General features: G+C 37.1%; 1 pseudogene; it reads left to right on the plus strand.

Annotated features, from left to right (window-relative positions):
- Positions 1-22843: 22843 nt before the first annotated feature.
- LOC131919810 (voltage-dependent anion-selective channel protein 1-like) lies at positions 22844-50371 on the plus strand (annotated as a pseudogene).
- Positions 50372-72089: the final 21718 nt, after the last annotated feature.

The raw sequence follows: 72089 nt of genomic DNA on the forward strand, positions 1-72089 counted from the left end.
GAGAGAACAGGAAGCTGGGTGGGGGAGACACTGCCAGCCGCCATCAGGACAAGGAAGATGTAAAGTACCGGTAAGCCACAAGCCACGTGGCAAGGTATAGATTTATAGAAATGGATTAATTTAAGCTGTAAGAACAGTTAGCAAGAAGCCTGCCACAGCCATACAGTTTGTAACCAATATAAGTCTCTGTGTTTACTTGGTCGGGTCTGAGCAGCTGTGGGTCTGGCGGGTGTCAGAGATTTGTCCTGACTGTGGGCCAGTCAGGAAAACTCAAGCAACACAAATTCTTAGGAACAAAATCATTTTCTCATTTTGTAAATATTATGACAGATACAGCATACACAGTAAACAATAATACAGTGACCACTTGTTCCTAATGTGAGATGATACTGTCTATAGAACAGTTACAGATTAACAAATTACATTAGGCCTTTATAAAATACAATTTCAAAAGTAAATAAGCCTCAGAGTATAAATTTGGAAATTCAAGTCTTCCACATGGTTATACTTTGCAAAGCTACACAAGCATTTTCCCACAGACTTGATAGTCTTTCCACAAATGCACCCTTGTTCCCAGAAAGCAAGCTTCTCAGCTGAGATAATCCCTTAGAAGAATATTTATTATCTCACTTCTACCTCCTATTGTACCCCAGATAGCATGCTTGAGATTCATGACTAGTCCTTCCACTCATGAGAATACATCTCTAAAAACATATTCCCCTATCATGAAATAACAGGCAGTTAGACCTGTATTGATGCATCATGGCTCTTTAGATTTTAAGGATACTTGGCATATAACATAACTTGTATAACTGCTCATTAACTTGATTGTTTTGGAAAGAATGAGGCATTATTTGGATATTTTCTACTTTGGAATATAGATGCCTATTTATTAAAACCTAGAGAAAGTCCATTTGAATATTAGTTTTGTCATCTATAAAATGAACTAGTTTTACTATCAATCACAAAAGGTTTTAGGAAGAGATATTTGTATTCATATTCTTAAGAAAAGAACTTCATTTCCTTGCATGAATGTGCAAATTGGTTCCTTATGCCTCAGCAGGATAGAAAATAAGGCAATGTGTAAATATCTTAGCAATCCTCATAGATGCTTTTCCCTGAATCTTCAACAATTAATCCACAACATAAGAACTTTCATTTATTTAAATTTAATATGAAATTTAAAGGAAAAAAGCAGTAAGAAATTATTTGAATGATATCTGATATAGCCAATCTCATTATTTATTTATTGAAATTTAGATTTAGATTTCATTTGACATGTTATGTTTTAATCATATGATTTTTGGCAATCTATTATAACATTCAAACTAATATTAGAAAACTATTTTTTAAAACTATGATCTCAAGTAGAGTGAGATTTTTATCAACAGCCCAACAATGATAACCTAGCTAGAATTTCAAACACTTATTTTGAAATAATTTATACATTTTATTTTATTATCTAAATGAGTTGTATTTTATTAGTTCAATGTCAATGTAAGTAAACATTTCTTTAATTCTAACTAATAATATTATTGGGAAAATACAAATAAGTTTTCCCTTCTACTAAACGGAATTATGGACAACAGTTAATTATACTTCAGTGAATACCCAGGCATTCTCGACAATGGTTTATTCCTGTGGGAACCAGAATGCCACTTCAGTGACCAAACCCACATTCTGCAAATCCAAGAAATGATCAGGTTATATGCTTGTTTCTATCCTAGGAAAGTGTCTTAACATTAAAAGTAAAGACTGACAGTTAAAAGTCTGCATGAATAAACAATTTTCATCATGCCAACCTGCGATCTGGAAATACCACATTTCTGAACAGAAGACTTGCTCACACTAAGAGGAGAAGGTATCGTTTATATGTAGATAAATGGAAATGAATGTTTCAACTTTGTCCCACACTGAGAGAAAAACCTCTGTCTATCCTACCTTTTTCTGTCCATAAAACTATTTCAATTTACAAAAGAGATGAAACAGAAGTTAGGATATTTGCAAATGCAAGTTTAGCTGTTGGCACATTTATCAGAAATCAGAGCTAAGTTTCTGGTGGCATGGTCCAGGGATCCTGAAGAGAGGATTTTTTATTCATAGAATGGTACTTCCAATAGCAATTTTAACTTAAGGATCCATTTTATTATATTTGTAATTATTGTAGTAAAAAGAAAAAATAAAAGAAAAAGAAAAATTAATGATGATATAGGACATTCTACTAATACAAAATATGTTCTTAAATTAATGTCCAACACATTTTTTTTCTTTATGAAATTTTCTTTTTTTATTTAAAATTTTTTTATCCATTTTACATACCAACCACAGATCTCCCTCTCATCCCTCCTCCCCATGCCCCACCAGCCTAGTCTCCACCCCCCATTCCCTCCTCCAGAAGGGTAAGGCCTTCCATAGGGAGTCAGCAAAGCCTGATACAACTGAATAGTTGAGGAAGGACCAAGTCCCTCCTCCCTGCATCAAGGCTGAACAAGGCGTTCCACCACAGGCAACAGGTTACAGAAAGCCAGCTCATGCACCAGGACTAGGTCCTGAAACCCACTGCCAGGGGCCCCTCAAACAGACCCAGCTACACAACTTTCTCCCATGTGCAGAGGGCCTGGTCCAGTCCCATGTGGGTTCCAAAGAGAAAATTTCTGAGATTTATTTATTATTGTATGTATGAGTATTTTGCCTACTTGTATGTTTGTGCAGTACATGTATTCAGTGCCTGCAGAGGCCAGAAGAAACTGGAGTCACAAATGGTTGTGAGCTGATACTGAGAGTTAAGACAAGACCTCTGAGACAGCAGACAGAGACACATTGTCTCTCCAGCCTGCTCAAGATATTTCTAATTCTGGTTTCTTTGTTTGCTTAATGAGGGTAACAAAGTCTCAGGCTGTATGCCAGGATGCCCTGAAACTTATAGCAATCCTCCTGTCTTAGCCTTTCAAGTGCCGGAGTTAGAGGCATGAACCACAACACCTGGTGTCCCAATACATTTACACTTACGTTGCTTCTCTGTTGCTCTGCATTCTTCAAAGTGTAGCTATAAAATTGGTTGGTTATCTATGCTTCTGTGTCTTTGTGAGAGAGGTAAATGCTATAAATGGCATTAATAGATTGACAAAGTCCATAGGAATGGAAATTGAATTCTATTGAATGTGTGTTCTCCTATTATTACCATTTAATTGAATTGATACTCTCAGTAAATGAGGTAATTTAATAGAGGATTTTTTGTGTTATTCGAAACATAAGTGACCGTTTTCAATAGCAGATGGGAGTATGAATGAAAGAGAAAAGGACAAGACCCTCCCTAGCTGCTAGTCAAACACTGTAAGTGGATGTATGTTAACTCAATAATTCCAGGACACCACGGAGAATGCCACTTTAACATCACCTTGTGGTATAGTGTTCATCCTAAGCACTTATGTAAGTATGTGGTTAACTCCTTTTGGTAAATTATCTCAATTTCTCTTCATAGCTTTGGGAGATATAAATGTATTATTTATCTTTTTCCTTCTCTACTATCAGACTTTTAGTTATTATTCATTGTCACCAATTTGCGTTAAACTATAACATCACCTTCACATTTCATCTATATGTTCTGTAAGAATAGCTGAGTTTGTTAAATTAATAACGTTTCTTATTTCTACACTATTGTGTGTGTGTGTGTATGTGTGTGTGTGTGTGTGTGTGAGAGAGAGAGAGAGAGAAAGAGAGAGAGAGAGAGAGAGAGAGAGAGAGAGAGAGAGAGAGAGAGAGAGAGAGATTTATATGCCTAATAAGTTCTCAGAACAACGTATAAAGCCTAAATTAAGAAACATTTAATTTGGAAAATAAATCACTAGACACTGAGTCAGAGCATTATTTATAACAATGACAAAGCACTTCTTATAAACACTAAGGTTTAAAATTTTTCTTACTAAGTAAAGGGCTCAAATGCAGGCTTTTAAAATGCAATTATCTGTGTTTATTTGCTCATTCTTTTGCTTGTCTGCCAGTAGCCTTTACTTTACACTAACAGTCAAATTTAAGTGAATATTAACTAAAATTCCAGTGTTTTATCTTAGTTAAATATTTTATCCTAGTATGTTAATAATGTGCTTTCATTGGCACATTAGCACCATATTCAAATAATTTATATTTATTACTATGAAAAACTAAAGACATTGAAATAGAATATAAGCAAAATAAATTTTGAAGGAGAGAAGGGAAGAAGAGAGACAAAGAAAGGGGAGAGAGAGTAAAAGAGAGAGAGAGAGAGACAGAGACTCAGACAGAAGTGTCTCGATACACAAGTAATTCACAAAATAAAGTTGGAATGCTGTCTTGCAATCCAGATCATAATAAATTATAGTTGATGAGTGAAGAGAAAAAAATCAGAGATATGATAGTGAAACTTTACAGATATGGTGAATACATTGAATAAATATTAAATATGTGTTTCAGACAAAACAGCAACCAGAATTAGATTTTAAATATTGATAGACCTAAGAAAAGAAAATAATACAGGTAGACACATTTGAATAAACACATGAATGTAGTATTAAAGAGGGAAAGAATGACTCAGGAACCTAGGAGCAGAAATCTGCTCAGAAAAGTTCTTTCAAAAATATTTTACAGTAATTAGCTACAGTGATGATCATGTAGACATAATCTCCCATGAATGAAGGTTAAGAATTGTAAAGCTCCTTCACAGGATAGGAGGGTTTGAGGTAACTATGTGCTATAAAGCAATGCACATATCTAAATTCATAAACACAAGTACACAAAAATGTAAATCACACATAGTCCAAGAAAAATGAAAACTAAAACAGGTAAATTTTGCTACCTTATTGTCCTGCAATAGAAAATATGTGGACTGGAGATGTTTTGTCTCTTTTTTTCAGAAACATTTCCACTTGATATTTTTATTTTTTATGAAATTTAAATATTTTTAAATTCAGGTTATTTAAATGTTCTTTTAAATTAATTTTTGAAATTAAAATATAATTACATCACTTCCCCTAGTCCCTTTCCTCCCTCCAACATCACCCTTGTGACTCCTCACTCCCTATCAAACCAATGGTCTCTTCTCATTGTTGTGTCTAAATACATAAATACCTGATGAACATGCTCAGTGTGGCTTGGTTGTCATTTTAAATTTTTACATGTTATTTTATATTTTATATAAAAAAATATATTTTAAATGTCACATTGGCTTGGAAATTCCCCATGTGCTTCCGCAGTCTCAACATTTTCTATGGAGTATTTTGGCCACATAAAATTAGTAATTTGTGTGACCCACTAATCAAGTCTAGAAGGACATGACTTATCATGGCTTCTAGACCAAAATTATTTGATCTCCTGTTTCTTCTCTGCTCTCACCCCAGTTGTATCCTTCCTCAGGTCCTGGCCAGCAAAATGGAAGATGTGTGTACTCCTTATGGTCTTGATGCTTGCCCTTCCCTTAACCTGCAGGGTTTTCTCCATGTTTGTGAGGAGGCTCCCATCTGTGTGCAATGTAGATCTCATTCTCACACACATTTCTACCCGTGGATAAAGAAATATGTATCTTCATATTTTGTCTATCAGATTATCACAGATTTACTGTCTTTTCCTTTACATTTTCTAAAATTATTAAATAAGGTGTGAGTTAAGATTTATAAAAAAAAAAAATTCAAAAACCAAGAACTACAGTGTTTATGTTTATTACACTGGACAAATGGGAAAGTGATTTTAACATTATGTTGAAAGTTTGAAACAGAGAAAGTTTCATGGAAATATCAATTTGTGTAGGGACAAAATTCTCAATCAAAAGGAATTATATTCACACTGTATTAAAAGATATTCATAGTAATGTAGCAATACTAATGTAATTGTGGTAAGAGACATAGGGTATTCACTGGATACTTGCTTTCAAATGTGTAATTTAAACAAGCTCAGATAGTTCCCCAGTAAGTATAAAGACCAAGCAGAAACATCCCACGGGGACTGATTGTTTTGTTTTGCTTGTTTCATGTTTCAGTGGCTGGTTATTGGAATTCTCAAAAATGAATGAGCCACAAAAAACTTTGACATAAAGAATAGTACTTCAAAAAAACTTACTTTCAATTGATGATTGATGCAATATGTAGCCACTCTGCTTACCAAATCCATATTTTTAACATTCAAATTACATTGAATTCATGCACTGAGATCTAACTGCCAAAATATTTGGCAGTTTTTAACAATTTGATGAAATGAAGTCGCGTCAGCATTCACTGTACTTCCTTTCACTCTGCTATGCATATTCTTACAGGATTTTGTTTTATTCTTAAATTTAACAATTAACCTAAGAAAGAATGGTGGAAATAAATTTTCATATATAAATAATAATTAAGTGTTACCTTGACATAATATCTTAATATAAATCTCACCATCATTTAAATGTATGAGATTCACTTTAAAATGCAATTAATTATTGTTTAAAATACCCAAGCATGGAAAGAAAAAATTATAGTATGGCATCTGTCAACAAGTTTTAAAAAAAATATTCTCTAAGGCATGGTGGTCTGATACCATGCCTTAAAGTTAGATTTCAACAACAACAAAAACTATAGAAAGCCTACAATCCCATGGAAACTGAATAATGCCCACCTGAAGCACCAATGGGTCAAGGAAGAAATAAGAAAAAAATTAAAGATTTCCTAAAATTCAATGAAAATGAAAGTACAACATTTCCAAACTTATGGGACACTATGAAAGCAGTACTAAGAGGAAAATTCATAACACTAAATGTACACATAAAGAAGATGGAGACATCTCATACCAATGACTTAACAGCACAACTGAAAGCTGTAGAACAAAAAGAAACAAACTCACCCAGGAGGAATAGATTCCAGGAAATAATCAAATTGAGGGCTGAAATCAATGAAATAGAAACCAAGAGAACAATACAAAGAACCAATGAAAGAAAGAGTTGGTTCTTTGAAAAAAATCAACAAGATAGACAAGCCTTTATCCAAATTAACCAAAAGGCAAAGAGAGAGCACCCAAATTAACAAAATCAGAAATGAAAAGGGAGACATAACAACAGATAATGAGAAAATCCAGAGAATCATCAGGTCGTACTTCAAAAACCTGGACTCCACAAAATTGGAAAATCTGAAAGAAATGGACAATTTTCTGGATAGATACCACATACCAAAGTTAAATCAAGAAAAGAAACAGACCTTGGGAGGTATAACCTTGAAAACAGTTCATGTTTTTTAGCCTTATTTTTTTCTTATACCTGGTAGGGTTGTTAGAGGGTTCACAGGAGTTTAGACAAATAAAGTACTTAGAATTGTGCCAAAAAAAAAATTCATCTATCTATATGGTGTTTTCACTCAGTTTATTTATTTGAAACAATTCAAACACTGAAAAGTTTTCCTGGTCAAATTTTCAAGAAGCGGTAAGAGGACATAGTCTCATCTTCTAAAAGTCCGCTATAAATGCACAGATGAGCCTCCTCTAGGTCCCTGACACGATCTTAAAACTGATTTTGGGTGCTGTGTTGTTCAATTTTCTCTGCCTTTGAGGGCCTGATCTTTTAAGTACCTACCCCATTTCTTTTCCTTCTATATTGCAAAGCACAAAAGCACAGCCAGCATTTTCTCGGTGCATTTGTCCGGAAGTAAGAATCCCGTGTGACTGATGCTACATTCAGGCACTGCATTACTTGCTGTCCTTTTCACCTTGCTTTGGCACCCCGTCTCTGACTTGCTTCTTCATTTGCTGGCTGTATATCCTTGCTCCAAATCCGTGCTTTTACTGGAACTCCTAGCAGCACATCTAGATTTTCTGTTTCTTTTTTTTTTTTTTCAGCACATGCAGATCTGAAGAGAATGCTGTCTCTCTTCTGTGTGGAACCCATCTCCTCCTTCCCAGTGATCATCTGTTTCTCACGTCACAGGAGAATGTACAGCTTTCCCATCAGCAAAGGATGAAGTTGCCTTTTTTTTATACAATTTCAGATAGAAAAGCAAGTCCCATATCCCACATCTCATTTTGCTTTCCAAATAGTAGGATAACCATTTTATTTTCAAAATCACACACAGGTGCACAAAGAACTTCTTTCTTGCTTTTAAAAAAACACTTCACTGAAGTAATTACTAAAGTACAGTAAAAGAAATTATAAAAGTTATCAAAAATCTATTCAGAGACTCATGAAAAGACAATCACTGAGTAATGCTCAGAATTTTCCTCTGTATTATTATACCCCTATGAGTTTAGTTTATTCTCTTATGAGTTAGGTTTTCAGGGGGTAATAATGTGATAATGGTTGTGTTACCATCTTAACAAATATATATTTATTTATCCGTGTCTTTTAAATTTTTCAAATTTTAATTTAATATGTAATATGTATGTATATATTCATAATATATCCAAGATAATATTTGGAACAGTGATCAACTTCCTAAATGACTGAGATTTCTAAACATCAGAAAGCACCTGTCAGATTGTCTACAGAATGTTTTGCTGTGAGTCTTACAAAATTTACAAGGTGTGCTTTATTCTCTACCTCAGCTTAGGTGTCAGGAATGATATATGTAGTAATCTGTAGAGTAGTAGACAAAACATTGATGAGCTGACAGGTGTTAGATATGTGCTATCTTTTTAAAAATACTGCAGAGCATCTGATTAAATTCCTATTTCTCCTTTCACAGGATATATGACTGTAAGCACAGGGATAGAAAATAAAATTGCTCTAATGAGGACCTGAAGTCTGTGTACCCTGAGGGTGTCTATGCAGAGATGGAGCAAGATTTGTTTAAAAATATTTTAGAGAATTCTGAGCTTATGATCAGCTCTGCTATAGTCTCGAAGCTTGAGGCTGTGATATGTAAATGGGAGTATAGTTCACATTAGTTGTCTTGTTTTAATTGACATTCACAGGTATATTATTTACTACAAGGACTAACTGTAAATAGTGCAGGTTGTTGTCAGTATATAAAGTAATTCCAATATATTATGCAATAATGCCCTTGCTTGATGTTTTCAGCCTGTGTTCTTTTAGCACAAATCTCATCTCTTGTACAGGTTCTAGGATACAGAGTGTGTAGATGGTTATCAACAGTGAATGGTTTGTAATGTTCTTTGATCTAAGTTATTAAAAGCTTCACTCTCAAATCTGCATACCACTTCTTCTGCTAAAATGTCATGCATTATATTTACAAGATTGGGGTTTTAACACTGGTTCCTGTTCCCCTGTTTCAAACCTTCATCAGCTTTGCAAGGGAGAGAACTGTTTTAAGGCCCATGTTCTGTGCTCTGTTCGAATGTACCACACACCTCATAAGACTAAATTGTTATGATTAGTCAACATGTAGAGAGTCATCATTTAAGTTTTAGCACATATTATGAAACAGACCCCAGATTTTAGTAAAATCTGCTCAGAAAGTTGTTTTGGTACAACTCTAGTTTGTAACAATTTTCCCCTTTCATGAACTATTTGCCTAAGTAGTAGTATTCATTCATCTATACTAGTTCATTTTGTTGATAATACAAATTCGTTCCTCTATACTGACTAATTGCTTATTTGGTTATATAAAATTATTTGTAATTATATATTATATAGAAGAGTTAAAGGGCAATTACTTCACATGGTTACCTTATGATACACTTAAGCAGAGAGTGCTGGCACATGCCCTCGTTCTCAGCAATAGGATGAAGCAGGAAAGCGGCTGAGAGTGCAAGTCCAGCATGGGCATCATCCCGCGTTCCAGGACAGCCTGAGCTCAGGTGTGAGAGGGCAGAGTGCGCATTAGTTCTCAAAAACCAGTAAGAAACAAACAGGCAGAGAAACAATTCAGATTAATGGAATTACAAGGTCCTGGATTGTATTTTCATATATAATTTGTAGAAATGAAGTTGTCCTGGCAAAGGACCCTTAAATTATAAAATATTCTCTGAATAAGGGGACGTTATTTTGTAACTGTGAAGGATAGCTGAACACTAGAATATCGGCAATGTTGCCTTTTAGTTAAAAATACATTGATGTCTAAACATTTCACTTTAATTAAAAATATTTTGATAACTAAACATTTCATTTTAATTAAAAATATTTGGATATCTAGTGCTCTGATCTATATTGATATTTTGAAATTTATAAATTATTTTAATAATATCTGACCTCTTATAAAAGCTTAGAATGAACAATTACATATTTTCTTATAATTATATTTACAAAACATTTGATATTAAAAATAAAATATCCATTTTAGAACTTATATAAACTTACATTCTTAAGTGAAACACCTATTCCTTCACTAACAAACAGGTTTTCCTACTCATTTTCTAAAAAAAAAATTTCTTTTCTTTTTGACTATTTTGGGAACAGTTCTAGGTTATAATATTTGTCCCTTTTCATTAAGGGGACAAATAATGATTCATTGCCTAGGTAGTAGTCTGAATTCATACATATTAATTAATTATATTGATAATACAAATTCTTGCATTTATATTATCTAATTATTTGTTTAAATTAGTTGTAATTATATAATGTATACAAAGATTATTAATAATACTTTTTTTTTTGCATTTTAGAGACAGGGTTTCTCTATGTAGCTTTGCACCTTTCCTGGATCTTGCTCTATAGACTAGGCTGGTCTTGAACTCACTAAGATCCTCCTGCCTCTGCCTCCCAAGTGCTGGGATTAAAGGTGTGCGCCACCACCGCCCAGCAATAATACTTATTTTAGATGATTAACTTAGGATGAATTTAGAGCTGAGTGTGCTGGTACATATAGTTACATAATTCCTCATTTCTTAAATCGCTAAAAGTCCTCCCATATACCCTACCCCTTGCTCTTTTAAATTCATGATCACATTTTTCATTAATTGTTGTTGTACATACATATATACACACATGTGTATATGTATATGTGTGTATATGCATGTATGTGTATAAACATATATTTGTGTATGAACATACAAATGTAATACAAATGTACAAATCGTTCAGTCTGTGTAATGTTAGAAATGTGTATTTTCTTTTTTTTTGTTTGTTTGTTTGTTTGTTTTTTTCGAGACAGGGTTTCTCTGTGTAGCTTTGCGCCTTTCCTGGAACTCACTTGGTAGTCCAGGCTGGCCTCGAACTCACAGAGATCCACCTGGCTCTGCCTCCTGAGTGCTGGGATTAAAGGCGTGCACCACCACCTCCTGGCAGAAATGTGTATTTTCAAGGTTGACCGCCTGTAATTGTATAACTGCTTGGTGTGCTCTTCCCTGGGAAGACTATTTCTCCCTACTCTCAGCATTCCTTAGTTGCCTATAGCAGAGTTAAAACCTATGAGCTTTCTCCATCCACTTAGCACTTCTGTTGTTCTTGTCCTTGTTTAGCTTATGTTTAGGCATCCGTGTTGGTAAAACTGTATGGATGTAGCTTCTGGCATTATTAAAAGAAACAATCTCTCAGCAAACTGCGTATTTCTATGTTTCTTATCATTTTCTGTCTCCTCTGTTGCAATAATCTCAAACCCTCTGGTGTGAGAGTTGTACTGTAGATTTGGCCTGGGATCCACACCTCTGCATTTTTATTGGTTTTGGTTTTCTGTGGTGGTCTCCATTTGCTGCGAAGAGTTTCCTTAATGAGGAATGAGCATCGCACATGTGTGTGAAGACAAAGGTTTAGAACTGAGCTAGAAATTATGCTGGTTTCATAAAAATGGCAGTTGGAGGTTCTTCTTCAAAATCCATGTCTTTACTAGGTCTGGGTAGTTGGCTGGGTTTTCAGTACCAGATATGCTTTCCTTTTGTGGAGCAGGTCTTAAATCTGATTACAGGGCTGTTTGTTACTGCTGAGGTACGTGTATCAACACTGGACCCTTTGGGTTTTCATACCTTGTTGGTCGTTGTGGTTCATAAGACTTGTAGCTGGGTGTAATTGTTGTTTTCTTCCTTTCTTTAGAAGTTTGCATAGCCCTGGTACCATAAACACTAGTCCTCATGGAGAAGACTTTTAAGTGAGGTTCAGGTCTGGAGTCTCTGGGCATTGAGTCTGAAATCTGCTTATTTTAAAACACAATATCAATCCAATTCCTAGTGTAAATGGCAATTAGAATGTAAGAGGTACTCACAAAATAAAGCTAGTGCAGTAGATCAAGTGTAACTATATTAAAAATGGAATGAGTAATGGAAATATTATCAAGTCCCAAATAAAAGAAGAACAGTGAAAATATTTGCAGAATGGTGGCTTAAGTGTATGGGTCAAGATTCCATGGCTCCAGAAGCTTAACGTTTAAATAAAGTAATTCAACTTTTACATAGGAAAGTAATAGAAGAAAGGTGGCATGGATGCATGCGTAAGAAGGTAAGTCCTTCTACAGGAGAAGAAGAAAGATGTGAACAAGAGTGAGAAAGACATAACAGAGGGTAATAGTGGGTTGATTGGGGACACAATACCTTGTACACATGTTTGAAATTCTCAAAAGTAATTTTTTTCTTTCTTTTTTTTTTTTTAAAGAGATAAACCCTCAAGTCTTATATGGTGCTCAATAAAAAAGGAAAAACAAAAATCCAACACTGGGCACAAAAACAACACCAAACAAACCAAACCAAGAAAAACTAAAACAGTTCCCACAACATAAATGCGTAGGTATGTGGGAAAATCTTAACTGAGAGAAAAGTCCCAGGAATGCCTTAGTCTTTTATTGCAGTCAGAGAGGGTAGCCAGAATAAACCAAAATCATCAATACAGATCCCTGTGTCTTATTAAAGGGAAATGATCTGCCCACACCAAGCAGGGGAATTATTTCTCCCAGGTGAGAGAGGTGTCAAAATGAGATATCAAGTACTTGCCCTTTGCTGAGTTACAGAAAAACAGGAAAAAGTTCTGTGAGAAAATAGGAAAATAAGATTGACTCTGCCATTTCTTTGATCTAGTTACATGGGGATATTGATATACATTCAGATGCAAATCAACTATACGTGCATATATACTAGGTAAATAAAAAAATCAACCCATGCACATATCTCTTGAAATGCACTATATTTGCTAAGGATAATAACATCAAAGAATGCCAATATTTCAGGGCATATTAAAATACATAGAAAAGCAAAGAACAAAGATTACTTCCTTTAATGGTATTATTTGTTCAGTGTTTATTTCTTATAAATTATAATTCTAACTGAAATCCTCATCATATTATGACATTGACTTTGTGTTATCATTGCATATAAATGTAGACACAGATAGAAGTATCTTACATAAAGAAATGATGAGTAGGAGGGAGGGAGAGATGGGTAGGGAGGGGGTTTAACAAGCACTCTGATCACATTCACTGAACCTCTTTTAGCAGGGAAGCATTCCTCACTCTCAGCATGAGATTTTTGTTCAAGTTGAGTTGTTACATCTCAGATATCACAATGGTGTGGGTGGAGAGAGGCTTCCTTCTCATCAGTAGGGAGCCATGTTATAGGGCCTCCTGCTGAGCTTTAGTGTATCCACAGTGCTCTCCTTAAAGCCCAATTTCATGGAAGCTATGTACCACTGCTCCTGCTTTTCTCACACTTCCTGAGAGCAACTGTTCCAAGGGCATCTCTCTCTTTCCTAGTGCAACAGACGACAGCTGTTAATGCCACCTATTGAGAATAAGACCACTACCACAGCTTACAGTCAAACTTGAAGCAAGCTTTAATTAAATACTGGCCAGGTGGATGGGCTCTGGCCAGGTCCATACCCAGTTTCCTAGGAAATGGCCCAGAGTCAGGTACGGCATGGGCTTAAGAAGGAAAACACACAATTCATTGCATTTCCCATCAGGACCAATCTGGGGCAAGCATACATCCTGACATATTCCCTGCCTACCTACCTCCAGCCCATGTGTGATCAAGCACATCCTGTGTAGATGGGTAAAACGAACTTGTTTGGGGGAATGAAAACATGTGGCTTGTTATCTCCCATAAACAATAGCTTCCACATTACAGGAACTATCCGTCCTTGGGCAAGGGGCTTGCAGATCAGAGGCATTTTTATCATGGATCTCTAAGGCAAAGTAATTAAAACATAAAATGTAACTTTGACTCTCACACGGCCTAGAGAATGTTCCTCTCATTCTTAGAAGTGAGTGAAATAACTTCAGAATTCTGGAAAATGTTGTGACATGAATATAACAAAAAAAGATAATAATGATCTGCTATTTCATAACTGAACAAAATAATTCTGTTTTACTCCCTACATTTTTTTAACTTGATTTCTTCTTAAAGTTTTAAAGGAGGTTGTAAGAGAAATGGTAAAATAACCAAATTGCAAACCCTATGTCAACTTCTTACTATAATAACTAGCTTCCATGTGGCCACTGTGCTTCTTATGCACACAACACATGTGAGTGGCAAACAGGAGTGTGTATATTAAGCACCATTCTTCTCCTTTGGCAAATGTAACTAAGATTCTATGCCCTCTGCAATTAAATGATTTCCATTTCTCTAAATATGCTAGCTGTGGAATCTTGCTCAAGTTAATTTTAACATCTTTATATTTCTGAGAATTTCATGAGTAATAGGTATTTTTGTTGTTTTGTTTTATTTTGTTTTGTTTTGTTTTTCAAGACAGGGTTTCTCTGTGTAGCTTTTTGCTTTTCCTGGAACTCGCTTTGTAGACCAGACTGGCCTCGAACTCACAGAGATCCACCTGGCTCTACCTCCTGGGTGCTGGGATTAAAGGTGTGTGCCACCACCATCAGGCTGAGTAATAGATTTTTATCATTACCCTACTCCTTCTCCTTCTTCTACCTCCTCTTATTCCCTCTAAATCCTTCTCAAACTCATGTTTCTTAGTGTGTGTGTGTGTGTGTGTGTGTGTGTGTGTGTGTGTGATATCAATTGATATATTATGCTGGCTGGTTTTGTGTCAACTTAACACAAGCTAGAGTAATCAGAGAGGAAGGAGCCTCACTTGAGGAAATGCTTCCATGAGATCCAGCTGTAAGGAATTTTCACAACAGATGATCAATGGGTTTTGTGCCTGGTGCCATCCCTGGCTTGGTGGTCCTGGGTTCTACAAGAAAGCAGGCTGAACAATTCAGGACCTCTCTATCAGCTCCTGCCTCCAGGATCCTGCCCTATTTGAGCTCCTGTCCTGACTTCCTTCAGTGATAAACAGGAATATGGAAGTATAAGCTAAACAAACCCTCTTCTCCCCAAATTGCTTTTTGGTCATGGTGTTTTGTCACAGCAATTGAAACCCAAACTAAGACATGAATATACACAACCTTCTAAGGCTTTAAGTGTTGCTCACATATATATGTATATTTTGGGCTGGCCACTTGGAATTAGATAATCAACTAGATGGCTCATTCCATGAGATGAGTGATTCTACCTCTCTTATCTGTCATTAATTTCTGTAGTTCTTCATCTGTAGTGGAGCTTTGTAAACTCCATTTTTGGAATGTCAATGGATGGTGTCATTGCTCATGTATTGTATAGGCAACCATAATTTGTTAGTTTGAATGTAATTGGCCCCCACAATCTCATAGGGAGTGGCACTATTCAAAGGTGTGGCTTTGTCGGAGTGAATATAGCCTTGTTGGAGGAAGTGTGTTCTTGTATGATATCAGAGGGACCAACCTTAATATTACACATCCCAGGGGCTCAGGAGAGAGAACTATGAACAGAGAGAACTGTGTTTAGATTTCATCACACAAAGCTCTTAGTCCAGTCATTTATTCTTCCAAATCTTCTCTGTCCTCCCGTGCCCTGGGAGTCCTGGTATATATACACTTACAAGCAGTAATCCCTTGGAAGTGCAAAGCCAGGTTTCCAGGGTCAAACGGAGCAGTAATAAGAATCACATAGAGGGGCAATAATTGTTAATTATTGTTTGCAACCCAAAAGGGAAGTGACTAATGGGGAAATTAATTAACTAAAGTCTAAATTTGGGCAATATCTAAGAAGAGGGATCTTATGTGCTCAACTATAATCTTAAACATGATTGGTAGAAAATGTTAAGAATCTATAAGTTGCTAGGTCAATGGGAGAAAATAAAACTGCCTTCTTTTTTCCTGTGGCTCCTACCTGTCCAAGCCATCTGCCGTTTTTCTGCAAGGTGGGGGAAAGTGTTTGGTTGCTAGGCAACCTGTGTATAGCTAGATGCCTCTGGTGATAGTTAAAGGGAGATCTGGAACTAGAGGTAAGATTTGGGAAAGGAGGAAGTTAAGCTTAATTGGCACATCTGCCAGGCCTTCTCAAATGGGTAGTCTGGATGCTTAAGTCTGTTCTTAGAGAGTACGGAGGTATCTCTGATAAGGTACTTTCCTCCGTCTGGGGATGGACCTGGCTGGATGCTGCCAATGATGATAATTACAGGGAGGCTTGAACTGGGGTTCTGGCTGAGCATAGCTGTCAGTGCAGAAGGTTATCTAAATATTCCTAGAAGTGGTTAGGTAAGGAGTTAGAGGTCTATAAAATTAGTAAGGCTGTAAGAAAGGAGGGTCTGAGCTAAATTGTGTGAAGCTATTACTTAAGGTCCACCTGTCTCCTTGTGGAATTTATCTTAAATCAGGAGACTAGCATGTGGTGGTCTGGACTGTTATTTCTGTTAGTCCCTGAAATTGACTATGGGAGATATCTGATTCCAGTGCTGAAACGGGAGAAACGGATGGGAAATGAAGCCTCTCCAAATACCTTGAGTGTTTATGTACAAAGAGTGATCAGTCCACACTGTTAGCAATTCTTAGGGAAAAATCAATTGGGAAAACTATGAAGGCACACTTGATTGTCATAACAGAAGATAGCAAATATATAACAAGCCAAATAACACCAAATGCTTCTTGGAATTTGGCTTCCCCTGAAGGAATTCCTTGATCCCTTCAGGTAGTGGCTTTGCCATAACCAGGTGAGTTCTTATAATATTTTCTTGTGGTCCATAGCATGTGTCACAGTGGGGGTGAGTTTTGAGGTTCTCTATGTTCAAAATACTGCTCAGTGAGTTAGTTGACTACCTATTGCCTGCAAGATGTAGTTCCAGAACCATGTCTACCTGCATGTTGCCATGGTCAGCACCATGATGATAATGGACTAAACCTCTAAGACTGTAACCTAGTACCTTCAATTAAATGTTTCATTTATAAGAGTTGCTGTGGTCATAGTGTCTCTTCACAGCAATAAAAACCATAAGACATGTATTGTTGAGATTCCATGAGCACAACTTTCCTGCCATGTCTAGAAGTCACTGTCCTGCAGTGAAATTTTTTGGTCCCTTGACTCTTATAATTTTTCTACTGCCTTTTCTGGCTATATTCCCTCAGCCTTAGGTACAGGAGTTGTATGGAAGATGTATTGAGTCTATCTTCCTAATGGGGCATTTTTCTTTAAATTTTGACCAAGTTGTAGATTTCTGTTGTGGTCTCTGCTGCATAAAAAGTCTTCTTTAATTAGCTACTCCTATCTGTGAATCCAAGAAATACATTTAGAATACAGTTAAAATTCATAATTGTTCAGGAAAGTGGCAGTAGAATGTTTTTATCTAGGGTTCATGGCTTCAAAAGGCATGGGTAGTAGGCTATGTTACAGTACCAGTCATGAATCTTCTTGTATTGAACAGGCCTTAAGTCCAATTTGTAGACAGATTTTTTTCTTCGGGCCACCAGCTCACAAAAAAATGAGATTATTAATTAATTAATTAATTATTATTAATCATGAGAGCTCGGCTTAGCTTAGGCTTGTCCCACAAGCTCTTATAACTTAAATTAACCTATTTCTTTTCATCTATATGTTGCCATATGACTCATGACATTACTCTCCTCCTGCATGTCTTGCTCCCTCTGTATCCAGCTGCTGACTCTTCCTTTCTTCTTCCCAGAGTTCTTTCTCTGCTTGGAAGTCCCATCTATACCTCCTAGATATTGGCCATTCAGGTTTTAATTACACCAATCACAGCCAGACATCTTCATACAATATACAAATATTCTACAACACCAATTAGTTGTCTGTTGACCATCCCAAGGATATAAGTTTCACTATTACATCTTTTCAGATAACTTACCATTTCTACAAGTTCTATAAAGACATATTTCCTTACATTTACAAACTATAAAATGAGAATATTACTAAAAGAGATGAATGTTTTAAATGCATCAATAATTTATTTTGTTATATCAATTTTAAGTTCTGATTTGTAATAAGCACCAAATATTGGAGATTGTAATATTTAATGTATCTTTATTGCTACTTTAAATACTCTTATGCCCCCATGACTTCTAAACTCCACCTCTTAGCCTATCATTATTTCTATCAATAGATTAGAAATTTATGTCACTTAATAAGTTAATATTTTGAAATTCTACATTCATTATAATCTGATTTTTGAAAATCTGTATAAAGATTTGATTCAGTCTAAACTGAGATTTGTTGTCAATAGAAAAAAATTCAAGACTATCTTCTGTGAAGATGTGAGGTCTAAGAAACATATTTTAAATATATTTAAGCATGAGTGTGGATAAAGGAAAGTGCTCAGTTACAGAGAGACACCCCTCTATATATGTATGATTGTTTTGGAGAAAAGATAATTAATTTTGTTTTGCAATAGTTGTATATAGGATTCTGATGTGTTTTGAACTTACTGTCATCAAAACATTGCTAAGGAAGCCAGACTGTCTCCTAAGGACTACTGGAAAGATTATAATCAATAAGACATAAGTCTCGATCATAATAGTGCTGGATGAATGCTATTTCTACTGGACAAAACAATTTTGTCTGAGATTCATCAGAAAACATCAGAGGAAACAAATGATGTCCTATGTGAGGTCAAACACGTATAAGGTCTTACGCCTGGTTCATTGCTATTTTGAGGTAAAATTTTGATACTGAAAAGGAATATTGTCTCTACATTAAAAGCATTCATATCTAATGCCGTTAATTTTCTTGGAATTTTTACTTCTCAACTTAAGAGATGCTTCGGGCTGATTCCTTGAAGTCATTTTCCTTTTCATGTCCACATACATTTTCGACCTTTCTACTCTTCTTTACATCTATGATTAGATGAGGTCTACATCATATTTTCCTAAATTTTCACTATGCTTGATGACGTTTTGTTTGACACTGATGTCAGTTTAGTACCTCATTCATAGTAACTTGCTTAAAATAAAGACAGATCAGTGGGTGGCTTCCTCTCCATGACTGGAGGGACCTTAAGAACATAAAATAAGATTTGATATAAAAGTTCCCATTAAACAATAATGTGTGTTGGTTAACTAGGTGATGTGTTAATCTGAAGCAAACATCCTCATCAACATATAACACTCTACACACACGCCAAAAAAATAAGTGCCAGAAAAAGGGCTTGAGGAGCCACAAGAAGGCAAACTTAACAGTCTTTGCTATTCTTCATGCTTCATACATTTGGACCCTTGTGTAAGGATGCATCAATGTCTTCAGTATTAGAGACAATGTTGTGTGGTTGATATATTGTTCACCTCAATAAACTTATCAAAATTAAAGGCTGCACATAATAAGAGAACAGAACAGCCATAATATGAAACATAGAGGTTAGGCAGTGGTAGCACACGCCTTTAATCCTATCACTTGGGAGGCAGAGATTCATCTGGATCTCTGAGTTTAAAGCCACACTGGAAACAGCCAGGCATGGTGACTCACGACTTTAATCCCAGAAAGTGATAGCAGAAGGCAGAAAGTTATATAAGGCATGAAAACCAAGAACTAAGGCTGGTTAAGCTTTTAGGCTTTTAGCAACAGCTCAGCTGAGATCCATTTGGCTGAGGACACAGAGGCTCCCAGTCTGAGGAAACAGGGTCAGCTGAGGAATTGGCAAGGTGAGGTGGCTGTGGCTTTCTCTGCTTCTCTGATCTTCCAGCGTTGATCCCAGTACCTGGCCTGGGTTTGTTCTTGTTAATAAGACCATTTAAGATTCGTGCTACATCATTGTCTTCATGGAAGATCATGAACATAAAGCCATGGAAGTGACTACAGTAGCAGATATCCAAAAGATAAAACAAATGAAGTTGATAAAAAAAAAATAAGAAAGAACTAAAAGAAATACAACTTTTATCTTTATATTAATTAATATCACAGAAAAATGAATAATTTACAGGCATAATATAAATTAAATGTATATAGAATATTTAAGGAGCCAAAAAGAGAAGCATTATCCTCTACTTAAAAAAAATCCCAGAAACTAGGAAATAAAAGTTTCCCTTTCCTGACTTCTGTCATACAGGTTTCAGTCTCCACCAAGAAAAAGAAAACAGTATATCAATCCACCTTTGCTTTTCTTTCAGGGATTTTAGTTTTTGTTTGACTACTAACTAATAGAGATTTTGTTCAAAGAAGTAGTTCCAGGAAACAGAAACTCACTGGATACACTTTATGAATTATTTTTTTCAAATTTTCTTGACTTGTTTATCTACTCTGTTTTGGTATGAAGACATTACTGTCTCTATTCCTAAAGGAACAAAATCCACATGAAAATAAGTTCCTGTCTCAAGGTATAAGAATTCCTACAAGAATGTGGCTTTGAATTAATTTAAACTTTCCTCACAGATAATCTTGCTAAAATAAGGCACAACTGTATAGAATGGTTGTCTGTAAGTGTATCAACAACATGGCAAGTCTATGGCCAGTGATTTGAACCCAAACTTAACGACTGTCTAATGAAATGAAACCATCTGCAGCTTCTTAAAAGCTGCTCTTGCCGGGAGGTGGTGGTGCACGCCTTTAATCCCAGCACTCGGGAGGCAGAGCCAGGCAGATCTCTGTGAGTTCGGGGCCAGCCTGGGCTACCGGGTGAGTCCCAGGAAAGGCACAAAAAACACAGGGAAACCCTGTCTCGAAAAAACAAGAAAAAAAAAAAAAAAAAAAAAAGCTGCTCTTATCTCGGGTAGCAGCAGCACAAAGTTTTGACTAAAGTGGGGACAAAATTAAAGGCTGCACATAATAAAATTGGTTACAAACTGGGGTCTATAATCATTAGGAATTATAAAAATAAAAATAAATAATCAGAACTGATTAGAAGAAAGTCTAGAGGGCATGTGCTCTAACTTAATAGAATTGGCTTAGACCCCCCCAAACTCTGCATAGCCTTCCTTGCCAGTGGATTGAATTTCTCTGCCTACATCCCTTAAAATTTCCTCTTTGCTGGAAAGTATAGAATGTCATAAACTAGTTCCCATTAAAAGGACTGCATTACTGCTGTGAGATTGAATACATAACAGGTAGTGTACTTCATTGGAACTTATGTACGACTGATAAATTTTACCTACTAAGGCCTGTTGATCATGTGAGTAAACATAAAATTGAAAGAGAACCAGTCAATATATATGGGCTCACTAATCCTAGAAGCTGCAATGAAAGTGTTCATTTGTACTGAACACTAACAACTTAAACAGAAAAATCACTGGGGTGAAATCTGAATGTATTTAATTTAAAATAAACTATTATACCCACCATTAGAATATTATGAATGAAGATAACAGATTCCCTAGGGAGAGTGCTTCCCTTTTGGAGTGGGTTCATATACATGCTCTAGCTCTTCCTATGAGGAAGGATGAGACAAGATTTTAGTTCACTGCAAGTTCAATAAAGGCATTATTACATGTGTTCTCATATCTTGAGAGCCTTGTGTTCTCTCTTCTCTGCAGAATAGACATGTTGAGAATAAATCCTGACATTGGCCTGGTCTCCAGAATTTAGCATATCAAGTCTAGTGAATCCTAAAATTAGTGAGGATTATCATTTTAATGGACTTCACTGTCAAAGCAACAATCAGAATAATCAGACCCACAGAGATTATACTAGATTGACAGAAAGGGAGATCTCCCTGACAGGTTATGCCTGGAATAGAAACAGATAAGGATTGTTATGAAAGTCTCACTTAACATGTGAAGTGAAACATTCTGAAACCAGTGAACACAAGCATGTCTTCAATCACATTAAGCAAGTCATGATTCCTTGGTCAGTCCTCTGATTTCAGAGATTTCACAGATCCCAAACTCCTTACATGTGGAGGTGACTGAGTTTCAGTGTTCCAAGAGCCCACATGGTTAAAATACATTGCTACTAATATTCTTCCCAGTCCCTCTCAAGGAACTTGTGGTCATTCAATAAGAATGGTAATGGATTAAGGAAAGGTAAATAAAAATCAGATGAAAAGCTGTGTGCTGACTCAAGAATAACGTTAATTCTGGGAAAAAGAAATCAACATGCCTTAAAAGACTACAAATCAGAGGAGAATTCAAGACAATCAACAGAATTTTTGCTTAGTAGATGACAGATTCAGTCCAGTGGTTCCCCAAGTTCATTCCCCAGTTATCTTCCTACTTTTGGAATTAATAACTGGATATGTTAAGACAAGCATATCCAGATATGGCTGTTAAAATACATCTGCTTAAAAACTGACAGTGCTTGGGAGAGGGACAGAAAGCCCCTTGGCTCTTTAGGAAAGCAACAGGCAAATAGAGACACTGGAAGTTTTGATGTTTTCTAGATAGTGCTTTGAAGAAATTATATACTTTAGAGTTACTGCAGTGTCTGTGCCAACTAGGTATACTAATCTCTACTGTACACTTCATTGAGTCCTCTGATTGACCTTTGTTATAGCAGACTGACTTTGTCGATTTAAAAAGAATTATTTTCCGTATAAAGTGGATATGAGTTGCATCCAATTTTCCAGAAATGTTTGGAGTCCTAGATCAAAATAATATAGCTGACTCATAGAATGAAGCTATGACCTAAAAAAACACTTATCCATTATTTAGCTATTAATGGTGACTATTATAAACACATGAATTTATAGTGGAACTGACAGAGAAATGTTCACAGTCATGTCTATAGGCATATTAACTATCTTTTCTTACACTGCATACGCACATGTGGCTTCCCTTTTATAGAGATGCACACCTTTCCTGTGATATTCATCGGACCTGATGAAGAAGATGAAGCAACTCATTTAGGTATGTCTACAAGACATAAAACACAGGTAAAGTAAATTCCATGACATTGTAGAATATTGCCACATCAACTAAATTCATTCCTAGAAATAGTACTGGTCATGGTAAGCTTGCTTGGAATTTGGCAACAACATGTGTTTCATTTAGGCATTTTGTTTTAATCCAGCACTTCCATGTTTTTGTGTGTCATAGAAGAAGTCTTTTTATATGATACAGATCGGCATGAAATTTGACTGAATAGGGCCATATGACCAAACAGATTTTCTTATATCTGGAGTCACCGCAAAGAGACAGATCATAACTGCGACTTTAATGCATCACAGCACAAATACTTAGGATGTAGTCTATAGATTCTTTGTCATGAAATTTATTTCAAAAGTTCAGCATAGTAGGAGATTTACTAGGGTTTGATAGAAGTTACCAAGTTACCAAGGCACAATGGAATGGTACTAGTCTTCAAGAAATTTAAGCATTGTCTAAATAAACCACAAAGATGGGTGTACATACTGACCTGTGATCAAAAGTAAACATATGCATGAGTATACATTCACCATATTCTGAAGAGAGAAGTGTACATTGTCAAACAAAAGGTCTAAATATCCATGGATTTTCCTTTTTCCTATACGTTTTCTCTTTGCATTTTCTCATTGGGAGCCATAGATATCTTTGTTCATCAAGCTCAATAAATAAAATATGACTTCGGTTGATTTGCTGTTTTGCATTCTGTTTGTCACCTAGGTAAAGAAATGTACAACTAGAGCCCCACTCTAGAGTGGTTCTTAACAATGATAGGAAGTAGAAATTCTTTTGGTGGCAGATTTTCCAAGTGTTAGTACTGGTTTTTCACTTGTGTGGATGGGGCAGTGATTAGATTTGGAGATAGGCATTGATATATGAGCTGGGATAAGCAGTTTGACTTACCAGAAGTATTCACAGAATGCCCTTGGCAAATATAGTGTAGATTTCTGAAGAAATATCTTGATCGTAAGTTTAACTCAGGTGAGCACATAATGTGAAAAGACTTGTATCACATATTTTTGCTCATCAAAGGTAATTTTAATAATTCTAATGCTGTGGTGACTTGCTCCAAGAGTTTCAGTAATTCACTTACCTAGCCATTTCTATCAATGTCCAATATTCCCAGCCATAAAGCACCTGTAGTGGCAGGGATATAAATTGAACATGAGGGAAGAAACATGAGTCTCCACTCACAAAGACAGATGTGGCTGATGCCACTGTGGCATGTCCTGTCTGATAACTGCCAGGATCAGCACTGAGCCAGAGATCCCCTGGGGCTATCAGCCAGACTCATTGTGGCAGGGTGGTGGATGCAAGCAATTCCGTCATGAAAACTTTCTTCTAACTCAAAGAGAAGATTCATTGCCACTAAAATAGACACCTATTGTTGGAAAGGATTTGTCTTCTTTCTGTCAATAATTCTTTCAGAATAACTCCCTGTGGACATAGACAGTCACTTAACTTTTCTATGCTGCTATATGGTGCTGCATGGCCTCTGACCATGGGACTCATTTCACAGCAAATGGATTGTAGAAATGACTTCATACTCATGGAATCCATTGTTTTTACTATTTTCTCCACCATCTGAGACAATTTTTTAAGGCTATTTTGAAATGGACCTTAGCAAAATTGGTTAATGTGACAACTTGAGCCAATAGCTTGGGAAATTGAATCAGTGTTGCCCAAGATTTGATATATACTCTAAATCTGAACAACATATACTCTGCTGTCTCTCACAATTAGTGTCCACCAATGTGGAAATTGAGGGGTGAGACTTCATTTGTTATTACTCTGAGTAATCAAGAAGAAGAATGTTGGTTTCCGAACTTTGTAGTATTGGGATTTCATGATATAAAACTCTTCTTCTCAAATTGAGGATTCCTTACTGTAGGCATTAACAGTATATCTATTCACATTGAAATTGAAGCTGAAATGTGAGTAGCTTAGATTATCCATGTCTGTTAATCAAACAACAAAGAAAGGAGTTAAGCTGTTGGCAATGGATTTTGACATCTGAGGTATACCTAGATTTACTGCCAAGCATCAGGAGTAAGAAAGAGTATGTCTGGTGTGTAGATAGTCATGTTTTACTTAATAATCCCATATCCTATGAATGAAGTCAGTGGCTCTAGTTCTAGGCATTGTACTTGTGCTATCCCAGCAGGTAAAGAACCATAGCTAGCTGAGGTACTTTCACAGGGGTGTAGTAAGACTAGAACATAATCTGAAAAATCACCGAAATCACAAATGAAATTTCAAAAACAAAATCTGAAATAGTTTTAAGCAGTCCATCAATATTTTGATGTGAATGCTTGTTTATATATGAACATGGATAAGCATTTCATCTTTAATTTCTCGGCCAACAACAGAATAAATTAATAACAGTGACTTTATATCTCAATATTTAATTTATAATTAGTATGATGTAACTCAGATAGAAAAGCCACAAAGAACCAAAAATAGAAAATAAATTAATTATCGTATCCCAGGAAAATAAAAGCATTTCTATTTATATGTGTGATATCTTCCTTGTATCTATTCCAAGCATGACTCCTATATGATCTTCATTTTTATCTTATCTACCCATTTATCTCTCTATCTACCTACCTATCTATCTAGTCTAATCTATTTATCATCTATCTGTCAAGAATTAGCTTTTCTATTTTTGATAGTTTCTTACTTATATATAGTATATTATTATAAGTTCCTCCCCAATTACCTCTTTGCAACTCTCTGCTACTGCAGCTTACCCCTTTCTTGACACCAAGTATTCCTTTTTCTTGTGTTTTTTAAATATATATACAGGTCTTGTGCAGTGATTATGGCTACAACCTGTTTATAATTGTCATGTCTATGTTGATTTAAAAAATGATGAACTTCACTATACTGTCTTTATATGTATATCCACTGATCACATTTATGCACCATTAGTCTTTCTCCCTTCTCTGGATATATTTTTTCCCAAATAATTTTTATGCTCTTTCATGACATGAAGAATGCTTGCAATGCTTGTCTGAGTATGAGTTACTTGTTTAACATGTTGATATATAGTTTCATCCACATGCCTGAAAATGAATTGGTTTCATTAGTTGTTATTTATTAAGCTCTGTTTAGGTATAGTTTTTATGAGAGTTTTACTGTGTATTGTGAAGGGAAGTTTCAGAAAACTTTGTAGTATACACTTGGCTCCTTAAATTGTGTTTTCTGAAATTTCCCTTCCCATACTTTTCTTCTTAAGGAAAATAATAAGAGATGGTTTGTGAGATTTGGATAGTGGGAATGAAGCAGGACTCAGTGATTTCACCACCAAAAGGCTGTGGTTGTTAGGTGCTATTTTAACTTGTGTGTGCTGTCCCATTCCCTGGTCAGATATAACAACTCGTCATGTGTGGTTACCATTTGTCACAGGTGAACTGGATTCTCAGTGACAAACATTTATGTCAAATTTCTCAACTTAATTTTAACACTTTGCTCTCATAAACTTTGCCTAAATATGACCCTTGTTCACTGCCTGATGTTCCACTTTAAGATTTGGCATTAACTGAAAAAAAGAAAAACAACTGACAGATTTTTCATGCATATTTCACAGTTATTTGTTGCCAAATCATTGCAACAATGCACAGTCACTTTGGTTTTCAATATGATTCTTGGCTGATTGACAGGATTGTGGTTGGTGAACCATATTATGAAATATCTACAGTTTATGTGGTAAATTGTAGGATTATGAGTTGATGTGGCAACATAGTAGAACTTTAGATATGATAGTAGCTCCTATGGAAATTTAACATTGTATAAAAGTGACATCTCAAAATGGCAGCAAAATAGTGAACTAAATATATACAGCATTACAATATCTGGTAGTCTGTTACAGAAAAATATAAATTGTATCCATTTTCTAAGTTGTACAGAAACTGGATCATGGTACTATCACAACAATAGAAAGCAATTGTTAAGTTTATACTAAAATGTCTAGTATCTGTGAAAGACCACATAAATGAACGCAATTACTTACTACAAATCAAAATCTTCCTAATCTATAAATGTGGACAACTGAATATTTACTTATGCAAATTATAGTTAATGATAGCTGGCATGCACTACACTATAAATTTGAAACATCATAGAACTTGTCAAAGATAAATTTTATACAGTAAGAATAAAGGTTTATCATTGTTATTATTCACCCTTTAATGTACTTTTAACAATGTATATTTATGTGTCTGTGTGTGGGTATGTGCATGTGAGTGCAGGTATGCACAAAGCACAGAGAAATTGGATTCCACTGGATTTAGCATTGTGAGCTACCTAACCTGGTTGCTTGGAACTGAACTTTGGTACTCTGCAGGAGCAGTAACTATTCTTAATCTTTAAGACATGTTTTTCTTTATTAGTCATGGTAACCTTATCTGCATCATGATTAGGGATAAAAAAAACAGTATTATACAGTATTATATTAAACTTTTAGTTTGGTAATATTTGTCTGAAAACTTTGAGACTAGAAGTGTTTTAAATTATAATTTGTGTCAATTTTTAATATTTGAACATACCTAGTGAATTGCCTTGAGTATAAGACACACAGCTAAATAAATTATTTGAATTCATATATCTTTTTTATACAACCTGAAAGTCATTTTACAGTGTTTTTTTTTTTTTTTTAGAATATCAGTATTGTAACCTTGACACATGAAATAACATTAAGTGCATAGTCATTTGGTATCACATGTTACTACTTACAAAGTGTTAGAATTTGGACCATTTTTGCTTTTAAATATTCATATTAGGATTCCACAATAAAAATTAAGGTTTCAAGAAAACTTTAGCCTGAGGAGAATTGAGAAAAGTGACTGTGAACATGTATGAAACAAAAAACAAGAACAAATAAACAAAAAACAAATAAAGCACAACAACTATGAATGTGAATCACATAAACATGTTTGGGTCAAAAACTGATTGATATTAGTTCAGCACAATGGGCTGTCAATATTCAAAGATTTAAAAGAAACTGTGACAACATTTTAAAAGATGCATTGAGAAGTTTTATGAAAAGTAGTTAATTAAAGTCATTTAATGATAGTTCTCAAATTAAAAGAAATATATTATTAAAATCCAGTAGCAATATAGCAAGACACTAATTACAACAAAACTGATAGAAAAATCACTCTCTATTTAACATTACTGTCTAAAAAAATAGACACTGTTTTTTCACCCCTAATTATAGTTTTTATACATCCATCACAAAGCAAATTAAGCCTTCCTGTTCTTCTTAGCTTAGAGAGATGTGTGCTTATTGGAAGCTGCTGCACTTTTTTCAGAAATCTTTAATGAAGATATATTGCTAATCTCACAAGACACCTTCTTTCACATCCTAAGATTGTACTAAAGACATGAGGCTCTTTGATTAAAAGTACATGTACACCTTCAGTGTTGCCCTCCTATGTAAGCCAATGAATCTGGAAAATAAACATGTTTCTTAGTTGAAAAGTTCATACAATGATAAAATTTAATAATATGTTGTAGAATAATCCTTTTGTATACTGTCAAGATCTTTTGTTTTCATTGGTTCAATAAGGAGCCAACTGACCAATAGCTAGGCAAGAAGAGGTTAGACAAAAGATCCAGACTGAGAGAATGCTAGGAAGAAGGGCAAAGTCTCCAGGAGATTCAGAGAGAAAATGGATGAACTTGCTGTGCTAAAAAAGACAAGCTACATGGTAGTATATACATAAAAAACGGGTTAATTTAAGTTATAAAAGCTAGTTAGTAACAAGCCTAAGCTATCAGCTGAGCATTTGCAATTAATGACAAGTCTCTCTGTGGCCATTTGGGAGCTAGCTGGAGGGACAGAAAAATCTACTTACAAATGGGACCCAACAGCTGGCCACATATATTCACTAAGACCTGAGAAAGCTTAAAAAAAAAAAAAAGATTTTTCATTGCACAAAAATGAAACCAAATGTGACTTCCTAGTCTTGTGTCTCTCATGTTGTCTGCAGCACAGAGACACATCTCCCTGCAGCCGCCTGTGTACTTGAGCTTCCAGTGCACATAAGCTAAACCATGTGGTAGGTTTAAGGTTTTGCTCATGCAGATAGTAAAGATTACAGATATGCAGTGAATCATGTTCAGATAGAAAAAAAAAAACTCTAAACAGGTCACAATGTGCTTAACAATGTGCTTTAGGTATTGCATATAAATAAAAGAAAAGAAAAGAAAAAGGATATAAATGTTCATAAAAATAAAATAATAAATGATAGTTTAAAAATAATAAAGTCTTTATAGAAACAGTAAAGTAAAAAAAAGGAAGAATAAGCCACATAAGGATGGGATCCTACATGTTACTGTGTTGTTTTGAATTTTTTGATTGCTGATGAACAAATGATAATTGCTCAAAGTCATTGGACTTTGGAAATTGCTAAATTTAAACCAAGCTATATATTTGAAAAATGTCTTAACTTCAAAATGGAAGTTAAAAAAAAATGTTGTGTTGGTAAACAAATTATGTTTTTCTTTCCACAGAAAATGAAAGGTTGTGGACTCATTCTAGGTTAAAGAGGATCAGGTTTGATTGGGGGAGACCCAGTGAAAATCCTGGAAACCGGGGTTGGGGATTTAGCTCAGTGGTAGAGCGCTTGCCTAGCAAGTGCAAGGCCCTGGGTTCGGTCCTCAGCTCTGGAAAAAAAAAATCCTTGAAGATAGAAAACAAAGTGAAAATCCTGGAAGCCAAAAAATGACTACAGGATATGTAGCATGAAATATGGTCCCCTAACTTGGGAACAGCTCTGAGATGAGATGACATGAGACATGATAAATCTTGTTGGCTACATAGTCTTCATGACTTATTATTACATGCCATCCTTTTGTATGGTACAGATAAAGATTCATATTACAGTTTGATTATACATTTGTAAGGGATTTAGAAAGTTGACAGATGCCTTTTACCTGCATAAGCATAAAACAAAAACATATCATCTTTAACTGACATGTGCACACAATGCATTCGATACTTGTGTTAATGCAGATATGTGTGTTACCTTTGAAATTTTATGTATTTCAGAGCAAGGGGACCAGACATCAATGAAAATGTGTGTCCCAGGTGACTCAGCATTTCAGAGTACCTCTGTTGCAGTTTCCTCAGAATTCTACACTCAGAACAGCTTCAAGACTGCTGGTTGATATGGTCCAGCCTCACAGACTACTTCAGCCAGGACTTCAAGTAGACACTACACTTTTCCATCACACAGAGACTTGACAACAAATAATACAGCTAACTCTCCCAACACTTGATCATTATTACAATTTTCCCAGGGTCTCCTAAAGTTATCAGCAGCCCTAGACAACAGAAAACAGTCTAGGGAACATGACACCCACATTCCCAAGAGGTGGAGTGGATGCATTTTGGTCATTTGATGGGTTATAGATGTTTATTATCATTTAGGGGGTTGGGTACAAGTTGTTATTGGTCAACGATCAGGAAAAAAGGCCAAAAAAAAAGGAATTAGATTCAAGAATCTCTTTCTGAAGGAAAAAAAGGGGGATATAGTATAAAAATGATGAGATGAAAGGGTAGATGTTGAGTCTACTTTTAAACAACCACTAGTCCCAAATATCTTATATTCACCTGGGCTGTAGTGATGTACACCTTTATTCCAAGCATGTAGGAAGCAGAAGCAGGCAGATCTCTGTGAATTTGAGGCCATCCTGTTCTACAGAGTGAGTTCCAGGACAGGCTCTAAAACTATACAGAGAAATCCTATCTTGAAAAACCTAAAATAAATAAATAAATAATAAATTTTAGGTTTGTATGGATTTTTGTATATTGATGCAAATTTAAGTTTATTTTTGTTATACTGTATATTTGTTTCTATTCTTGTTTAAGGTATTGTACTTATGCAGCTCATTTAAAAAGGTTATGTAAAGTTTTAGTTTTTGAAAGCTATTTAGGATAATAAATGCGGGTTAATAGTCATCTGTAACTATCAAACTTAAAGTCATGTTAAGTATGTTTTCAAGGCCATACAGAGATATATTTTAGATAAATAGGCGATCTTCAATCACTTCAAAGATCTATAGAAAATATCATTTGAAATGTTTTAACAACATGAGGCTTTTCTTGACTATGAGACATGGCTGTTCTTGGCAGCACCAATCTACTTCAAAAAAGGATAATGGGCATCGAAGAAACTCCAATTGAGTTTGCTTTATTTATGGCAAAAGCTAGCCATTTGGGCAAGAAACTGCCCTTGCCTCAATTGCTGACAGAATGCTGTTTAACTGGACTAACAGGACACCAAGAAAAGCAACTGTCAAACTTTGCTAAGACAGGGTAGAACAGTCCTTCAAAAATTCCTGCTTTACAGGAAAGTCTGTCAGATATTCTAAGCCTATAGGCTGAAGAAAGATGTCCTAATGTTGCAGAAGAACCTTGGGTAACTGTCTAGGCTGTCATTTCCATAGATTTGGAAGTGGCTTGCACTGCACTTCCTGTTTATTCAAGTAATATTATATTCTTTGGGTGTCTTTGATGGAGTTGAAGACTTAGTTATAGTTGTAGTTTTCTTTAGTTATAATAGGAGCTAAATTAGGTACAGAGCTTTGGACTCATCAAGATATAATAAATAATGGAGTGCTTCTCTAAATATGCCAAATACCAATGGACTGGACATTGTAAATATAATTCTTACCTGATAATTGTTCTTATTGTCTATAGTTTTATTTTGCTCAAGTTAAAAACTTTCTTTTTTATTTAGATGAAAAGGGGGGAATGTTGTGGAATATTCCTTGACACTGTGTGACTATATGTCACTGTGATTGCTTTAATAAAAGGTAACTGGCCAATATCTAGGCAGGATTTTCCAGGCAGAGAGAATGCTGGGAAGAAGAAAGGTAGAGATGCCAGGAAGAGCCAGATAGATGCAGAATGAGTCAAACACACAAAATGGGATAGAAGTAGAAGCCACATGGTAGAATGTAGATTAATAAAATACAGGTTAATTTAAGCTATAAGAGATAGTTAAGAACAAGCCTGAGCTATCAGCTGTACTTTCATAATTAATAAGAAGTCTTTATGTGGTTATTTGGGGGCTGGCAGGTGGGACAGAAAAATCCACTTACAGTAATAAATACAATAGAATGAAGAAAAGCATAATTTGTGCTAAACTTAAAAATCTAGAAAAAAATTAAAGTCTAGTTAAGTAAAAATTCTGATATCCTGCAGTAAAGCACAGGGTGCACTACCAAAATAAATGATGTTTTCATTTAAAATCTATCATTTGAAATCTTAATTTCCATGCTGCTTTTCAAAAATAATACAGATTGTTTTCTAGAGTATGTATCTATACAAGAATTAAATAGGGAGTGTGATTGCTCGAACACATCAAGCATCTCTTACTGGGGTTCTGTGATAGGTGACTACTAATACAGATACATCTCCTGAATAAGCTTTAGCTACCCTGTACACAAAAGCCAAGATTAATACCAGGTCTCCATGAAAGTGTGGTTGATATTTTGGCTTTATGTATTCCCAAACTCTCATGTTGGAAAATTGAATTCCAGTGCATCATAATTCAATTTTGTAAAAGGATTCAGAAATTAATTAATTAAATAATGGATCATTTAAAATGGCTTTGCTGTAAAGTGAATTCCTGGCACAACTGCTCATCAGTTTCAACAAGTATTAAACAGATGGCATCATCATGTTCTCAGGCTGTATATCCTCAAGAACTATAGATGATAAACTATTCTTTCCAAGTTACCCAATCTTTGAGATATATGTATATATTTTTATATCAGCACAACATAGATTGCAACAATTATTTCTTTTTTCAAATGACTCCTTAGGATCCCGGCTCCCTCTGTATTCTCTATACAATTCCATCCACGTGAGTAGGGTAGCAGCCTGAGTATAATACATTATTGGCTCAATGAAGACATTTGCTATAGGGAGAAAAATGAAAGGATTTCAAGACATAATTATGATGTAGCTAGCTAAAAACTCCCCTTATGAACATAATAAATACTTTGAGATTCCAGGTTGTTGAAGTGGTTGATTTCTCCCCAGAATGAACACATTCCCTCAGCCCCAGATTTTCTGTGTTTCTGACTTGTCTGTATTATCTTACGTCCTTAGTCATATCAAGGTACAAAACTGCAGATCACAGTAAATGACACTTAAACAGACACAGGGAATATGAGGAACTCACATCTGGTCATAGGAAGAAATACTCCCTACAGAAACACACAAATAAAGGTAAAATATAAAGTTAAAGTAAATGAGGATTACAATTCTATTTATCAGTTGTAAAACTTTGCACAAATAGAATCTACAAGATAAGAAGTTATATGTTAGTGCTTTGAAAGAGATTTTTTTGCGGACAAGTGAAATCCAGAGATAAGTAGTTATATCTTGATTCTTTGAAGATTTTGGTTAACCTCAAAAGTAAGTTAGAAAACATTACAACTTCATTGGTTCTTAGGCTATACTTAGGAGACATGCCCTTGGTTTCCAGAAGGGGCAGTAAATGTGGCTGCTTAAGAAACTGGAGGATTGAGAGATAGATACACAGCCTAAGGACTTCAGTGTATTTCCATTTTCATTTTTAGTTCCTGGAGCCTTTATGTAATTCCATAGATCTGGGGTCATTCCCTCACAGGAGGGCCATTTCTATGAAACTGGACACAGAGTTGCACCTCTGAGGCTGGACCACTCTGGTTCTGCAGGAGTTAGAATCCAACCACACTTTTGTTTTCATGTTACCAACAAACAGCCATCCTAAAAGTATGGAGAAAATTGGCAAACAAAGAAAAAAATTAAAAATAAACAAAATAAAACCTTGCTAACTAATATTCTTGAGGGCCTACAAGAATTGTGCTCAGACATTATTGCCCACTTTCTCTTCTTTGGCTGAGGCAATCCTGGGGTGCCATGCTAGGTCAGGAGTCTGGGGTGACTAGTACGCTCTACGGTGAGAGCGTGTGTGCACTGCCAGGCTGGTTAGGCATAGCCTTGGGGACTCAGCCCTTCCTCTTGGTGGGAATCCAGGCTTCAGAAGCTGATCATTGTAGCTTGTTTCTTAAAATCAGCCTGAGAGAGGCACATAGAAGAGGGAACACTTTGCTGATTTAGGTTTTTGTATTTGTTTTTGTTTTCCAGTTTTTGAGCAGGATAACATAAATTACCCAGACCAGACATCCTGCTGTTTTGATTTTCTCTACTCAGTCTGGTGTTGAGCATTAGAGCAATCTCTCTCATTTAAAATGAGGACTCATCATGAACAAATTCATCAAGAACAAATGGGGGAAATGTGCAGAACAGAGGTAACCCCCTGAGTGAATGGATAAGACCACATGAAGCATTTAGTAATGTGTGTTGTCGACACGGGCAGGGCCATGTCAAGGACCAATGACTCAGAACCACACGAAACTGGCAAAGCCTTCCTAATACGAGTGGGGCTAAGAATGGCAAAGCCTTCAAGCCTCATTTTAGTTCAAGTAGGAATACTTGTCAACCATTGACAGCTTCCTCCTCTTGAAAGTTTAGAACCTGAAATTGTTTGCTTCTACACAGGTCCTACAGAGACTGGCTAACGCCTCTCCCTGTGCTGGACATAGTAAGTAAACTAAGGTTTCTGGTTGTTGGGGTAACTGATATCACTCCATCACAGTGCACTATGCCACCAGACTCCAGTCTTTCTGTATATGGGTCTGTGTGTCTGTCCTTCCTTCATTCCAGTCCTACTTGGGTCACGTTCTAGCTGAACTGGACATGGCAATCCTGTATGAATACTATTTTAACCTATTCAGTTTGTGAGTTTCTGCAGGATTGAAAATGAATGTAACAATAGTGAGAGACCCCCACCCCAGTTACCCCTAAGGCCTGGAATGCTGAGGGAAGGGATATCTTAAAATAACTAGAACTGAGTCAGTTCCCCATTCTCAGACAAGGTGAAGTCAGAAGTTTTAAAAGTACAAGGTCAGGATGTCTGGTGGTGACTAACCACGAGATGCACCCTCCCCCAAGATAGCATGACCAGACTTTGGAGATGGGCCGTAAAACTGACAGAGCAAACAGACAAACTAAAATGAGATAAAGTCCAGGCTCGGGAAAACTGGACCAATCAAGGATGGACCCGTACTAACCCCCTCCTCTCTAAAGAATTTTGTGGTTTTTGCCTTGAAAAGCTAACCTCCCCAAGAAAGATGAACTCTCCCCCGTGCCTCGATTAGCCGGGCGCTGCGGATGAGGGCTCCCTGCTAGCTTGTATTAAGAAGTAAGCCTTGCTATTGCATTCTGGATATCTTTGGTCTCCAGTGGTCTCTTTGGGGGTCCTAATCTGGGCAGAACAAATAGTAAGTTCAAGTTTTGTTAAGTTAGAGTACGTTTGAATTGTGTAAGTAGGATGATCTTTTCATGAATTCATTTATAATAGTGTAGGCCTGGTATGCTGGGAGTCAGAGTACTGACTGTATGCCGCTAGGTTTGTAAAAGCTACACTCAGACGTTAAGGTTATTGTCTTGCTGCTACGTTTCTGGATCCTTTCAAAACTTGAGAAGTTTCAGTTCCTGCTGAGATTGTCCTTGTTTTGTTGGGTACATGAGCTTAAGGGAAGTTTTCTTTCTGAGAATCAGAAAAAAACAGGTATCAAATAAGTTATTGTCCAAGACAACCCGTATCAGTGCCTAAGAAATCTTCTACTAACTCTGCTCTTTCCATTTCCCCTCAGTGTTTTCTGTGTCAACCATTCCCCATATTGTATATCTTACGCAGCCTACAATTGTGACAACTTGCATAAGTCACTTTTTCATGATTCATGATGCTGATAGAGTTTCTCTTCATGTAGCCCCGGCTGGCCTCCAAATCACAATGTGCACAGACTGGACTTGAACTCACAGAGATCTCTCTGCCTCTGTCTCCACAGCACTACTGTAAAGTCCCTAAGCCCAGTCTATTACAAAGCAGAAGCACTTGTTCCTGTATTGTCCAGGGTCTTTTTTCCCCTTGGATCCTGAGATTCCTCGTGTATATTGAAAAGTAGCAATTCTTCCAAGAAGAGTGGATGTGAGGAGAATTGTGTATTTAATAGCCTGCATAGAGGGGATGTCATAGTCCAAACTATAAAGCACCCTTACCACTGGGACTTTGAACAATAGAATATTCATAACACTTCTACAAGAAATTAGTAGTATATCATTGTTTTAAAGCAATGATGCAAAGATGTCACTCGTGTTTTGTTTCCAAGATGCTATCCTTTGTGTTATGGTGAATAATTTCAGTCTCTATCTGTAGGTTATCATATTCATATTCAATATGATAATTCTATTTTAGAGTATGGTTTCAGTAACAAAAAAATCCAAAAAAATATAATCGTGTTGACTTGAATTTATAATTAAATAAAGATGAAGTAGAATATCTTACTAATTATTTTTATGCCAAATCTTTCATTATGCTATACTTCTATGGAGTACTTTATTTTTCTTGTTTAATTTCTGAATCTTAAGAATGATAATACCTGTTAAATGTAAAGGATGGATATTTTCAATATATCTAAGTATTATATTTATTATTATAAATATTATTACATTTGTCTTTCTCCACACTTAGTACTCTTTGATATACTTGTTTCTGTCTGACAGTATGGAAATGTTTAAGATTTAATATACATATATGTATATATATATATATATATATATATATAAAATTAGGACAGATGCAAAACCATAACATGGTTATTTAATAAGTATAGTGTGTATTTTATTATAAATATGCTTCCTGAGAAGTATCTTTCCACTGTTAGAAATATGAACACATCAAATAACTCAAAAATCTACAAGTTACCACTTCTAAATAAACATTAAATTAAAATATTGTTATTTCATTTAAAAATAATATAAATTAATAAGTACAATTTTATAAATAATAGTAATAATATCACATATTCTATTGTTCAAATTTATTTTTATGTTTTACATATATAATGACTAACATTGTCCAGTATTTTCTAAAGGCCATATATATGAGTATATATGTATTAAATAGTTCTCATGAATTTTCTTGGTCTGTTACTTTACACATACAAAATCCATGTAATTTTATATGAAGAAAATACAGTTGGAAGACTACTTCAAATATTGTTCTTTAAACAAAATAGTTATAAATGTAAACTTAAGAAATAACAAATAATAATAGGTAAGTTGGTTAAAATATTTATTTAAAAGAACATATAAACATGAGTTGTTGCTTACCTAGTATGTAAAGAGGTGACAGTATTTGAGCAAAATCTTTACGACTTGTTCTGACCTCAGAAAGGCTATTTTTAGCTACATTAAATCAAATGGCCCACACTTTAGTTTACTTCCTTCATAGAGATCCACGGTGAAGATCTCACAGCCCAAGCGGGTGCTGTCAAAACCGTCAATATTTTGTTTGAGACAGATTTTTCCACTCCATCCCAGACTGGCTTGAACTCACTGTAAGGTCTAAAGTGGCCTCAAAAGCATAGTAATCTTACTGCCTCAGCTTCTCTGCGGTTTGGATGACAAATATTAGTAACCCTGCCTGCTTTGGGATGGAACTTTACTAGAGTCTCTTTCAAATAAAATCCGTGACAACAGCGAGTGCTTTAGACTTCACGCTAACCACTTGCTTTTACACCCTCTAAGAAAAAACTCCAGGACCAGAACTATGAACCAGAAATCGGGCACAGTTTCTCTTAGAGGCACCTCTGTCCTGAGAATACTTTTCTGAACTGGAGCAATCAGCCCTGTTCTTTGGGTGCAGAACCCATAACAAATGACAGGAAATGAGGGCTATCTGTGCCACCAGTGCATCTGGCAAGGTCTGCTGGGACTAGAGTTTCCATTGTGTGACTGGAGACTGATAAAGGAGGGGAGGAACCACGAATTTTGAGCTGCTCTGGCTTGTAGGTGGGGAGCCAGAGGGCAAGAAATGGTGTGCCCAGTTTCTTCTTGAAAGGTGATGGTGCCCTTGACTAGGACCTGGAGAAAGAGTGCTTCACTCTTGGACCAACCCATAGTGCTTTTGCCGTCATGCTGAGCTGAAGGAAAGGGTGATATCATGGCTCTCTTTAACTGTTATTCCTGATACTTGGTAGATCCTCTTTAACAACTACATCATCACTTGAGACATGTCTTTTGGAGACATTCCAACTACTGCAAATAGTTGTTGATTGACTTATTTATTTTAATAGCTCAGTTGCTGCACTTAAAGAAAACACACATAAGGAACATGTATTACTGTTTCAAGACAAAAAACAAGGAGACAAACTTAAAGAGTTGAAGTGTCTCTCTGAGAGAAGCAGATGCATGCTACCATCCAGTTATTGGTATTTTCCTAGGGAGGAAGTATCACGTTCTTCAAGGTACAACCTGTCTCAACCATATTTCAATCATGTGTTTCAGTAAGCTTTGAAATTGAGGTAGTAGAAAGTGGATAGAGAAAGGATGGTAAGAGTCCTGAGAGAAGCAAACTCCCTAAAGAAATGATAATTGCGGGACATATGTTTGGAGAGCCTATTGTGCAAATTCTTTTAAAGATCTCTATATGTTAGTGATAAAAGAAAAAGAAAGTACAGCCGGGCGGTGGTGGCGCACGCCTTTAATCCCAGCACTCGGGAGGCAGAGGCAGGCGGATCTCTGTGAGTTCAAGGCCAGCCTGGGCTACCAAGTGAGTTCCAGGAAAGGCACAAAGCTACACAGAGAAACCTTGTCTCGAAAAAAAAAAAAAAAAAAAAAAAAAAAGAAAGTACAAAGAGGCGACCATTCCTGCTGTACTGTATAAAATATGCAGATTTAACTTTGTAACAAGAATGTTAACATAGGAAAACACTGATAATTCTACAAGGAAGCAAATATTTCATTATAATTAAATGTAATTATTTTTTCCTGATACACAATAATGAATCTTGTGACAGTACAATAGCTATGAGAAAGCATCTACTTTTAAGTTTCAGTTAAATGAAATATTTGAAGGAAGAGTATGTGAACTTAATCCCAAAGATAATTCATTGTTATGAAATAAATTCTCCAGTGAAGCCCATCTCTGTGTGCACCTATCTATGAAATCCAGTCTCTTCTATTTAGTTCCACAAATTAAAACTGAAAGAGAATTAGAAAAGTACATGCACAGGATCATGGACACAGAGTCTATGAACTGATATTAAATGAACAACTGCAGAAGAAGTGTGGTCGTGTCTCAAAAAACCCTTTAGAATTGAAACACAAATAACTGGATATATATTCTTATATACAGCATGTGGTTATTTCAGTGTTGACACTGGGGAGTGATTCAAATGTTCTCTAAAGGTAATTATTTGACTTACACCCATTTTGATATGGTTATTTCAATGTTGACACTGGGGAGTGATTCCAATGTTCTCTAAAGGTAATTATTTGACTTACACCCATTTTGATATGACCTTATTGTGTGAAGAATGATGACATTCCTACTGACAGCAGCTTACCGATTTCCTGTGGAAGCCTGTGAAACCAGCAGATAACGTGCGGTCTGTTTCCACCGCTGCCAGTCCTCACTTTCCTGAACACAGCTGCTGACAGCACAAATTGAAAACTTGCAGACTTTCCTCATCACCTGATGTACTGGAGAGGCAGAGATCCTGTGACAGGCTAGGAGATCATGCAGAGGGAAGCGGAAGGGGACACAAACATCTAAATTCAACACCACTTATCTAATGCCAGAGAAGCTGCGAAAAGGAAGTTCAAGACTGTTCAACCATTGTGTAACTAGGTCTGAGAATCATGCCAAACGGCTGTCACATTGCATCGAGCAAACAACTTCCGAAGCGTGAGAGGGTTTGAATTTCTATTACACTCTGGCATGCTAAGAATTATTTCATTTTAAAATAGACTAAAATGGTAATTGACCAAAGAATAACATATGGAAATAAATGATTGCAGAGATTTGAATACAAGGACTAAATGGTCCTTTCATTATTATACAAAGAGCAAAATGCACTTATTATACAATTATCTTCATTTATGTTACAATAATTATAATTTTGCAGTTTTCTAGTAAATTCCTTCTTGGTTTTTGATTAAAGACTTACAACAAAGTAAAGTCATCTGAGGAAGACTCACAGGTTCTCATTTTGTTTTTGTGTTTTGTGTAGGTAAAATAAGTAGACAGAGAACAGAAGAAAAACACTTGTCTTATGTTTCTTCAGGCTCTGCTTGACACAGTATAAAGTACAAGTAAAGTAATAGAACTGAAAAATAGAAAACAGAAGAACCAAAGAGAACTTAAGCAAAGCTAAAATAAAAGGAATGTATATCCAGGATCATATTTAGGAATTCATTCAATATTAATTTTGGGTTGTCTTTTCCTTCCTTTGTTCCTTCATTCATTCCTTCCTATTCCACCATTCCTAGATCCCTCCCTCCCTCTCTCCCTCCACTCTTTCTTTCTTTTTTCTTTCTTCAGTCACAGAAAGCAAACTATTACCTCTGATTGATGACAGTTGTAGAACTAGATACGTGTTTTCCTTCTTCTACAATCAAATCACCATGTTCCATAGTGATTTTGTATGTGCATATGTACATATTTATGTACATATTTTACTGTAAAACTCATGCTCCATTTGAATTTTTATTAGGTAAAACTACTTTCTTAGCATTTCAATACTCAAAAAGAGAAATATGCTGCATATAACTCTTCAAATACATATAAGTTTAAATTTCCTAGGCACTAATATAATGCAAATTTTCATCACTCCTCACATTCATTGCTCATGATTTTAGTACAGTAAATAATGTATCAGCAATTATTTAAAGGAATGGTTTATAATTCACATTGCATATTAAATAACCAAATATTGATGATAATAATTTTGTGCCATTGAGAAAATATTTGCAATTAAAATACTTCTCTTTGGAAGCTTACCAGTATTTCTTAAAATATATTTTAAGTGTATTGTAACAAAAATAGTTTCATAGAAAATTAAGGCATTTCAGATAGAATGTCAACACTTGAGTAGACTTCAGATCTATTGAAGTTGATAATCTGATGAGGAATTTGATGAACAGGGTATTCCTGACGAGAGAACAAGGGTAGCCTGGTATGCACTTCAGACTTCAGGGACATTATTGTGTGTGAATCAAATGATTTTTTTTTTAAGACTTGTAGTAGGACAGGCCCATAGGGTCAAGGAAATTGATTCAGACAAGTTGCCAAGGCATGCATATAACATACTTTCTTATGAGCCAACCTGGAGTCTGCCTGAGTGTAGGAGTAGTTGTCTGTGCTTTGTCCCTGAAGCACCGGGGCACAGCCAAGGGGAGACCCCTTAAGAGCTTACATGCTCACGCTCTGTGCTACCTCATGGTCTTGGATGTTGGATGCTGGTGCTGTGGAAGACAGAAGGCAGAGTTCTCCAGAGAACTGTGCTGGACCATGCCACACCCCTCCTGGATCCTGCAACCAACTTCCTTATGTTTATTGTAAGTTAACACAGAATAAACCCCTTTTGACAATCAGACAGATTCCATGGAATTGCTGCTTTATCTGGCACCCACATGTATGGGGCCTTCACCCATAGCCATGGTTAGCTTCCATGGCTACAGTGGCATTTCCCATGCTTCCCTGTCTCTTTTAAAATTCCCACCCCTACACCAGAGGGCTTAGCAACAGGTGCTGTCAGACTTCCTGATCACTGTCAGAGTTCCTGATCATGTCCAGCCAATGAGGGACAACCACGCAATACCACCAGATTGCAACACAGACTGGGTGCTGAGAGCAGGGTATATAAGGCCTTCCCTGCTATTGAATGAGTTTGTTGTTTACCTTCAACTGACTCCTGGTGTCTGTGCCTTTGATGATGCACCTTCTCAACCCCTCCCCCAAGACAGCCATTAGGATCCAGCAACAAAGACTGGTCCAGGAAAAAAAAATCAAGATGTTTGATTTTCAAAAGTCAAAGATGTACCAAAATACAAAAAGCTGACACATTCACAGAACGGGGTTTTCCAGGTCTAGGTGCAATGACAGTGTTATGAAATGAAATTCTGGAACAGTGTGGCTTGCAATGGATGAATGAATGCAATGGATGGCTGCCTCCAGCCTGTGAAAAAAGAGAATCAGTGGAATCAAAGGGAACCTGAAATTATGTGTAGAGGCAAAGTTAGGGAAAGGGCCAAAACCAACGAAATCCAGAATTCTCTGAGGAAATAGGATCAAACATTCCAGATCAATAAGCTACAAAAATGATAAACTTCTCAAAGCTGATGCTCACAGCAGCACATCAAGACCTTGGCAACTTGATCTGACTACTGTCAATAGTCACATGAAGGCTCAGATGATGTCTCAGATGGTCAGATGATGGTTCAGATGGTCAGATGAAGGCTCAGATGATGTCTCAGATGGTCAGATGATGGTTCAGATGGTCAGATGATGTTTCAGATGGTCAGATGATGTCTCAGATGGTCAGATTATGGCTCAGATGGTCAGATGGTGTCTCAGATGGTCAGATGAGGGTTCAGATGGTCAGATGATGTCTCAGATGGTCAGATGATGTCTCAGATGGTCAGATCATCGTTCAGATGGTCAGATTAAGGTTCAGATGATGTCTCAGATGGTCAGATGAAGGTTCAGATGGTCAGATGATGTCTCAGATGGTCAGATGAAGGTTTAGATACAGACAGCTTGTCACTAGAATTGAATATCAACTATTTCCTTTTTTAGAAGTTATACTGGAAAAGACAGAAATTATGTTGTGGGTTATACATGGAGGACCTTTGGGAAAAGTCCTCATTAGGCTCCTATGGAGGGCAAACTGCAATGAAGAAAGTGGCATTAGCCAAAAAGCAGGAGGAGCAAGACCCAGCCCTCTGCTCAGGAAAGGCCTCTTCTAACATGGCTACCTGCTACTCTGCCAGAAGAAACTTTTTAATCTAGATGTGGATGGACTGTTTCCTCTAGCCCTACATACTGCAAAAAAATTAAATGGTCCATAATATTTAATATGTTGAGTATTTCCAACGAAAAGTGATATATATATTATTTTTAATTTTAATTATATATATGTATATATATATATATATATATGGTATGTGTGTGAACATCCTTTAATGAAGGAATTTATGAGAATTTCCAGATCAGAAATGGGATTTATATGATAAATCATTGTAGTTTTATTCTTTCTAAAGTAAGAAGCTATGATTGTGGCTTTTTAAGAAAAGACTGGAGATCCTTGCTTTTCTACATAATAATAAAGTACTCACAACTCAGCTAAAATGACTTCTCCTTACAATCACTTATTAACATGTTTGAAATATTAAAATCTTGCCAGGACTCTGCACACCAATCATGAAGCAGAGGAATTTGGTAGTACAAACACCCAGTGGAGGAAATAATTTCTGAAGACAGAGAGAAGTAGCTAGATTGGGTGTTGTGCATTGGTTCACACCCTTCATTCTGATATTTGGTAAAGAATTTTATTTGTGGGAAGCTGATCCTAATACAGTACGGCCAGTCTGCAGAGTGACCCTGTATGAAGGGTGCCGAAGCATTAGCACACAGTAGGACTCATTGCCAAACCTGGAAACTGTGTAAATGCGATGGGCAAAGCTTCAGAATGGCACAGAACAGAGAAGCCTCCTTCCTAGGCAAATTTCTTAGGCATCCTGCCAAGTGTGTAAACAAGACTTGGTTTACATCACTGCTGGTTTGCAGGATTCGTTTTCAGTTCTGGACTACTTTGGCTCATCACTGTGAAGGGTTCTTCTGCCATTAGGACTGTTTTCACTCTATTTTAACGAATTTTACTAGAAGAAAACAGATGTGTGTTAATGCTAAGTGGCTCAGTCTTGGTCTGTTCTTTTCATTTGTCCTTTCTGAACAGATATTCTGAATCCTTCAAATCTGAAATCCTCATTAAAAATCTACTCACTGGCAGCCTAACGAAAGTACTCTCATTACTTCTTTTTGAAAAGTTCAAGAAAATAGCACCGAGTTTTCATAATGAAAGTTCTATTTGCCTGCTCTAACAGCATGATTCCATGCTTATCTTTAAAATAAGACTTCTAAAATTTAGATAATATCACAACAAGGAGCAAAATACTTTTTATGGGCACTCTACTGTTTTATAAATGGAATATTTTGTACTTCCTACTTTGAGGAAAAAAATCCTACATATACCACACTACCATAAGCACACAAAACATTTAGCTGGGGGCTCTGCCACAGCCTTTGTGCTTGTAATACCAGTCCAGCCTGACTTCAGCCTTCGTAGATGAATACCATCAGTTTTGTTAAAGGTCCATTTAACTATTTATATGTATGTGTCTGAATATGTGTCTGTATACATTTGTGCATGTATCTGCAGAGGCCAGAGGAGGACATCAAATCCCACTGAGCTGGATTTACAGTCTGTTGTGACCTGCCTGATGTGTGTGCTAGACGCCAAACTGGGATTCTCTGGAAGACAGGCTACTCTCTTAGCCTTTGAGCTATCTTTTCTAGCATGCATCAGTTTTCTGTCATTTTTTTTTTCTAGGCTAAGAAACCTTAAATAACTGATGCACACTGTTTTAAGTTTAAAAATATGAACAGGTAGTGCTAAATAATGAATCAATGAATAATCTGGTGTTGAAAGGAGTATGAGAAAATAATATTTTAAAATAAATATAACTGCAAAGAATAACAATGTAGGAATGCAATTTTATGTACAGAGGTGTAAATTTTCTTTCTTTTTCACCACTACTGCTTTCCATTTTTCTCTCTTTCATTTCCCTCCACTGCCCGCCTCTGTCCCACCCTTCCTCTCTCTCTCATACACAAACATGCACACACACAATGTTGTATCACAAAATAAGCCCATCATGAAGGATTAAAGACTTCAAATTACTCCTTATACTCATTGTAGAAGAGTGAAATCATGAGATTATGATTATTGAATCAAAACAACCTATTTTGTGATAGTTTTCACTCTTTTATGACTAGATTACGAAGTTTGCTAATAATATTTTCCCCTCTAGTTTTATGTTTTAAGTGTTAAGGAAACTGAGATAAAAAGATAAATTGCTCTGACAGAAGTGATAGGGTTGGTATATTTTCCCCCAGAATTCAGGCAATAAGTACACTCTACAAAACAGGCAGCCTGCTCACTGGACAGGATAGGAACACAATCTTGTTACTGAGAAGACGTTAACAGAAAACTATTCTTAAGGACTTAAGCATATGCACGTTGACAAATCCAAGTTGAACATCAGATAATAAAACTAAAATTTAACATTTTGAAGAATAAACATGAAGGAATATTTCTAGGTACCTCTAGGTACCTGCAGGACAAACAGTGCACTGTTTTTCTCTGGTGTTCTTCGAATCACAAACTATAAAAGTGAGAGAAAACCTGTGCAAACCATTCTAATAAATAGAAAGAAGGAGCTTCAGACAATACTACAAAATTTTATATATTGTATGGTTATACATAATAGACTTGCATGCTGTATATTGTATATTTCTATATATACTTTTTTTTTTTTTGGTTTTTCGAGACAGGGTTTCTCTGTGTAGCTTTGCGCCTTTCCTGGAACTCACTTGGTAGACCAGGCCGGCCTCGAACTCACAGAGATCCATCCGCCTGGCTCTGCCTCCCGAGTGCTGGGATTAAAGGCGTGCGCCACCACCGCCCGGCTGTGTATACTTAATATATTGTATAACATATGCATTTCAATATAGAGAGGCAAGATAAATATAAACAGACTATCGAATTTTATGGTTATAGACAAGCCATTGTATGGTAGTTATTTTGTGTGTGTGTGTGTGTGTGTGTGTGTGTGTGTGTATGTGTGTGTGTGTGTGTGTGTTTCAGTGTTATCTACAACAATCATGTTGTGTAGCAATTTTCTCTGAAGTGAAACATTCCCTCCTATAGGGAGGCTTGGGAGTCTAAGGAAGTAAACAAAGTAGCAAGTAGCAAAATTCACAAGTCCTTACCCTAGATGATGAAACAGAGAACAAAAGGGAAAAACAAACAAACAAACAAAACACTCCCACTACCTGAACAGCGGAGAGGATATTCTCTGGAAAACAGTGGTTCCCAGCCTTCCTATTGCTGTGACCCTTTAGTACAGTTACTCATATTGTGGTGACTCCGATCACAAATTATTTTTATTGCTACTTCATAACTGTAATGTTGCTCCTGTTATGAATCATAATGTAAATGTCTGTATTTTCTGATGGGCTTGGGCAACCCCTGTGAAAGGGTGTTTGACCTCCAAAGGGGTCCTGACCCACAGGTTGAGAACTGCTTCTCTAGCAGGATGGGCTGCCTGCTAGGATTGCAGATAATCAACAGGGTTATTTTTGTACTTGGGATGAATAGATGTTTGTGTCACACTTCCCCAGAAAAAAAAAATTGCACAGTGTCCACTATAAAAATCAATAAATGGTTTATAGTTGAAGTCATCTGTCCCTGAAAGGCATACAGTCTTTTTTTGATTGGTATTCCCAAACAGCCAGGATTCATTTTCTCTCGAAGTCATCTGCCTCAGTAGCTAAAGAATGCCCTCTCCTCATCCTTCCTCCTTACTCAGATTTTCTCCACCCAGTCTTCCAGTGAGAATTCACAGAGTATTTGATCTTCACACTCAGGCAGACTCTTTCCACAGAAGAGAGGAGGTGATGGTTGTCTCCTGATTGTTGCCTGGGGAGTCCATGCTCTCCAGTCTTGAGAGGGTTCAAGGTGGAACTTGTCTTGTGAGAAGTATTGAAAGTTCTGACAGTCTGGCAGGCTTCTTTTCACAGCACATCAGATGAGGGGAGCGCAGAAAGTCTTCGACATTGCTAAGGAGTGTACCCCTTGGTGGATCCTGTGCACTGAAACTGTGGAGAGTTTGGACTTGTTTGTAACCAGAGATGATCACCTAACCTTCCTACTCGGCTGTCTCTGATACAAGCACACTGGGGAGGAGTGAGAAAAAGTGTAGAGCTCTCTCCTCAGCTTCTAACTGGTCATGTGCTACCATGGATGGTGTTGAATTGACAGTGATGTTTTATAAAAACGGGGACATTTCTTGTCTGAGAGTTTTATTAGTACTGTGATTTTTTTCCTGGTCTTAGTAGAGATATTGTGATTTTACTGAGGGTGTATTGTGTTTTTCTGCATCAGTGGATGCTGTTGTGATGCTGGCTTCTGCAATCCCACGGCTTTGAGATATGTAGCAAATCAAGAGGCGTGTCACTGGGTTTCACCATAGTGGGTTTCACCACAGATCCCGTACTCTCCAACATCTCAATCTCCCAGCCTCATTGTTCCACGTAGAGCATTCAGGGATTTTATTTATACTATCCTGATTCTTTCTTGCTTGTTAAAATTTGTCTATATAAAGGGAGGTCAGGAAATAATAAATCAATTTCTTACACAAATTATTTTATACAGAGATGCCATCATGCATTTGGAAAAGAAAGAAGTAAAGTTCTTAGAAAGATTTCATAATAAATTTTCCATTTATGTTGCTGTACTGTTTGGTGCATGATTCTGTATGCTACTGCTGATACAATACGCTGTTGGTAACTATTAGTGGTACTCTACAAATGGGTGTACAAATAATCTCGCACACAAGACATACGGTCATGAAAATTTTCCCCATATTCATGAAAGAAGGGCTATGTACTGAAGTAAATAAATAAATAATTCCGTCTTCAATATACAGAACCTGCTGTTTAAATATCTTGTTTGACCTCCTAAAACGTGTGTTTAAGTCCCTGAGTGCAGTTTTGTGTTTTTCATAAGACTTTCCATTCCAATAAGAACAGCTGGTGAAATTCACAGCGCTATCCTAAATTTCAATTAGAAGCCATTGGTGTAATGCTGTTTTCAGGATCATTTACTGAGCTACGGAATAAACTCCTTTCTGGTAGAAATGCATTCTTACTTTGCTACTATTAAGAAAAGCATGCCGTCTTAGCTCTAACAAGTGAGTTTACATGGGTAAATGAAATATGCAGAGGAGATCTTTTTTAAACTAACTTGGTCTACCCAATTTTTTAATGCACTAATTTTGGAGTTGTTATCAATTAAAGTCCAGGCATGCTTTTTTTTATTTATATTTATCGATTTTGTTTGGTTTATAGTATTTGTAGTGAGGCGTTTGTTTTATTTTATTTTAAGAAAGGGTTTCATTGAGGTTTATAACAGACTTCTGTCATAACACACACTAAGGTCCACTCAAGCAATCCCTTCAGTTTGTGAATGAAGTCAGCAGAGAAGGTAATGATTAGAAAACACAAGGGATGTGTGCCAAGTGGCAGTGCTGCAGGCAGGCAGAGAAGACACAGAAGCAGAGCCCGGACTTCTGGAGTGGATCCCTCTTCTAATCGGTGCAGTGCTTCTCCCCGACACAGCACTGCGGTGACTTCTCTAGCAAATTACTTGCCTTGCAAGTACAGGACCTACGTTTGGTCATTAGAACACAACAAAAATGTCAGTCTGGTGCTATATATCTGCAGTCCCCCTGGCATCGGGGGATGAGCCCTGGCTTTATTGACATCCAGCGTATCTTAATTGTAGAACTCCAGGCAAATGAAGGACTGTGTCTCTGGAGGTAGAAGATATTCCTTGGGATGATGGACAAAGTAATCATGTAGCCTTAACATGTCCATGCACACATGTGTAAACAAAACTAGCTATATAGACACGCACACTTATTATAAGTACACACATATACATAAACATTAAAAACAAACTATCCATGTATAAATGTGTGATATATATATGTGTATATGTATATACATATATATGTGTATATATATATATACATATATAAACTTTATCACACCTGTAAACAGAAATGAACAATCACGTGCATTCACACACACACACACACACACACACACACACACACACACACACCACAAACACAATTAGGCTCGGGTGTAGGCCATACCACTCAGAGGAACAGATGAGTGGTACTCCTGCCAGCTGAACTCCCACTCCCTAGATTCTGTGCTCAAAGACCCATTCCACAGCTCAGGCCCTCCCACCTCATCTCCTGCCTGAGGCAAGGCCCTGCCCTCAATTCCTGTGGACTTCCTCTGCTCAGGTACAGGCCATACCATTCAGAAAGATTGGTGCAGGCCTTACCAATCAGAAGAACAGGCTACAACAGTGAGAACCATAGGTGCAGACCACATCAGTCAGAAGAACAGAGACCCCCATACTACACCAAAGGCCAAGCTAGATACAAGGCCAGTCCCCAAATTGGACAGAGACTCCCTACTAGATCAGAGGTCACAGGTGCCAGAATCCAGGCCACAAAGACCAGAAGACCAAAGAGGAAGCAGAAAACAAGGAACAAAACACCCATCCAACAAAGACAAACTCAGAAATTAGCACCTAGACCTATAGTCATGCAAAACCAAAATGCCTAAACACCAATGTAAAATAGAAGCAACAACAGCCAGGGCAATATGGCACCACCAGAGCTCACCTATCCTAGGACAGCAAGACCAGAATATTGCAGTGCATCTGAAGCACAAGAAAAAGACCTTAAAAACAACTTATGAAGATGATAAAGGATGCCTCGCCTTGCTGCTCCTGCCATCCATCACCATCTGCAAGAAGATAACCTGGCCTCCCATAGATGCTGATTTTGGCACATCTGCCAGGGATTTCTTCACCAAGGCTTTTGGCTGTGGCTTAATAAAACTGACTTGAAAACAAAGATTGAGAATGGATTGTATTGGGATTTACCAGCTCAGGCTCAGCCAACACAGAGACCACCAAAGTGAAAGGCAGCTTGGAAACCAAGTACAGACTGACCAAACGTGGGCTGACATTTACAGAGAAGTGGAACACAGACAATGCCCTGGGCCCTGAGATCACCTTGAAAGACCAGCTCCAGTGTGGATGGAAGCTGACCTTTAATTCATTCTTCTCACCACTGGAGGAAAAATCCTAAACTCAAGACAGGGTACAGGAGGTAGCACAGCAAGCTGGACTGAGATGTGGACTTTGACATGACTGTACCATTGATCTGGGACACTTTGGCGCTTGGCTATCAGGTTTAGCTGGCTGGCTGGCTGGCTACCAGATGAATTTTGAGACCTCAAAGTCCTGTGTGACCCGGAACAACTTTGCAGCTGGCTATGAAACAGATGAATTCCACCTTCATACTAATATGAGTGTTGGGACAGAATTTAGTATCTCCATTTACCAGAAGGTGAACAAGAAGTTGGAGGCTACTGTCAGTCTCACCTAGACAACTAGAAACAGCAACACTTGCTTTGGAACCACAGCAAAGTTATCAGGGCAATCTCAGGGCAACCCCAGATGCCAGCTTTTAGCCAAAGGAGACTGATCCAGTTTGGACATACACAGACTCTAAAGCCAGGTAAGAAACTGATGCTGTCAATTCAGCTGGATGGCAAGAACATCAATTTGGGAGGCCACAGCTTGGTCTAGGACTGGAATTTCAAGCATAAATGAATGTTGTACAATTGTTTATTTTAAACTATTTTGCAGCATAGCTACCTTCAGAATTTAGTGTACCTTTTAATGTGATATCAAGAACTGGTAATTATCATGGTAGATCTCCAGGCTAAAGATGACTGGGCTATAAAGTCCTTACCATTTCAGAGACACAGCAGACACACCATTCTCCAGACAGGGTACTTTTAGCTGTAGATGTGGCTTAAGGAGAAGCCCCTCTAGAGATGTCAGGCGGCAAGTGGAATCGGGGAATGTGCAGGCCCTTTGTAAATCTGTATCAAGTCCACAGATGAAACTGTGACTTCCTGAGCATCTAACCCTGGTGTCCTAATCCTAACTGCTGAGAAGCATATGCACACCTGTGTGAAAGGGACTTTTTTAGACAGATCTCCATGCCCTATTCCCATTCTAGCCCATCAGTTACCTGTTTTACACCAAGAGTAGTCTTTAGGGTGTGGTTAGATATTTCTTTTGCGCCAATCACGTTTAAGAGGGTGTGCATGAAGGAGCAGGTAATTCAGGACTTAATTCTTCCTTGTGTGGTGATGTGGTTTTGTTTTGTTTTCCCTCTTCTTCCTCCTCCTCTTCCTCCTCCTCCTCATCCTCCTTCTCCTCCTCCTCCTCCTCTTCTCCTCCTCCTTCTTTTAAAAATCCTTTTATTTTTTTCTTTTGTCATTGCACCAGAATATGAAATAGCTCCAGGATCTCCAGTCCTGAGCTGGGCAGTTGATTGTAATCACACCATGAAATGTCTAGGAATCTAAACAGCTATCTGTTATAGCCTCACCACTCTATTTTTTTAGCATTTTAATGGGTACATTATAGATTCTTCCATTTTGTGTGCTGATGAAAAAAAATCTCTTAAAGAAATTAAAGAAAAGACAAACAAAAAAATTGGGGGAAACCAATAAATCCCTTAATAATGACAAGAAAGGGAAAAAGAAAGAAAGAAAAGAGGATAAGGAAACTATTCAAGACCTGAGCATTGCACTACACATACAAGAAAATAATTCTCATCAGAATATAGAAATGGAAGAGAGAATCTCAGGCATTGAAGATATAATAGAAAAAAATAGATTCATCAGTCAAAGAAAATGTAAAATGTAAAAAAACCCGAAAACTTCTAACATAAAACATTCAGGAAATCTGGGATAGTATGAGAAGACCGAGATAAAGTTGCCTCGGGGTCAAAGCTAATAGCAAGCCATTTAGCAGAAGTCTGGTGTGATAGCACACGCCCTTAATCCGATCACATGGCAGGCAAAGTCTCTGTGTGTTCAAGGACACAGCCAGCATGGAGACACACGCCTTTAATCCCAGTACCAACCACAGAGACCTGGAGGTCTGTATAGACAGGCAGTGAGGTGGAAGACATGTGATTGGGTTTAGAACCAATGAGAAGGTAGAACAGAAAGTCAATAAAAAGATGGGTCATACAGGAGAAGGTCTGTCTCTCAGGGGAAGGACAGCAGGACTGGTAAGATAAAGGCTATTCACTAGTACTCTGACCTCTTGGGCTTTTAACTCTTTATTTGGCTCTGTGTTTCTTATTTAATAAGACTGTTTAGAATTACATCTACACAGAACAAAGAAAGAATATTAAAAGTTGCCAGGGAAGAAGGTCAAGTAACATAAACATTATATAATTATAATATATAATATTATAATTACTCCCAGCTTTTCAACAGAGACTCTGGAAGCCAGGAGGGCTTGGACTGATATTGTGCAGATACTAAGAGACCAGGAATGGCAGCCCAGACTACTATACCCAGCAAAACTTTCAATTATCATACCTACAGAAAAGAAGATACCTCATGACAAAGTCAAATTTAAACATCTATCCACAAATCCACCTCTACAGAAGGTACTAGAAGGAAAACTCCAGCCCAAGGAAGTTAACTCTACCCATGAAAACACAGCAAATAAGTAATCTTACACCAGCAAAACCCAAAGAAACACACACACACACACACACACACACACACACACACACTATGACCACCACCACCACCAAAATAACTTGAATTAATAATCATTGGTCATTAATATCTCTCAATATCAGTGGAGTCAATTCCCAATAAAAAGACACAGACTAACAAAAGTGATGTGAAAACGAGATCCATCCTTCTGCTACATTCAAGAAATGTACCTCAACATCAAGTATAGACATTATCTCAGAGTAAAAGGTAGGAAAAAGATTTTCACACTTCAAGGACTAACATAGTAAAAATAGACATCATACCAAAAAAGCAATCTATAGATTTAATGCAGTTCCTAACAAAATTCCAACACTCCTTTACACACCTTGACAGAACAATACTCAAATTTATATGGAAAAACAAAAAAACTCAGGATAACCCAATTCTATACAATAAAAGAACTTCCAGAGGTATCACCATCACTGATTTCAAGCTGTATTACAGAGCTATAGCAATAAAAACCTCAAGGTATTGAAATAAAAACTGATGGGTTGATCAATGCAGTTGAATCAAAGACTCAGATGTAAATCCACACACCTATATATATTGTAGAATATTATTTCAAGGTGTGTTACTTTTGTTTATGTTCTGGAATATTTGTTTAATGATGCCAAGATGTGTTTGATTAAATAAAATTAACCTGCTGTCAGGAGGCTGAGTCAGCAAGCAACTAGCTGACAGGAAGTTGTAGGGAGGAACCAGATGAGAAAGGGTTTATAAGGAAGGGCAAGAAGAAGCACAGGGGCTTTTTGGAGAAAAAGAACAAGAAAAAGAGGTGAGCTACTTGCTATTCAGCCTTTCTGAGGAGCAGAATTCCACCTTAACCTTTGAATCCTGAATTCTTTAGAGGGAGAGAGGTTTGGTTAAGTTCCCTTCATAGTTTTTTGTGAGTTGGAGCTGGAGGGAACAGATTTCCCTCTGGCTATGGCTCTTGTAGCCTAACCTCTGCTGGTAGAATTGGAGTTGCAGTTGCTGATTCAGATAGCCGTGGCTTAAAAGGCAGCAACCATTTAAAAACAGGACAACATATATACACTTCATTTTTTATAAAGAAGCCAGAAATATACACTGGAATAAAAGAAGGCAACTTCAACAAACAGTGCTTATCTAACTGAATGTTGTTATGTAGAAGAATGCAAATAGATCCATATCTATTGCCTTGCACAAAGCTCAAGTCCAAATGGATCAAAGACCTCAACCTCAAACCAGATACATTGACCATGATAGAAGAGAAATTAAAGAATAGTCTTGAATGAATTGGCACAGGAGACAGCTTCCTGAATAGAACACAAATAATGTAAGCTCTAAGATCAACAATTAATAAATGGGACTCACGCAACAGAAAATCTTCTGTAAGTCAAAGGACAAAATGGCAACCCACAGAAGGGGAAAAGATTTTTACCAAATCTACATCTGACCGAGGGCTAATATCCAAAATATATAAAGAATTCAAGTAACTAGACATCAGAAAAGACTAGATAATCCAGTTTTAAAAATGAGTCACAGATTTAAATAGCAAATTCTCAACAGAAGAAAGTCAAGTGGTAGAGAAAGAAATGGTTAATATCCCTAGCAACCAGGGAAATGAAAATCAAAATGACTTTGAGATTCCATCTTATATGTGTCAGAATGACTAAGATCAAAAACACAATTGACAGATCATGCTGGCAAGGATGTGGAGCATGGGGAACACCCTTCCAGTGCTGGTAGAAGTGCAAACTTATACAGTTACTTCAAAAATCAGTAAGGCAGTTTCTCAGAAAATTGGGATTAGATTTACCTCAAGATCCAGCTACACAACTCCTGGGTATATATCCAAAGGATTCTCCATCCTAATACTTGTTCAACTTTGTTCATAATAGCCAGAAACTGGAAATAACCTAGATGTCCAACCAAAGAATGGATAAAGAAACTGTGATACATTTACACAAATGGAGTATTACTCTGCTATTACAAGCAAGGCCATCATGAAATTTTCAGACAAATGGACGGAGCTTGACAAAAATCATCCTGAGTGGGGTAAGCCAGACCCGGAAAGAAAAACACAGTATGTGCTCACTCATAAATAGATATTAGCTGCAAAGTAAAAGATAATCATGCTAAATCCACAAACCCAGAGAAGCTAAATAACAAAGAAGGCTTAAGAGGGGACTCAAGGATCTCACTGGGAAGGGCATATAGAATAGACTTTGTGGGTGACCTGGGAGCTAGTTGGAAGAACAGGAGGGACTGACTGGGTAGGAATGGAGAAAATACTAGGAGAAATGACTGGAATTCAGGGACCTTTCAGGGGTGAGGTGAAAACCTACTGCAACAGAAACTCCATGGAATCTACAGGAATAACCCCAGTGAGGACTCCTAGTAATAGGAGACATGGAGCCTGAACTGGCCATCTTCTGTACCCTTACCCAGGCAAGGCCTCAAGTGGAGGGATTGGGAAATCAAACTAGCCACAAAACCTTCAGTCTTCTGTTTGTTTTGCCTGTAGAGTGTTCTGGGACCTGAGCCCAGCAGAATCCTCATCAAAGAGACCAGAGAGACTTCATCCAGCAACTGGTGGGTGAAGATATAGCGACCCACAGTCAAACATTAAGTGGAGCTCAGTGGAATATTGCTGGAGTTTTCTCCAGTCCCACCCAGGCCCGCAGCCGCCCAGACCCAAGTAAACACACAGAGGCTTATGTTACTTATAAACTGTATGGCCATGGCAGGCTTCTTGCTATCTAGCTCTCATATCTTAAATTAACCCATTTCTATCAATCCACAGGTTGCCATGTTGCTTGTGGCTTACTGGTACTTTCACGTCATGCTTCCTCTGTCTCTGGCTGGCGACTCATGACCCAGCCTTCCTGTTCCCAGAATTCTCCTCTCTGCTTATCCTGCCTATACTATATTTCCCTTCTGGCTACTGGCCAATCAGCATTTTATTTATCAATCAATCAGAGCAGCACATTCACAGCATACAGAAAGACATCCCCACCAGAAGAGGGGTAGGAAGGATCTGAGGAACGAGAGGGGTCAGAAAAGCCATGAGAACAAGGCCCACAGAATCCATTCACCTGGACTTATGAGGGCTGATGGAGACCAGGGAGCCTGCATGGTCTGACTTAGGTCTTCTACATATACGTTATGGCTGAGTAGCTTGATATTCTTGTGGGACTCCTAACAGTGGGAGTGGGAGCAGTTGCTTACTCTTTTGCCTGCTTATGGAACACTTTTCCTCCCAGTGGGTTGTCTTATCCAGCCTTAATGTTACGGTATGTATCTGGTCTTATTGTAACCTATTATGCCATGTTTGATTCATGACCTTGGGAGCCCCACTCTTTCCTGAGGGGAAACAGAGGGGATGTGGATCTAGGTGAGAGGAGTGGTGGGAGGGGAGAGACTGGGGTGAAGGGAAGGAGAGGAAACTGTGGTCCGGATGTAATATATGAACAAGGAATAAAAGTAAAATGAAATGAAATAAACACCCAGCCAGGCTTCCCAAAGACAGATTATCAAACAGTAGTCATAAGATGAAGTCAAGTGGAACAAGTAGAGTGTAAATTTTACAGATACTAAGAACTTGTTTTATGTCAAAACTGTGAGTTAGCATACAAGTATATTCATAATACATGTGCATGTGCTCAGACTATACACTGGAGAGGATAGTAACTGCCAATGTTTTATGAATGGTTACATGAGAATAAATGGATAGCTGAGATCTAAGACAAAACATGCGTGTGCTCGCGTATACACACACGCGCGCGCGCGCGCGCGCGCGCGTGCACACACACACACACAATTAGTCATTTTCCAGCTTTGTGAGACATGAGATTTATTTCAGACATGACAGAAGTTAAGCTATTGTTAATAATGTGACCATACAAAAGAATAATTTATTAAGAGATTCCAATTAGCATTACTTAAATAAAAATCATAATTAAATAAATGATGCTATTTTTTTTAAGTTGAGACATATTCCAAAAAGTCCTATTATGGATTTATTCTAAAATACATCACACAAACAAAATCAGGAACAGAGTGTCACCCTATTATTTGAATATTGAATATCCTGATTGTTTCTTTTAATGACGGACCATTTTAATTAAACAGAATTAACACTCAAAACAAATTTTCTCTTTCTAAAAGTAATTCAAAACTATGTACCAAGTATTGATTGCTTCTTAAACCTAATTGTGTGTGTGTGTGTGTGTGTGAGGGGGGGAGTATGTGTGTCACAGTACACCTGTGGATATCAGGTCACCCTCCAGCGTGTTTGCCGCACTGTTTTCCTCTCTGCTCACTGCTTTGCACGCCCGACTTCCTGGCCTGTGACCTTCCAGCATTTCTCTGTCACCGCCTCTCGTCTCACTGTTTGTGTGAGCTGGGATTGCATCCGTACATGCCACTGTGTTCTGGGGATCTGAACTCCGGTTTTCAGATTTGAGCACCAAACATTGTACTCAGTGAACCATATTCTTGCCCCCAGATGTATTTTGCATGAATGAATTTGCACGTGTGTGTGCAGTTATGTGTGTGTGTTCATATGTATGGAGGCCAGAATACAATTTTTGGTGTCATCCTTAGAAATGCCATCCACTTCCTTTCCAGGGTTTCTCACTGACATGTAACTCAACAATTAAACCATAATAACAGGCCAGTGAGCACCAGAGATGGTCCTGTGTCCACCTGCCAGTGCTGGAATTATCGGCATGAGCACCATGACTGGCACTTGGACATGGTTTCTGGCAGTCAAGTAAGTCAAGTGCCTTACAAATTTGACTAGCCTTCTAAACCCATCAATGTGCTTTGAAGTAATGTTCATGAATATTTTTCGAAAACATTAATGCTTAATGATTTACGTTATAATATATGTGACTATCATAGTTTACAGTTTCAGTACAGAAAATTGAGAATGTATTGTTTGAGAATCTAATATATGAGCACACTGTATTTGCATCCTTTCTACCACGCATCTCTTTCAAGTCCACTCACAATTCCCCCAAACCCATTCTTGAATCATGACTTCATCTTCTATATTCATTTTTGTTTTATACAGAGACACATTCACACACACACACACACACACACACACACACACACACACACACAAATTAAACCCTACTAAGTCCAAGTAGTGTTGTTCTTATTTGCATGCATATATATGTGTGTGTGTGTGTGTGTGTGTGTGTGTGTGTGTGTATGTGTGTGTGTAGCAGACTTTTTAGAATGTGTGTCTCCTCCACGGGAAAAAAATATCAAAACCAAAATAAAGAATGAAACTGGTTCTGTCCTTTGGAAGGTACTGGCTGCCTATTGTTCTTTATCTAGGGGTCAGGTTAGGTCTTTTGAAATTGTCTTCCAGCTTTGAGTGTGGTCCTTGCAAGTCATGTGCAGACATCTATATTGTTGAACATTCATGAAAAGGATATCCTTCCCTGTAAATAAAACAATCACTCAGCTTCATCCCTGTGCTCAAGCTCCTTCAGTATTTCTGCATCCTCTTCTGGGATGTTCCCTGAGCCTCAAGTGGAGGGCTTACATTATAGATGTTTCATTCAGAGATGGGCAGCCCAGAGCCCTTATTCTCTGCATTTTGAAGGTCTGTGATCTCTCTAATAGCTACTGGCAGCTTCATTGATCAGAAGTGAAAGCTGCAATTACCTCTGGGGTAAGGGTGAAAATTTAGAAGGCAGCTAGAGACTATATTCATTTAGGTTCTCCTCCAGGGGCTATATCCTCTCTACTCACTGTTTTGGGGCTAGGTTTTAAACTCTATTTATGACTATATCTCTCATTGAGTGTGCTAGTACATACTTTTAATCTTAGTACTCAGGGTGCAGAGGCAGGTGGATCTCTGTGAGTTTGAGTTCAGCCTGGTCTCTATTGAAAGTTCCTGGACAGCCAAAGACACATAGTGAGGTTCTCTCAAAACCAACAAATGAAAAAGAATACATCTCTCCTTCATTTTCAGTATTTAGTTAATTGTAAATTTCTGCTAATAACTAAATAAATCCATGCCCTGGCATTCTGGATTGGTACAATCAGATCTAAAAGAACTTTCAGGCTGTACTATTTTCACTTTCCATGAAAATTACCTTTTGCTCAATGTATATTTTCTAGGAGTCTGGTATGATTAAGTCGTCTTCACGTTTGTAAGACTTGTTCATGATATTGTTTACCATTGGGATTACATACACTTTTATGAAGTCTGATTCCATTGTAACCTGTAAGACAATGCTGGCATCCTCTGATGCTACACTAAATCCCCTATATTCTACAGTTTGTCATCTTCCTGAACCATCTCCTAAAGCTTTCATTCTCTAGTTTTGTTTCTGATGAAAGCTCATTGTTCCTTAATGGTTAACTTAATTGTATCACAAAAGGAAATGTGTGGATTGATTCTTATAACATAGTCAAGTCTGATTTACATGCTTTCCTTTCATTGATTTAATATTTATTTGATTTTTCACCCACATTATTTTTTCATATCATGTTGACTCATCACTCCACATCAGAAAATTGATTTATATGTGTTATCTCCCTTCTGTGGTAATATTGTTTTCCCCAATATATTGTGCATCCTAATATACTTATCTGGGGTCAGAGAACAGAACAGCCACTAGACAGACATAGAGGTCAGAAAATGGTGGCACACACACCTTTAATCCTAGCATTCTGAAGGCAGAGATCCATCCGAATCTCTGTGAGTTCAAAGCTACCCTGGAAACTGCCAGGCATGGTGACACACACCTTTAATTCCAGGAAGTGATGGCAGGAAGTAGAAAGGTATATAAGGCATGAGGACCAGGGAATAGATCCCTTTTTAAGCTTTTAGCTTTTAGCAGCAGTTCAGCTGAGATCCATTCAGATGAGGACACAGAGGCTTCCAGCTTGAGGAAACAAGATCAGCTGAGGAACTGGCGAGGTGTGTTTAGCTGTGGCTTGTTCTGTCTCTCTGATCTTCCAGCATTCACCCCAATACCTGGCCCTGGGTTTGTTTTTATTAATAAGACCTTCTAAGATTTATGTTACACCCTTCTTGAAAGATAACATCCCAAAAGACATGGGAAGGTCCCAGTTCATTTTTTACATTCTCAACACATGGTATCTGTCTGTCACATGTAAAGATTTCTTTTTCTGTCATGAAGGTAAACAATATATCTTACTTTTTATATGCTTATGTTAGATTGCATTTGTCATGCTGCACAACTCAAGCCTTTTTTGCCTGCACAGATTTTCAATATAAAATTTTAATTTCTATATTCAATAAAAATACATTTCAAAGTACTGTTACAAAAATGTAACTTGAAGGAACATTGATGATTTTCATTTAAAAAAAGAAACTTACATAATTCTTAAAGTTTTCTTTTTTGTTTCCCTTGGAGCTACCATAATATATTTCTTTCTCACTCTATGTCTTTCTAGAGATGTGAAAGCAGGAAATTCAATATTTTTCTAATTAAATATTTATTCTGAAATTTATTATTTATGAATTTTATCCACTTGTATGCGTTGGTTGAAGTCAAATAAAAGAATTAAAACTATAAAAATCACATCTGCCCAAAATTCTCACATTCAAATTGTGTGTTTAATTCTGTCCAGTATTTCAGATGAGAGTTAAGATAGATATTCAAGAATTTTGGAAAGCTATTTTTTTTTTTTTTTTTTTGGTTTTTCGAGACAGGGTTTCTCTGTGTAGCTTTGCACCTTTCCTGGAACTCACTTTGTAGCGCAGGCTGGCCTCGAACTCACAGAGATCCGCCTGGCTCTGCCTCCTGAGTGCTGGGATTAAAGGCGTGCGCCACCACCGCCCAGCTGGAAAGCTATTTCTTATAGTCTGTTACTTAAATTACAATTCTCCACTTAAACAAACTCGTTGTAATCTTGTTAATTTTGTCAGTGAACTTTCATTAATAACTTAATGATTGCCAGGGTCCATCATAAGAATTTTCTTTTTCACCTGTAATTTATAAAAAATTGTATTTGATATACACACTATGAGTATTTTACTATAATAAAAATTGAGTCTTGGGGAAATCAGAGAATTAGAAAATATGTATGTTAGAAGACAGATTAGGGTCTTTCAGGTTTCTTCATGATATATCTCTCCAAGACTTCCAGCAACACACCATGTGAACTGTGGCTAACGTGTCAGTGACAGGAGAGCCGAATTCTCAGTTTATTGTGTTCAAAGTTCAAAGCTAAGCATGACTACACACAGCTGCCTGGGGGCTTCCATAACAGACACCAAACAGAGCTTGGCTGAAATGGCTGACTGTGCTTGATATGTAAGCATTTCTGGGGACACAATGCTTGATACAGAACTCCTCAGCTTCCAGTTTCTTAGGTCAGGCCATTGACCTTAAGAAAACACATGAATGTGATTGTGGAAACAGAGGAAAGGGTATAATCACATGGTCATCTAGGAAGGATGGAAAATAAGCATTTCAGCTTATCTTCTGGGTACTGATATGAGCTATTGTCTAAGCAGAGGAAGGGTTGGAGCAAAGGGTGAGAAGTTTACATGATTATACATCTTGGCCATACTATGACCTAGTTGATGATTCCCTCAGTTCTGTTATCCAACATAGATGTGGAAAGTCTTTACTGGGTGTGTGGGCAATGTGGCTAATGTGAGATGTTGCTTTTTGGGAATGATATCAATACTAGCTAATCTGAGAGAATCTGCTGTTTCTGGAATCCAATCCACCTAACTGCTGGTTTGGGACTATGACTTAGGGCTTTCAGACACTTTATACATATGAGTTGTTTTATACAGTCATGAAAGTGATCTATGACAGCCATGCTTTCAGTTTTGAATTGTTGTGTTTATTAAACTCATAATGAGTAGAAGTAAAATAATAACTAATTGGTAGTAGTTAGAGTCTATCACCAAATCATTCATTATAAAGGACATTGATAACATTCAGAAGATGTGCAGGGAGTATTCTGGTTGGGAGACCAAACAAAAGGTATCATCATTAAGTAGGCAGCATTTCTCAAACAGAAAGTGATTGAAAAAGCCATGAACCAGCTGTGCTGGTGTTCCCAGTCAGGGGTGAGGCACAGAACAGATCAACTTTTATGCATGAGCTTCCAGATTTCTATTCCCACTGTAAGCATTTTTTTTATGTAATATGGAATAAACCACAATAACATCTGTTAGAAATACTTTATCTTCTAGTTGTTTTCAAAGACACAATATTTTTATTTCCCTTAGCTGCTAAAAAAATGTTTACAGTTGAAATAGAATTGCATCACTTTTCCTGCTCCATTTTCTCTCTTCAGTCCCACTCTCAAGTTGATAGTTTCTTTGTCTTTAACTTTCGTTGCATACATGTTGATATGTATGTGTATGTATGCACAAATCTATAAACACAATCTACCGTATGGTGACATTTTATTTGTATTAAAATGTTATTTGTATGTTAATAAATAAAGTTGCCCGGGGGTCAGATCTATTAGCAAGCCATAGGAAAGCAGGGCAGTGGTAGCATACACTTGTAATCCCAGTACTTGGTATGCAGAGCTGGGTAAGTCTCTGTGTGTTCAGGGATACAGCCATTATTGGACACACATGCCTTTAATCTCAATACCAAGCAAGGAAAACCTGGAGGCCTATACAGACAGGCCGTGAGGAGGCGGTCATGTGGTTGGGTTTACAACCAATGAGAAGGCAGAACAGGAACACTATATAAAGACATTAACACAGGGGTAGTTCTAGTTCGGAGAGGTAGGACCACTGCAGGAGGAAGGGTAAGGTTTTAGCTCTTAGCTCTGACCTCTTGGCTTTCTTCTTTGCATTGGTTCTGTGTTTCTTATTTAATAAGAAGGTTGGTTACATCTACATTTGGCGCCCAACATGACAAGAATCCATTAAAAACCGCTTGGCTTGGCTTGGCGGCAGGTCCGGTTTCCGGCCTGGGTGGCCTGGCTGCCTAGCTCGGGCCCAGGCCTGACTGACCCGCAGCTGGAGCTACTTGCAACTGCTACAAACAACTCAGGCCTGCCCTGCCGAATAGGGCCCCTACCTGTAAAGCCAAGGCTTGACTTGGATCAAGCGGCTACGCTTTCTCTCTCTCTCTGGATTCACACCTCGAACACCAGGTAGCTGTTTTGAAATTCCCTGGGATTCTACTGTTTTACCCAGACTTGGTAAGTCAATTAACATATCTATTTAAAAGAGAATTTTTTTTTCTACATTAAAAAAAAAATGGGCTTTATGTGTGCATTGGAAGAAAATTGGACTTTGTTTGAAATTTTAGGCACTCTGACAATGGAACAACTATCTGAAAAGGTTAATATTGATCAAATTATTCAGTTTATTACTTTTCTTATCCTCATTTTACTATTTAAAAAGATAGTCAATTTAAGTGCCAGGATAACAGTCTTAGAAAAACCTATTAAACTGGTAAAAATGAATTATAGAGAAATTCAAACTCAGACAGAAGAAATAAACAGTGAAGTTGTTTCAAAATTGGATCATAAGGTTATAGAAAGAAAGCCAGTTTTCACACAATCACCCTTAATTTATCCGGTAGCGGTACAGCAGCTACCTGATGAAGAGAATGAACAAAGTACTTGGGCTCCAATTAAAATGTTAGACTTACGAAGATTTAAGGAGGCAATAGCATCTTATGGCATGCACTCCCCATATGTAAAGCAAATGTTAAACAACTGGTCAACTAGTAATAGGATTATACCAAAGGACTGGCGGGAATTGGCACAGGCTGTTCTTGAACCTGGACAACATCTCCAGTGGAAAATGTGGTTCAATAATGAGGCTAAAAATATAGAAAAAAAATGGAGGGATAGCGGAATACAAGTCTGTCAGGATCAGCTTATTGGAGAAGGCCAATATGCTTCAGTAGAAACACAAAGTTTATATGATGTCCAAACCCTAGTTCTATGTTGAACGGCAGCTTTGAATGCATGGGACAGAGTTGAAGAACCAGGAAAAAAAAAAAACTGAGTCATTTACAAAGGTTATACAGGGCCCAAAAGAATCTTTCACAGATTTCTTACAAAGATTGACTTCAGCAGTACAGAAAATGGTCCCGAATTCAGAGGCTAGTCAGATAATAATTGAATCTTTGGCCTTTGAGAATGCAAATGCAGCATGCAAAAGGATAATCAGGCCGTTAAAGGCAAGATCTGCACCTTTGGAAGATTGGATTAGAGATACAGTTAATGTTGAGGCTTATGACCATGATGATATGTGGGTAGGAAAAGCAATTTCAAAAGGTTTGAGCAATGTTAGATGTTTTGGATGTGGAAAGCAAGGACATTTGAAAAGGGACTGTAAACAGGTCATTCCTAGAAATAATGTTTCTTCAAGGAACACTGGCAACAGAATGCCCCTTCCTTCTGGAGTATGCAGAAGGTGTGGTAAGGGAAAACACTGGACCAAGGAATGTAGATCAACAAGGGACAGACAGGGTAATCCTCTGCCTCGAGCTTCGGGAAACTCCCAGAGGGGCCTCAGGCAGGCCCCCACAGTAAATCCAGTTCAAACCTTTCCTGCAGTTGTAGAGGAAACCCCTACTCAAAGCAACTAAATAACCAAATGTCTATAGGAAGAAATCATGTTAGTCGAGATGATGAAACAGAGAAAATAGGGAATTCAGGAAAATACATAAAGAAAATTTTTTGGCAAACTTCTATTAATGAACAAAGACCAAAACTAACAATAAAAATAAATGGTGTTTTGTTGTCTGGTCTGGTAGACACAGGTGCTGACATTATCATAATTGCACCAGAATTTTGGCATCCAACATGGCCTCTTCAGGAGGTAAACGTTCAATTGTTAGGAATTGGGACATTATCTCGAGTGAAACAAAGTGCAAGATGGCTTGAATGTATAGGTCCAGAAGGACAGAAAGGAAAATTAAAACTATATATGGCTAACATAGCTATGAACCTGTGGGGTCGAGATTTGTTACAACAATTTAATACTCAGATTAATATCCCTCCAATCTCAGAAACAAATCATAAATTAGTACATGTTTCTGAGAGAAATATTAAAAGATATTATTCTAATGAGTGCTCACCAGCCATCCATGTCATACAAGAACAGGGCACAGCTGATAATTTTCCAAAAACACCAACAGCTCTACCTTTAAAATGGTCAACAGATAAGCCTGTATGGGTTCAGCAATGGCCTTTAACAACAGAGAAACTCCAGGCTTTACAAGAGCTGGTGGAAGAACAGTTAAATGCTCATCATATTGAAGAATCTACCAGCCCTTGGAATTCTCCTGTATTTGTTGTTAAAAAGAAATCTGGTAAATGGAGAATGGTAACAGACCTTAGAGCAATTAACAAAGTAATTCAGCCAATGGGCTCTTTACAATCTGGAATTCCTTTGCCTACTCTGTTACCAAAAGGATGGCCTCTCATAGTTATTGATTTAAAAGACTGTTTCTTTTCAATACCGTTACAAGAAAAAGACAGAGAAAGGTTTGCTTTCACAGTGCCTACTTATAATAATTCTCAACCGGTTAAAAGATTTCAATGGAGGGTTCTCCCACAGGGAATGTTGAATAGCCCAACTTTGTGCCAATATTTTGTATAACAGCCATTAGAAGTGGTACGTAAAAAATTTCCTAAATCTATAGTTTATCATTATATGGATGATATTTTATTAGCTGACTCAAATGCAAAACTAACTTACACCAGTAACATATGCCTTTTCATTTAATCAGATAATAACTTGCCAAAAAAGGAACATCCCCAAAAAACCTTGGGGAAAGGTTTTTGTTTTTGTCTTTTAGGAGAATGAAGGTTAAGGAATCTGAAGAACACTGGACAAATGAGACAACTGAAGAAAAGGGACAAATCGTCTATCCTAAGAAACAGAGTGAAATGGCATATGGGTATGTTATCTAAAAAATTTTTATGTCTTCCTAAATGTTTGTTTCTGCTTTTCTTTAAAGATTTAACACTATTTAACTTCTAATAGTCCCAGTTCAATTAAAATTTAAAGCTGACTTTGGAGTTGGAGAATGGCTCTCTCCTTCTTTAAACTCAAGCATGTTGTTAAAAGGAAAATACAGACTCCCTGTATCATGCCAGAGGAAAAGAGCCATCTTCTGCTATGGGACAGGAGAAAAGCCAAATTAATTAAGGGACTATTCTATTACTAATCTCAACTCTTTGATTCTATTCTGATTCTTTAAACTTTTCTTAAAGTATGAAATTTATACCAAAATTTACAAGATTAATATATATATATAGATATATATACATTTTAAACTTTGTTAAGATATAAATGGTCATATACAGTACTAACTAGTTCTAAAAAGCCGCATATATAGTCTTTATGTTCGAGTCTCTTATCAGTTTTTTGCAGGAAATCACAGTCAGGCCTAACATCAACTGAAGTCTCCAGGAAGAAAATGGGGCCCCACAACAACAACAATTCCACGTGGACAATAATAACATCACTAAGCTAACAAACATCATCTACAGATCAGCTTTGAACTACAAAGTGCTCAGAGCAATTTTGAGAGTGCTAGCTGAGATGATCCAGTCTCAAAGAATACTTGAATAAGAATTTGAGATAAACCCTGAACTTTGGCATTATACACAGACTGGATAACGAAGGATATAGTTACCTTTCCTAGAATTTGACAATTAACCTAAAATTTTTCTTTCAGGATAAAGATAACTTCGCCCATACCCAGCAGGAAGCAATTTCAAGAATACGACGCCCACATTCCTAAAGAGGTAGTGTGGGGTGGTTGGTTTTTTTGGTCTTTTAGGTCTTTTAATGGGTTTTGGGTCTGGGATAATTTTCATTGATTTGGGGGGTTGGTTACAAGTTGTTGTAAAGGGTGAGGAAAAGGGCTAAGCAAAGGAGATTAGATTTAAGGTTCTTATTTAAAAAAAAAAAGAGAAAGAAAGAAAGAAAAAAATGTAAATACTTTACATTGGATTGGATTGTTTTATATTGTATACAAATTATATATATTGAAATTGATATTGTTAGAAAATGCTATATGTATATTTCTAATTGTACCATTCATTTAACAATGTAATGCAATTTTCTAATCCTTGAATGTTGTTATTACCAACTATTAGGATATAAAGAAATGAAAGGTAGTAGTTAGACATTATAATAGAATTTGTAGTTATATTAGGTATGTTTTCAAGATTGAGTAGATATATTTTAGATAGACAGGTTATCTTCAAACCCTTCAGAGATCTACAGAATATGGCATTTAAAATGTTTTAATAACTTAGAAAATTTTTCTTTTTTGTTATGACTATGAGACATGTCGGCTCCTGACAGTACCAATCTACTTCAGAGAAAATATGGGCATTGAAAAAACTGCAATTGGAGTTAACTTTCATTGTAGCAAAAGTTAGCCACTGGACAACAAAGTATCCTCGAATCAACTGCTGACAAACAGGACAGACAGGACACAAAACAAAGGACTACTGATTCTTGTGAAAACAAATGTGGTTATGGCTTTATCAAAAGGCAACTTCTGAGGCCAGGACAATATAGCACCATCCCTGAAGTGGCCTTCGCAATCTGGGAAAGGTACAATGCCCTTTTCTTCGAAGGCAGCTGAACAGGCAGTGGGCTGATGGCTTCTGATGTGCAATGGGGAGGTAGCTGAAACAGTTATTCTTGAAGAGTAATTAAGCTCACACCTCTCAACAGAAGAATGGCATTTAATAGAGGGATGTGGAGAAGAACGGGATGCTGAAATGAAGCCACATACACACATAGCCAAGAAGAATGGACAGCTGAATTAAAAAAACATCAAGAATTTCCAGAATTTAAAATCCTGAATCATGACATGAAACTAGTGGAATTCAGGTATTTCTGGTATATAGACTGCTCTCACCCAATGTGAGGTTGAACTGTTGACCTTGTGTACATTCTACTTCACAAATGAGTCTGTCAGATACGCTAAGCCTATAGGCTGAAGATGATGCCCCAACACTGCGGAGAAACCTCAGATGATTGTCCAGGCAGCTGGCTGTTTCTGTCTACTCACAAGTTTTTGGAAGTTGCTTGCATATACTTCCTGTTTTTATTTTTATTTTTTGTTAGCTAATACTATTTCCTTCTTGGATCTCTGAGGGAGTTGAAGATTAGTTAGTTATAGTTGACGATTAATTAGGATAGAAAGTGAATTAGATACAATAGAATAGATAATGGAATTATTTTCTCTGAATTTGTCAAATACAAATGAACTAGACATTGTTTAGGTATTTATTACTTGTATATATTGTATATAGTTATTGTACTTTTGTATATAGTTTTTCTTATGTTAGTTATAAGCTTTTTTTCCTTTTTATTAAAATAGAAAAGGGGAAATATGATGATATTTTATTTGTATTAAAATGTTATTTGTATGTTAATAAATAAAGTTGCCCGGGGGTCAGATCTATTACCAAGCCATAGGAAAGCAGGGCAGTGGTGGCATACACTTGTAATCCCAGCACTTGGTATGCAGAGCTGGGTAAGTCTCTGTGTGTTCAGGGATACAGCCATTATTGGACACACATGCCTTTAATCTCAATACCAAGCAAGGAAAACCTGGAGGCCTATACAGACAGGCCGTGAGGAGGCGGTCATGTGGTTGGGTTTACAACCAATGAGAAGGCAGAAAAGGAACACTATATAAAGACATTAACACAGGGGTAGTTCTAGTTCGGAGAGGTAGGACCACTGCAGGAGAAAGGGTAAGGTTTTATCTCTTAGCTCTGACCTCTTGGCTTTCTTCTTTGCATTGGTTCTGTGTTTCTTATTTAATAAGAAGGTTGGTTAAATCTACACTACTGAGTCTGGTTTTGTTTGTATGAATGTGCTTTGAGGGCTGACCTCTATGCATTGGGCATCCAGTAAGGGATGCATCCTAGTAGCCCTTAGTTGTTTATTTGGTTTCCTTTCTCTGTGTTACAGAGTCAGGGGACAGTCTGCCTGAGGACACTAAGTTTTGGAATAGGCAAAGTGAGAGCCTGCTCCCTCACAAAGTCTGCTTCTAACAATCATAAAGAACATTTGAAAATGTGTCAATAGAGTGAGCACAACAGGAGTAATGGAAAAGACAGGAAAGACTGACATAGATACCCTGCTTACTCTTACCTGTGTGCCTTTCATCTTGGAGGGAGATGGGAGATAGATTACGCATATTACCAGGGCTTAGACAGAAACACCTTGACTGTTTAACACACCTATTATAGAATTAAGAAGAGGTCTGACTCCAAGTTAAGGAGACTTTATTCTGCTTGGGTTATCTTGTGAACTCAAGCGGTAGTTAAATATTGTCATCGAAAGTAGCCGCTTATAAGTTCCAATACTTTCAATAAATGTTCATGACAGATTTCATTTAATGTTTTAACAACTGTATCATTGATAATGAGATGTTATGGTTTAAGTGATACTATCAGTAAAAATCCCTGTTTCATGGATTTCACTCATGAGGATTTATATTTTGTATTAATGAGGGGCTTAAATCATTAATAAAATTATCATTTTCATTCACTAGATGAAGTAGATGGGCTTTTGTACCCTGATTATACTCCATCCCCCATGCTAATTCAGGGTCCTGGTGACTCTCAGTTTCAGATTCCATTGTCTGTGTTCCATACAGCAGGAGGAAGTAGCAAGAGGCACACACTTGCCTTTCATTGGAAACCACAGGCAGTCTACCTTTAGTATCTGGACAGAATCACATTAATCTCACCATTGTCTTTGGGACAGATTAATCACCGTGCATTACCAAATTGTCATTTTTCACTGGCCTCTCTAATTATGGGGAAAACTGTAGGACAGATTTTGATCAGCTCTCATACTATCTCAAAATCAAATTGATTAATAAATAGTAGTGAATGAAGTTGTTTGCAGTTTAGTTAGTTCTAATTCTAGGGCTACAATATCTGGGAATTTGCTTTATTTTAACTAAGAGAGTTTTAAGATGTGTGACTATGTGTGACTTTAGATATTTGAATGATTATATTGTAGAACAAAATTATTTTTCCAAAAATTATCATCTTCTTTATTAAACTTGAGTATATAAAACTATTTTAATGTTTTGTTCAGAATTGCATATTTGAAAAATAATTCATTTTATGGACACAAATTTTATTGCATTTATGAAACTTAAAACTGTATAAATATTTTTTAATGAGTTATCACCAACAACTGAATCTCACAAGAAGATTATTATAGTGTTATTTGAACCTTTTAAGGAGAAGACATATATCAATATAATTGCTGTCCAGGTGAACTAGTAAAAATAATGTAATGATTTATTCACACTTTTCCATACACTTTCTGCCTTATCTGTAGTTACTCTTAACTTTACCACACATTAGAAGTCAAAATGACTAATGCAACCAGATGTAGCAAATGGCAGCTTAATGCACAAGCCTGGGAAATTACAGATGCAGTGCCAGGCCTAATCATTTAATGTGAGGATTTACTGCACAATGAAAATATTCTTCTTAGTATGCCCTAATAAATTACTCTATCTATTTACTTATTTATTTTGCTGTATGAGTGATTGAACCTACGTCCTCCATGTATGACAGGTAGGTACTACATTAAATGAATTATATCTCTAGCCCCAAAGATTAATTTTTTAGGTACATAACTTTTTTCTGAGTACATTTTTAATAGTCCTTAGAATAGTAACTGTTTTGTCATTCCATTTTCTTATAGAATTAATATGTTAAGAATACTTAAAACTATACTATAGTGGGTTCCAGCTTTGACCTTGAAACACTGCCCCTAGAGTGACAGCAGGTAACTGCCACACCTGCCTATGACCTGCCCCTGGGGCGTGGCTGAGAGGGATCCCCTTAAGACTCGAGATGCACATGCTTGCCTCTTCTGGATACCTCATGATCCTGGAAGCTGGATGTGACACTAAGCAAGAGTTCTCCGCTGGATGGTACCTCATCTCTCCCGAATCCTGTAACCAACTGCCGCAGACTGGGTCTCAGTAGGGCCACCAGACTGAGAGAGAACGGGGTGAAGGTGTTCAGGATAATTGGGATTCGGCGATGACAGACAGACACAGACACCAGAGTATGCTGTGAAACTGCTGCAAATTTACTGAACATCAGGCTGAGATTTTGTACAATCTTAACAAGGAACTAAGTCCAGGGGCAAAAGGAAAACAATAGACGCAATCTTTTGTGGTCACACAATGTGGTTTTCAGAATGATTAATCCTTTCAGACAGAGGCATGCTGTGGCCTGAACCCTAAGAGCCAGATCACGTACTCAATAACTAGTGATCCATTTCTAGTAATTTATTAAAGACAGTTACAAAGTCCTTGCCAAGAGCCTTAGCCCACCTCTTTAGCACAGGTGCTATACCCCTCAATATAGCTGACCTTGTCTGCCTATCATATGTACACCATACCTTTCTGCTTCTAACCAGCCTTTCCATAAAAGGCAATTGATTCCACAACATTCTTTTCCCCCATGATTTACCCAACCGATTCCCTTCATAGTCATAAGCCCCTGTAAAAGGGGGTGGATCTAAGTAATTTCTACTTCTGGGATTTCAACGAGGGGGTGTCCACCATTTCCCATTAATATGGTATTGAATGTACTTTCCAACCACTCTTGTGGGGGTTGCCAGTTTCCTAAGTTCTCTTTCTTGTGAGTTTGCATGAGCTGAGTGAGGGTTACCTAACAATCTTTTTACTTTTACATTTTCTTCCTTAGAATCTGTGGGAACCTGAATCATTAGCTCTTTCTTTTCTAATCCATCCATGAGTGCCCTCACTGAAGTAGGGGTTTTTTGTGCTATCTGCCCAAGGGCTTGAATCACTGGGAGCAGTGCTGGTGTAACAGTTGAGGAGTTATCAGGTACGTCAAGCAAGCGTCTATGGGAGTCCAGGCACAGAGAGATTGTTATTGTCAGGAAAGAAGAAAGAAGCAGGAGTCTTGCCAACCATCCACGGAAGGCTGGTCTTTAGGGAACAACAAGAACCATTGCTCGGGCTGATTGCCAGGGGACCGCCGGGGGCCTAGCCTCGAGAGACACATGCCCCCCTTCCTTGTGAGACCACCAGATCGGCATTTGTCACACGGGCGACACCGGCGCAGGTGTGGCAACCAGCCCCCATTGGCTATAAGTTATCCCAGAAATAAACCTCTCTTGATTACCAGGTAAGTTATGTGGAATTGCCTCGTTAATTACACCAATGCTGTGGTAGAGAAATGGCTCAAAGGCTAGGAGTACTCGCTGCTCTTGCAGAGGACCTGTGTTTGGTTTCCAGCAACAACATGGTAGTTTATCAACCATCTGTGACTCCAAGGGTTCCCATGCCCTTTTCTGACCTCCACATGCATACAAAACTCTCTTACAGATTAAAAATAAATAAATATAAAAGGCAGAATACTGAAAAATATAACCATATTAGAATTATTGAATAATAAGTATTTAGCTACCTTAATATAACACATGCATATACATTTGATCAACCTTTTAAAAGTATATTATATAATCTTTTGGCATATTAATACTTATTCACAAAATACATTAATTTATATTCTGCATATAATAATTTATATTCTCCATTTCAGTCATTCTTCCAGCCACATTCTGGTATTACTTTTCTGATAATGCTTTTCAGAAAGTTTTCTTTTTAGGTTTTTAAAAAATTTTTGTTTGTTGGTTTTTTGAGACATTGCCACACTAGGTTCCAGGTAGCTCTGCCTGTCCTGGAGCTCATATGTAGACCAGGCTGGCTTGAAACTCACAGAAATC

The sequence above is a fragment of the Peromyscus eremicus genome, chromosome 9 (genome assembly GCF_949786415.1).
Source record: "Peromyscus eremicus chromosome 9, PerEre_H2_v1, whole genome shotgun sequence".
NCBI classification, from domain to species: Eukaryota; Metazoa; Chordata; class Mammalia; order Rodentia; family Cricetidae; genus Peromyscus; species Peromyscus eremicus.